Source organism: Mustela nivalis, assembly GCF_964662115.1.
Source record: "Mustela nivalis genome assembly, chromosome: 4".
NCBI lineage: Eukaryota > Metazoa > Chordata > Mammalia > Carnivora > Mustelidae > Mustela > Mustela nivalis.
In genome coordinates this window covers 74,752,733-74,824,821 of record NC_139023.1, presented here as the reverse complement: position 1 = coordinate 74,824,821, position 72,089 = coordinate 74,752,733, and positions in this window count along the sequence as shown.

The window sequence follows — 72,089 nt, the reverse complement described above, 5'->3', positions numbered from 1 at the left end:
ATTCAAAAAATGTACTAATTCTCATTAAAAACAATTGGACTTTGTGACAATTAAGCCAGAGGCTGCTCCTTTCTACCCAACAGTATCTAGTTGGAGATGTTATGCTCTGTGTGGTGTTCCCAGTTGCCCTCCTCATGTTGTAACTGACTGAATGGTGCACTAAATTGATTTCAGACAAGTAGCGAAGGCCATGAAAATTGGCAAATCCCTTTTTATTCTCCCTTGCACCTAGATTCTCTTCTGTGTGGCTGCAAGGATAACAATTTCACATCATCCAACAGCCCAAACACTATGTTCTATTCATGGATTTGCCTGAGGTATTTGACTTTATGTAACACAGAGCATAAAAAAATCCATTTCTAAAGATGACTTGTAGAAAACACAGTGGAAAACAATTAGAGGGGGCTAACATCACTGTGGTGCAAAGAGAAATAATGGCAGACTGGTCTGAAATTTAACAGGGAGTACTAGGAATAGATATAGAAGTTTCTCCTTATGTCATCTGCCATCCCTTCTGGTCCAGAAATCGGTGCACCTATGTAAGTTTGTGTCTATTCAGGAGAAACCAGAGAGAATTGGGAGCAAATCTCATTGACTGAACATAAGGCAGACTTTTAACTTCCCTCAAATTGGAAACATGTCTAAAGTTAGTCCTAATTCAAAAGGTCAAAGCTTTATTGTTCAAGGTTTAAACATGACCTCTGACTAATCACTTATTGACCACCATGCTAGGCATACCTGGAACAATCCTGGGAAGTCGGACCAAAATACGAACTTAGCAGACAAACACTTCAAAGTATTTGAAATATGTTAAAAAAACAAAAGGGATTTATTTTGTTTTGTTTTGTTTTTTAAAGAATTAAAGGAGAATATGATGGTGATGATGCATCAAATAGAAAATCTTAACAAAGAGATACAAATTATATAATTTAAACACATGGAAAATCTAGAGTTGACAAGTACAGTAGCTGAAAGGGAAAAAAAAAATACTGGAAGAGATCAACAACAGATCTGATTGGTGTAAGAAAGCATGAAAGATTTGAGGATAGATCAGTAGAGAGTATCAAATCTGAGGAATAGAAATAAAAATGGAGAAAGAAAAATGGTAACTCAGAGATCTATGAAGCACTGGTAAGTATATCAATGTACAGTTAAAGGGAGTACAAGAAGGAAGAAAAAAGACCAAAAAAAAGCAGTTTGCAGAAATTATGGCCAAAATATTTCTAAATTTAATAAGGTATATTTTAAACATATTAATCCATTTACCTAAGAATCTCAACAAACTCTAAGTGGGGTAAAACAAAAATATTCATACCTAATCACACATAGTCAAGCAATTGAAATATAATGACAAAAAGAAAATCTTTAAAGCCACAAATAAAAATTGATATTTTACATTCAAGTAAATCACAGGAAATATAAAAGCTGACTTCTTATCAAAAATGATGAAGGCCAGAAACCAGTGTGATAACATTTTCATAGTGCCGCCAGTAAAACAATACCTAGAAAAAGGAAAAGAAAAAATCTGTCAACCAAGAATCTTATATCTGGGAAAACTATCCCTCATAAATAAAGGTGAATTAAAGACAAACATTGGTAACAAAGACTGAGAGAATTCATTGCTATCAGAGATAGCTAAGAAGAATATATATATACACACACACACACACACACACACACACACACACACACACACATATATATATGTTTTAAAATTACAAAGGTTGAGAGATGCCTGGGTGGCTCAGTCAGTTAAACATCTGACTTTGGCTCAGGTCATGATCCCAGGGTCCTGGGATTGAGGCCCATGTCAGGTTCCCTGATTAGACAGCCTGCTTCTCCCTCTCCCTATGCCCCTCTGCCCCACTTATGCCCTCTCTCTCTCTCTCAAAGAAATAAAACCGTAAAAAGAGTTATATAAGTTGAAAAAAAGTGGGAAAAGAAGTGAAAATCTACCTGAAGAAATAAAGAACATTGGTAAAAGTAATTGAGTAGGTAATTATGAAATACAATATAATTATATATTTTTCTCCATTCTTCTAATTGTTCTTTTATAAAACTACTTAAAGCTGAGGTGTCTGAATAGCTCAGCTAGTTAAGCGTCTGACTTTGGCTTAGGTCATGATCCCAGGTCCTGGGACTGAGCCCTGTGTTGGGTTCTACATTCAGCAGGGTTTCTGATTCTCCCTAAGTCACCTCCTTGCTTGTGCTCTCTCTCTGTCTCTCTCAAATAAATAAATAAATAAAATATTTTAAAAAATTATATCTTTGGACTTCTAAAGGTGTATATATGTACTAACATGACAAAGAAAGAATGAGGCAATTTGTAATGGGGAAATGATACTAGGTTGTTACTTAAATCTAAAAGAATAATTTTATAGTCCTGGAAGTAATACAACAAGTAGCTTGATATACAAAACTCTAAATACTGCCTTTCCTTATGATCTTAGTTTCTTTAAAAGGCTTAAGACTTAAAAAAAAAAAAAAACTTTTAAAAGATTTAAAAGGCAGGTGATTAAAGACTGAGCCACCCATGTGCACTTAAAAGGCATAAGATTATAAAACATTAATTATAGCAATCTTTGTTTGGCTTTAGAATATACACAGAAGTAGTATCTAAATTTAATACAAAGAAAGGGAGAGAAAATGTAGTTCTATTTAAAAAAAAAATGTTTATATTTTACTTTATCAGTGATTTCCAGGGATGGGGCTGGGTGAATGGGAAAGAATGGACAGGTGAAACAGTATTTCTAGGGTGGTGATACTACTCCTTATGATACCATGGTGATGGGTATACTTCATTACGCATTTGTCGAAACCTATAAAATGAGCACTACCAAGAGTGTACTCTAATGAAAAGCATAGATATTGGGTAATAATGATATATCAATATAAATTAATCAATTTTGCCAAATGTACCACTTTTACTGTGGGATGTTGACAATGGAAGAAACTATAAGCATGTGTAGGGCAAGGTATATCAGAAATCTCTGTATCTTCTCAGTTGTGCTGTGAACCTAACACTGTTCTAAAAAACAAAATTGATTTAAAAGAAAATAACAAGTATAGACAAGTATGTGGACCAATTAGAATATTCTTACATTGTTAATTGGTTTATAAAGTGGCCTTATCACTTTGGAAAATGGTCTGACAGTTTCTTAAAATAATAAACATAGATTTACCATATCAGCAAGTAATCTACTTCTAGGTGTATATTTAAGATAAACAAAAACATCTGTATACCCAAAGACTTATATATGAATGTATATTGCCATATTATTTGTAATAGCCCAAAGATCAAAGACAAAATAGCAATGAATAGAATCATGTATTTGGATATTTTTGCTAAGAATAATCATAAGTTTGTAAAGCTCTTTAGTAAGAAATAAAATTAGAAGGGTATGGAGCCCCCTTGGTGTGCCTGGGTGCCTCAGTGGGTTAGAGCCTCTGCCTTCAGCTGGGGTCATGATCCCAGGGTTCTGGGATCCAGCCCCTCACTGGGTTCTCTGCTCAGCAGGGATCCTGCCTCCCCCTCTCTTTGTGCCTGCCTCTCTGCCTACTTGCGATTTCTGTCTGTCAAATAAATAAATAAAATCTTTAAAAAAAAAACAAAAACAAAAAATGAAGGGTGTGGAACCCCCTTGCAATACAAGTTCTAGAGCTGGATTGTATCTTGATAGAGTGGAACTTTAGGGAAAAATTATGAAGGGAAAAATAATAACAGCTGGGCTTCAGGAAAATAAATTCTTAACTATATTTGTAGTTCCTTTTCAGTAATACAGTAAAATGTACACCATAGACAAATAATCCACAAAGCCTACTTTTTTTTTTTTTCTTTATAGTTGCCTTACCCTGAGATAACAGGGTAAGGAATTGGGCTGAACAATGGAGAAAAAAGAATTAGTATGTTAACCAGGAAAACTAACAAGAATGTGTGATTTACTTCGGATGTCAGTGGTCACAGTGCTAGGGACATTTGCCACATATTTTTATAACAAAACCACTGTTTTGCAGACCTAAATAAAGATTAAAATACTGGAATGTTTATGTGCTTTGTTTGACTGTAGCTTTTATTCTGGACTTATTAAAAATTTCAGACAGCAAAATCTTATTTCAATGTTCATACTTTATGTATAACAATGGAGCCTATTTGGAGAAGGAAATGTTACTAGAATTTATCAGGATTTCATTTACCGGAAAGAAATTACTGTAACTTGTATTTACTGTAGCTTGGTGAATGTCATGAGAATATGTACAGTAATTGGTCTGTGGCATGTTTTCAAATCATTATGAGCCCGGGGGTCTTCATAAATCATCAGTTAAGAAACATTGTTCAACATAATTCTTTAGTAGCAAATGTGATAAAAGCATATATTTTAATTTTATTTGTAAGAGTAAAGTCCTCCAGTTTTTTAATACCCAATTTATTTAGCTAAATCCCAGGTTAACTTTAAGTATTATTCAAAGACTTGAACATTATCTGTGTTTACCTTAACAGGCCAACAGGAAGAAAAATGAAATGAAAATAAAGGAGTTGAGGAGTGAGAAAAAAGTGCATGCAGTTTGATTAATTCCAAATTATACTTCTCTATTTTATCAGTATGTAACTGGACTGATAGAGTATGCAGACCTAATACAAAGTCAAAATTAAAATTTATGAAATCATTAAGGAAAGGAAGCAAAAAGTCATAAGCTAATTATTGAAATATTTTATTAGATTAAAAAATTAAATTATTTTTTGGTAAAAGGCAATATAACTAGTTAAAAGCTAAAAAAGAGAACAAGAAAATTATTTTGACTTATGAGTCAAATGTTACTATAGCTGTGATGGTAACTGTATTCATTAACTTGACTGGGTCATGGGATACCCAGATATTTGGCTGAACATTATTTCTGGGTGTGTCTGTAAGTGTTTCTAGATGAGAATAGCACTTGATTAAGTAACTTGAATTAATATTTGAATAATTACAATTTGAATAAGTAATTTCCATCTGGATAAGTAATTTGAATATGTACATTAGAGTGTTCTCCCCATTGCGGGTGGCCCTCACCCAATCTGTTGAAGGTCTGAAAGGAATAAAAGTGTAAGAATTATTTCTCTCTGTCTGACCCTCTTCTAGCTGAAACATTTGTCTTCTACCTTCAAACTCGGACTTGTCCTGCAACTATACCATGGGCTTTCTTTCCAGTTTGCTAACTGCAGGTCTTGAACATCTCATCCTCCATAATCCAACGAGTCAGTTTGTTATAGTATATAGTAATCATATACTAATCATATATTATCCCCAGACAGTGTGAAAACAGTGAATCTAATGTAATAGAAAACTAGGTAGAGTTAAAGTACAAAAAGGAAAAGAAAGAAAGGAAGAAAAGAACATAAGGAAAGAATACACACAGGAGATCACAGACAAAAAAGCCAATAAATACTGAAAAAAGTAAAAAAAGTCATGATCAAAAAACTAAATATGAGAACATTATTGTCATTTGCCAGATATATAATATCTAATGAGGATATGAGGGAACTCTTAAGAAAGATAACTATCTTAGAAATAGGAGAACAGTATTCCAGGGAATCCTCCCTCTCTCCAACTGAAGGTCATCAGGTATCAGGAGATTTGGCAAGGTCCAGCTTCCTTAGGAACATGGGCTGTCACCACATTGTGGATATGGATGTTAAAACAAAACGTGTTCAGGTGATAAGTTAAGATTATATAATCAATTGGGGTTATTCATCTATATGGAAGGAAGTTGTCACTCTTCATTATTTTTGTTACTGAGATAGACTTATGTGGGTTGTACATGGAATTTGCAATACATAAATCCAAAGGAAGATAGAGATAGGACCACAACTGAATGAGACATCTTTGAGTCTGTTCTCTTATAGAGAAGGAAAATACTTTTTATTGATTGATTTATTGATATTTTAGGTAATTAGCATACAGTGCAATATTTCTGGAGTAGAATTTAGTGGCTCATCACTTACATACAACACCCAGTGGTCATCATAACAAATGTCCTCCTTTATACCCAGCACCAGTCTAGACCTTCCCCCAGCCACCTCCTTTCATTAACCTTCAGTTTGTTCTCTATCATAGTCTTTAATGGATTTTTCCCCTCTCTCTTTCTTTTCTTTTTCCACTTCCCATATTTTTATCTGTTTTCTTTCTTAAGTTCTATCTATGAATGAAGTCATATGGTATTTGTCTTTTTCTGACTAACTTATTTCATTAAACATAATATGTTTTCATTCCATCCACATCATTGCAAATGGGAAGAGTTAATTAATTAGTGCACTTATTTATTGAATGGCTGATATATTTGTATATGTCAACTCTTCTTTATCCATTCATCAGTCAATGGATATTTGGGCTCTCTCCATAGTTTGACTATTTTTGATAATGCTGCTATAAACATCAGGGTTCATGTATCTCTTTCAATCTGTATTTTTGTGTCCTTTAGGTAAAGACCTAGTAGTGCAATTGCTAGGTTATAGGGTAGTTCTATTTTTAACTTTGAGGAACCTCCATACTGTTCTCCAGAGTGGTTGTACCAGTTTGCAACTCCACCAATAGGGCAAGAGGGCTCCCCTTTCTCCATATCCTCTCCAACACCTCTTGTTCCTTGTGTTGTTAATTTTGGCCATTCTGACAGCTGTGAAGTGATATCTCATTGTAGTTTTGATATGTATTTTCCTGGTGTTGAGTGATGTTGAACATCTCATGTTTCTATTAGTCATCTGATGTCTTCTTTGGAAAAGTGTCTATTCATGTCTTCTACCCATTTCTCAAATGGTTTGTTTTTTGGGGTGCTGAGTTTGATAAGTTCCTTATAGATTTCGGACACTAACCTTTTATTAGAAATGTGTTTGACAATATCTTCTCTCATTCAATAGGATCCCTTTTAGTTTTGTTGATTTTTTCCTTCATTGTCCAGAAGATTTTTATTTTGATGAAGTCCCAATAATTCATTTTTGCTTTTGTTTGCCTTGCCTGTGGTTTTGTGTATAATAAGAAATTGATATGGCTGAGGTCAAAGAGATGGCTTCCTGTGTTCTCCTCTAGGATTTTGATGGTTTCCTGTTTCCTGTTTGATGGTTTCCTGTTCCATATTTAGGTCTTTCATCCTTTTTGAATTTTTTTGAGGGGTATTATGTAAGAAAGTGGTCAAGTTTTATTCTTCTCCATGCTGCTGTCAGTTTTTCCCAACAACATTTATTGAAGAGACTGTCTTTTTTTTCTATTGTGTATTCTTTCCCACTTAGCCAAAGACTAGTTGGCCATATAGTTATGAGTCCATTCTGGCTACTCTATTTTATTTGATTGATCTATTTCTGCTTTTGTGCCAGTACCAAAATGTCTTGATGATTACAGCTATGTAATATAGCTTGAAATCCAGAATTATGAGATCTTCAGTTTTATTTTGCTTTTTGGTAATTGCTTTGGCTATTTGTATGGAACAGAGAAGGAAACCACTTTAAACACACTAACCTAGCTGAAGAAATTTGAAATATTAATATTCATGTCAGGAGTTGTGCTCTTTCACCTTAACCTCTAGACAAATAATCATGAAGGAAGAAAGTTGTGGTAGGCATAATAGAGATAAAATATAGGATTTGCAAATAGTCAGACTTCTCCATGCAGTGTTCTCTTTTAGTATTCTAATAAAATTTCAAATAACATTAATGCTGCAATATATTACATATATAACAAGTACATATGCTAGCATAAACACTAAATAACACAAATTTACTCAACATCTGAAACATATAGGATTTTATAAATAAAAACAGTTATCCTTCATAAATGCAGGTGCACACTGTATTGCTTGATTCCCCTTCTCATCAAGGATACTACTGTACCTGAGAGAATTTCAAGTGACCAATTACATTTATTCTCACTGGAGGAATTTTAGTAAATCAGCTTTCTAGCTTGACATAAAAGGAAAGAGGAAAGGAAAGGAAAATAATGAAAACAAATTCCCTCTCATTGTGAAGTGAATTTTACATACACTAATGCATATGAAAATTATCTGATCAGTATAAAGAAAAATCAAACAAAAAACTCCATAACCACAGCCCAATTAAAAAAACAAAAACAAAAACAAAAAAAGCCTTCCCTTTGAAAGTCTTTGAAGGTCTATCAAGAGATTCTTTATTTTCTCTACCTACAGGGATGGTTATGGTTAAGTCATATTCAATTGCATTGACTAATGATGTCAAACACTAGACTGCACACTGAATAAAACAAAGGAGAAAGATGAGTTTATTTCAAGAGTTTTAATTTGTAAGCTGGGAAAATCAAAGCTATATGGGAAATGAGTTCCAGATTTCTCATAATCTAAGGGATTTTTATGGGGTAAATGTGAAAGTTGTTTTTTTTTTTTTTTTTTTTTACAGCTAAGGTTTTGTTTTGTTTTTATTTATTTGGATCTGGGTAGTTGAGTCAAGGGAATAAGAGAATGAGAAAGAAAAAAAAAAAAAAAGAGAGAATGAGAAAGTACAGAGATGGTCTAAACAGACTTGTCATTTAGGTTTTGGCTTTTATCCTCTGCTGATTTGTGAGAGGAGCCGTAAATTTCTGTAAGGTAGTTTAAGTTTCCTTATGTGCTTGCATCAGCTGTATCCATTTTGTCCCTGACAAGACTCCATTTTAGTTTGTTTCTACAATGTCAAAATATTTTCCAAAATGGTTGCTCTCACTAACACTAGATGAGAAACTTTATATCCCACCATGCTCCCATCTCTGCTTTTACTTAATTCTTAAAAATCTTTTCCAATCTGACACATATAAAATGGTTTCCCATTGTGGTTTCAATTTTCATTTCACTGATGATGGATCACATTAAAGGAGTGGAGAGCAAGTAATTCTTAGTTTAATGTTTAAATACATTTCTTCAAATGAAAGTTTAAATTTATGCTAGTAAACTGTATTTATCCTACAAGATAAGGTTTCTAAAGATTTTCAAAACAAACTGAAAATTTTTTAAAGTTTCTTCAGAAATTTTTAAACTTTATTAACTGAATCCTTTTTTTCCTCATTGTTCTTCAGGAATTCTTAAAACTTTTCAGAAGCAAATTTACTTAAGAATAGCAATCAAGACATTTTGTAGAACAATAAAGACATTAATAATACTTTGTTATTGCACATGATATTATTCATTCTCAAGTTTAGTGGCTTACAATGCTTTTTTTTTTTTTTTTTTTTTGGCACTATAAGGAAATTAGCTGTTTCCTGGCACAATTAGTTGTAAGTCCTTCATTTTCATTCTGTTGAAGACTGAAGGACAAATCAGTGATAACAGAATCAAGCACTTGGGTAGTCAGCTAAGATTCTTGTCTAGGAGTAATTTATCATGTAAATGGTGCCCGCTTTTTTTTTAATGGATTTGAAAACAGCTTTCTGCATGATTGAAGCCTTTGTCAGTAACCCACCCCAACATTTGACAAATGTTACTCTTCTCTACAAGTGTGTAAGATCAGTGTTATCAACTTTTGAAATGGCATAATTAGGTTATATATATTTTTCTAAATCCTCTCTTGCTCATTTATAATTTTATATGAATGTTATATTTGCACTCTAAATAAAGCTTAAAAGATTATAAAATGCATAATTTTTTTCTGTGAAAAAGGAATAGTTTGGAAGCCAGATCTATAAAATATATGTGCATATATTTTCTTTCCTTTCAATCTATGGCTTCTTCAAGATATTAAAATAATATTAATACATTAAGACTGCATGCATTGAAAAAATGTGTTTATTGAAAATATCGGAAAATGTCTAGGCAATTATTTGACACCATATAACTAAATATTTTAAAATGTAGAGAATACAGATTTTTTTTTAATTTTTCTTGGGGCATTTGGCACTGTATAAAGAACTTAAAGTACTTTTCATCTACATATATATTACATGAATATTGATATTGCAACCAATACCTAAAAATGTGGGTATGCTCAAATATTTGATGTTCGTCCCAAGGGGAAATAATATGCCAAAAGATTTATGTCTGTCAAAGGAAAACAATAATTTTTTGAAAAATACTTCCTAGCCCATTCTGGAGGAAACTGATTTTTTCTTGAAATTAACATAGTTATTCTTTATTAAAGTCAACTAATATATTCAATTGACCATATTGAGTTTTATACTATGAAATTATAATTTTATGGAATGGTTTGTTATTTTATGTTATTTCCTTTCTTATCAAATTATTTGAGTTCTCCATTTTAGTTGACTTAAATATAGAGCCTATTTTATCATATGGCCCCTTATTTTTCATTTTAACATGTTTCTACTTTCAGTTCTAAGATAATTCTCAAATACTTATAAAAGAGTGCTAATATACTATTTTATCTAAAAATTCTGGAAGTACATACATGTATGCTAACAATGTCATCTTCTGACTTTGTGTCCATTTCATGGTGTTCCTCTTTGGGCATCACAATTATTCCCAGTAGTCTTTTCTCAGTATGTCTTCCTTTTGGCCTCCCCTATGTATTTGTTTATTCCTGCTAATCCATTTTGCATGGTTTACAATCTCAGGATACCATTTTCATGGCCATGTTTCCCTGAAGTTATTGTTGCTTCCATGTCACCGAAATGGCAACCTCTTGGAATTGATTTCCCAGCTATGAAGCCCCTAAGCTGTCACAAACACTTCCTTCAAGAGAATTCAATGCAGAATAGTAGCAGTGAGTGCTATGGTGGGGCCTAACAAATCCCCAGTTACAGGATTCAATGAGACTTCTGTACCTTCCATTGTTTTAAAGTGATGGGAGTTTGCAAGGAGGGCAAAATGCTTTTTGTTATGTGCTCATTCAAAAATTTGAAGCATTTTGGAATTATAAAATATTTAGTCATTCTTCATTAACAGGTAGGTAGAGCTAATTTACTGGATGAGAAAAGATGACATTTTGTACAGCAAACCTATTCTATGATCCATCCTATTTCCTTTTGAAATTTTTAATTCACTGTTATTTCTTCTACGATTATGATATGTATTTTCTGTTCAAGGTATTCTGTTTACCACTGCTGACATGGCTATTACAAGTGCATTTCAGTAAAAAGCAATGTCTGTCACTCCAAAGAAGTATGGGTCACATATTTCCTATACATTTATAGATAGAATACCCCAATATGTAGAAATGGGAAGGTAAATTAATTATGTTGGGCGTTGTGACTTCACTGATAGCATGGATATATTTAAAGATTTTGCATCTATGAACTGGAATATGAGAAGATAAAACTAGCCATTCTGAAAAAAAAAACAAAAACAAAACTCATGAGTGATATATGTTTGTCTGTCTCTTATGAATAGATGTATAAGGGATGGATAAGACATCTAAACAATTTCCTTTGTTCTGAAGCCAATGATAGATACAATATTTTGCACTTAGAGTAAAATTGATTTCAGAGAAATTACTGAGAAGGTAAGTTGAAGATGTAAAAAGTCTTGAGGCAGGAAAGCAATGTAGGTGCTTTAAGACATTCATTAATTAGTTTATCTACCCAAATCCCAGAATGTAATTACTTTCCATCAGAATATGGCTGATTCCTCAGTTTAACTGCTGAGCCTCAGCAACTGTTGTTTTCTACCTCTCTTCTAGGAAAGACTGCTAAGCAGTGAAACTGACTTCTGTGGACATTTTAATATTCAGTTCACCTCTTTCACCCTTTGCCTCAGGGCAGCTAGCATACTTTGCACAACCTGAACTTTAGCAGGATTTGGAGGAATTCACCTTAGGGAAATTAAAACTGTAGATACAGTCAAGGGAGCTATGATTACAAATAATCCACAAACTCCTATTATTTGGCAATACTGAGCTAAATTGGTACAAACTCAGAGGTTTGATTTTTCAGTGTTTCTTGGGTAACCGCATGTACTGCAATAACTTTTATTTTTATGTCATTTTTTTCAGCCTAAATAAACTTGAATATGACAACAAAAGTACTTTGGGTTTTTTTGTCTTCTTTTGTTTTGTTTTATAATAATGAACAGGACTCTAATAGACAAAATTAAATGTTTAAATAACCCGTTCCCACACAGACTTATATCCACTCACAGCTGGTATTTCCTGATTGTTGTAGATACTTAGGTAGAGCACAAAGATCCCCTTTCAGAACTCATTTTCCCAGGACAGGAGTGTTGCCTGATAACAGCCCAAGGCTGAGACTCTCTCTACAACTATCTTCTGCGGAAGAAAGCTGCCTTGTTCAAGATTACCTTCCCATCCTCTCTCACATGGCCATTACCCAAGGATTGGTCCATTCAGGTGTTCAAAGGCCCATCAGCTATGTCTGTATCTATTTCCTCTGGAAGGGCATCCTAGCTTTCATTCAACTTCTCCATCCACTTAGTCCTCCTTTCCTTGCTTCCTCACAAATGTCTTTTCCCAAATCCCTTCCCAAGTAACATCCCTAATGCAAATAACAGTTTCGAAGTTTCTGAGGAACCTGACCCTATGTATGATGATCAAATAAGTAAGACTAGTTCTTGACAAAGGAAAGGGCAAAAGACAAATCCCAGTTCTATTCCTCTACTCATTTTGCTTTTTGGATGCTGAGCCATTTCAGATCACTTTCTACTCCATTTCCAGGAAGGGAGCTAAGAACTAGAATGAAAGGTTAAAAATTTTCTTTAAGGTGCACCTGGGTGGCTCAGTGAGTTAAACCCTCTGCCTTAGGCTCAGGTCATGATCCCAGGTTCCTGGGATTGAGCCCCGTATCAGGCTCTCTGCTCAGCATGGAACCTGCGTCCTCCTCTCTCTGCCTGCCTCTCTGCCTACTTGTGATCTCTGTCGGTCAAACAAACAAATAAATAATATAATATAATATAATATAATATAATATAATATAATATAATATAATATATAAAATAAAATCTTAAAAAAATGTTTTTTTAAGACTGGTCTTCAGCAAACTTGGGGTGGATTGTAGCTTTCTAGATGACATTTTATCATAGTTGGGAAAGGATTGTTGGACTCTGGCTTTTACCTGACAATAACTTGATAGTAAAATTATAAATGGCATATTTGTTTTTGTTTTCTTCAGAACACTTCTATTTGCATTTTTTCCAGTTAATAAACTACACTATTTGTAATATCTTACAGAAAGGCATGATGTCTGCTAAAAAGATCTGGACTTCCTCCCTAGAAAGTAGTCCCAGTCTTTTAGAATAGTAGAACACCAGGATTCTAGGAGCTTCATCCCCTTAGTACAATGCAGGACTATGCATATTTGGCTTCTGAAAATCTAACAGCCATTACATGACTTGAGATTTACTAAAGAATCTTTGCACTAATTATACTTTATGTTCCTCCGAAGAATATTTAGCAAGCAGATTCTCATCACTTCTGTTACTCAATGAAGTTTATGTAGAGGTTTTAAATTGTCCCTTTTTATAAACTTTTCCAAATTTTCTCTCTAAATTTTATATTCAACTACTCCAAAAAACTGCATGTTTTTTTTAAATATTTTTATTTATTTATTTGACAGAGAGTATGAGAGAGAGAGAGAGAGAGAGAGCGCACAAGCAGGGGAAGAGGGAGAAGCAGACTCTCCACTGAGCAGGGAGCCCAATGTGGAGCTCAATCCCAGGACCCTAGGATCATGACCTAAGCCAAAGGCAAATGCTTAAATGACGGAGCCACCCAGGCGCCCCAAAAGTGCGTGATTATATAGTGGTGAAGAGTATAAACTTTGAAACCAGAAGTAATTACATTACTTCTATGCCATTTGCTAAATAATAATCTAACATGTTTTTGAGAATTTGAAGGACTAGGTTATTTTTCTGAACCGTAGAAATAATAATATGACTTAGAACTAGGAATAGCCTAAGGATTTCATGACTTAATTTATTCAAAACACAAATCATAGTATTGCCATGTAGTTAGGATTAAAAAAATTAAAAAAACCCAAAAAACAAACAAACAAAAACCCCTACAATAATAATAAAATGATTACTAACCTTAGCAGTTCATTGAAAGATATGAAGTCATTTTTATTATTTCTCTAAACTCTAAATACATTATTTCCTCTACCAGATATAAATTTTTAAATTGTCATAATATATCTTTAATGAATTCAATGCCTTTGAAGATAAGTTCTTCTCTTCTTGGGTCTTCTCTCCTCTGTGCTTCAGACCTCTCATGCTCTCTCACCTCTCCCTTCTTTGCTCTCACTACGAATAAGCTCTTAAACCCATCTGATGTATCATTTACAGCTAGTCATGCATGTTCAGTGTATTATCTGTTACTAAAATATTTAGATTAGAAACATCTTTATGAAGATTAAAGACAGTTTTCCTTGCTAAATAATTTTAGGCACCAAAAAGCAGATAAGATATAGTGATAAATGCCTGACCATTAACTGTTTTTTATTGTAATGTAAGAACCTGACCTTAAGCTTTTGATTGCAGAGGCATCCATTTCAAAGTCATCCATCTCAGATAAACAAATTGATGGCTAGGCAACTAGATGAAGAATGAGGCCATCCCACCCATGAAGTTCCCATTTTTTAGAAATCCCTGGATGACACAGTTAACTGACCTCTTGAGTGACCCTGTGTTTCCCTTCCAGTGCATTATGTTTTAAATTCCTTTCCTATTCTTATGTTTTAAATTCACCAATAAAGAGTGAAATCTCCAAATCCTAGGTACTTCACCCTTTAACCCAATTATGGAAGACTCCCAGGTCCACACACACATTCTCTCTACCTGGGAACTAGCTGTATGAGCCCAGGTGTGCCTCAATTTCCTCCAGGAATTGTGAGTTATAAATGTTCGTAAAGTACCTTGATGATCATTGTTGAGGTGCATCATGAAATCATAAGAACCACAGGCCAGGTCTAGCTAAGACATTGGTTCCGTTGGGAGAAATGTCTGTGGGAGGAGTTCCCAAGTTGTAACAAGCCTCAATGAGTGTCCCCTCGCACTAGTAGCCAATGCCATTATAATCAGCAGGCCATGACATTTATTCGAAACCTTTAAATCACAGCAGGAAACAATGACTCGGCATACATATACTGGGTCATTTTATATATATATATATATATATATATATATATATATATTTGATATGTTTATCAGTAATATACATTTTACTGATTATGTTTTTACTGATTATTATTTTACTGATATGTTTATCAGTTATATATATATAACTGATACCATGGAAAGGTAATGCTTGAGAAAATACATTCACCCTTTAGAAGAGTGTACTCATTTAGTGTTGCTGCTGTTATTATTATTATTTTAAATATTTTATTTATTTATTTGACAGAGAGAGACAGAGGGAGAGAGGGAACACAAGCAGGGGGAGTGGGAGAGGGAGAAGCAGGCTTCCCATGGAGCAGGGAGCCCATTGTGGGGCTCCATCCCAGGACCCTGGGATCATGACCTGAGGTAGACACTTAATGACTGAGCCACCCAGGCTCCCCTAGTGTTGTTATTATAAACGCACTAAATGATATTATAAATGCACTAAATAATACTCTAGTGACCAAAGGGATGCTTCCCAAGCACTTATTTCCAAAAAATAACACTCTTTCAGGGAAACATCTGGCTTATTGTGTATGGTAAAAATTGTTATTTACAAAACTCCTGCAGGAACAGAAAGAACTTCATTTACATCTGTTCAAGTTTGACTCTTTTTATCCTGTTAACACCTTAAACTGCAGATGCACAAATACTTTGTTTGAGATTAAATGGAGACTGTGAGGTATATATAAATATTTCCAGGATGTAGTTATCAAAGATAGCTAAATTAAATCATAGCATATGTTCAAATAAAACCAACCAAACAAAAACTCCTATGAAGGTTTCACAGTGATTTTCAATTCTAGGTCATACAATGTCTAGAAATCCCATAAATGATAGTTTTTGAACTATATGCCCTATTTTATTGACCTTAATAGATCTGTATTGAAGCAAATTGATGCAGCTGAATGTAAAATTATTTTTCTCTGGTCTAAATTTACATTGATTCAGAGTGATAACTATACTAATGCAAGGAAAACTTAATCAATTTCTTAATGAGTCCCGGCTAATTGAGATAATATTTTAAAACATGAAGTCACTTGGAAGAAAAAGTGCAAAAGGCACAATTTGGAATAGATAAATCAAGATTTTAGCAAATTCTTTAGAATTATATTATATTAATAAATAGCATACAATTATTAAAAAGGAAAAAAAAAAGAAAAAGAGTGAAAAAAAATTCACCTAGAAGTTTAAGGCATAGTTTTGGGGCACCTGGATGGCTCAGATGGTCAAATGTCTGCCTTTGACTCAGGTCATGATCTCCAGGCCCTGGGACTGAGACCCTGTTTTGGGCTCCCAGTTTGGCATGGAGTCTGCTTCTCCCTTTCCTCTGCCTCTTTGTGCTCTGTCACTCTTGCTCTCATATGAATAAGTAATCCTTAAAATTAAATAAATAAAAGGCAGTATTTTTTTTGTAACCAATAGTTTTTTTGTTTTGTTTTGTTTAATTTTATATGCTCCCCATAAAAGTCCTTTCGAATTACTTCCTCAATCATCATGCCAGGCATCTACCACTTAGCTCTATCAGGAAGCCTTAGGATTAGAGAAAGAATCAAAGTCTCAATCTCTGTTATTAAAATTCCTCCTTGATAGTTGAAGATACAAGGCTAAGTACATGAAACAATGGGAAAGTTTTAAAAGCTGAATGTAATAACTACACATTATGATCCAATGTAATGTAGGAATCAAAAGACAGAATTAACAAGTGCTGAAACAGACAAAGACATTGGGAATTGAAAATAAACTAGATCCTTCAAGTTGTAAAGAAGTATTGGGATGAGGGATTGAGAAGAAATCATTTTGATCAGTAGAATGAGATTGACACCCACTTTTATTTTAAAATGTAATAACAAAATTGGGATCATCATTAAGCCTCTGTCAAAAATGGTCCCGGTAAAAAATTTACATTGTTTACATGAGAACTATCTGTTGAATCTTGCCTAACGTTGTAACTGATATTTCATTTCACTCCTGAGGTTATTATAAATGAAGAAATGATTGGAATATAAGGTTTGAGTCAGCAATGTCAGTTTTTCCTTTGAATTGAAAATAATGGTGGACAAATCTGCTCAGGTAATTTAATGTTTGTGCCTGAAACTTTACTCTGATCATCTATTAATTTCAAAGCATCTCCAGCTACAGGTTCTTAATAAGACATTTTCATAATTTTAGAACTTGTGTGTACTCTGAATTGACATTTGAGTAAATGAAATCTTTTTCATTAGTCTTGTTGCTGTTTAAAAAAAAATCTAAGGTATCAGACATTGAACATGCTTTAGAATAAGTTAACCTTAACATATTCCTTAAAAGATATAGTAAATATGCAAATGTGCTCCTTAAAACAACTTTTATCTAGAAATACATGGATTAAAACAATCACTAACTTCCCAGCTTCTCAGCCTTAATTGGATTTGAAAACTGAAAAATATTTATTTCATTTGACTTATATATAAATAAAATTTCAAAATACAAACAGCAAAATCTCAATGTTTCTTTTTTATCTAATCTTTTTGGGGCTTTATTTCAGATATTATTTATGTGATATATACTGTAGGGGGAAATAAAGACATATGCAGTTGTAATCTTGAGCATACACTGTGGCAACATTTCTTATTTCAAATGTACTTTTCAGCATGAGCAGATAAGCCAACAGAAGATGCCTGGAAGAAAACAAAATCACATTAAATTTTTCCCAATTTTAAGACATAAAAACTGATCACCAAAGCTCGATTTATCCCAATATCCCATAAACTTTTCAACATTTTTATCAATCAGTGCATATTTAAGTATGTTAAATCTTAAAAGAAATTATATTTACACATGAGTTATATTTTTGGCTTTGTTGGTTTATCTCTAAAGTATATATATGTGTGTGTATACATATACACACATATACACACACACACATATATATGGTTTTTATATTATATAAAATATGTAGACTTACTTCATTGTCACTGCTTGTTATATTAGGAGTGCCAACTCTTAAAGAGAAAGAGAATATTTCATTAAAGAAACTGAAAGAAGCCACTTATTATCGAAATCCTGAAATTGATGATGGGAAGGACAGAATAGAAAGTTAGGGGGAAAGCTAGTCATCAAATTGTGGAAGACTTTGTTAAGCCAGGTTAGTCTTCAAACATAAGTGGGTATGAATCAGGGAAATCACATTTACATTTTAGACACAGCATACTAAAATGAAATGGTAGGGAAAATGTCTATGGTCAATAGAAGATTGAAATTAAATATTTTATCTATATAAAAACATATTGACAAAAATCTCTTTCCTATCTTTTATGAACAAAAGTATCTGACTTGTTAATATATGATTATTCATTTATAATTTTATGTTGAAAAGAATGACTTAAAATTCATGCTAAAGATATTATAAATTAGTTATATATTCCCATGAATTAGCAGTTAAAATATATTGAATTAAAATAAAGAAAATTATTTCCAAGTACATTTGTCTGGACATCTTATCATTACTATCTGTGGAGGTTAAAAATATACCACTGGGCTTAAACTCAGATATTCTCATTTAGCAGTTCTTAGAGGAGATGAAAACACAACAAAACAAAACAAAGACTCCCCCCATTAAAAAAAAAAAATAACCTAGGTAGTTCTCAAGCATAAGCAATTTAGAAAACATAACAGTAGATAATATTTGTAGGTCAATGAAAGAAAAAAAATGAATTATTGGAGTGATGTATTTAATAGGATTTACTTTTTGGCTGAGTAAATCCTGTGTGCATATTTCAAGATTTACATATATATATATATATATATATATATATAAAATAAACATGGATAAATGGCTAGCTTGGAATAAGGACTCAGTGGAGACCACATATGATTTTCCTTTAAGCAGAGAAAAATATGAAAAGGAAAAGAAGATGGGAGTTTCAAGTACTCAAAAAATAGTAAATAGAATTTTGTTCCATGTTGAATGGTACAGTAGACAAGAGATAGACCTTTTAGGGCAAATAAGAAATGTTTCTACCCATCTAAGTTAGTTAACTGTGACCATGTTGCTTTCGATTTAAAAATGGTTGGTGTTTTAAAGGTTTTCAATTGTAGTATCAGAATAATCTCTTCCATAAATAAAAGCTAAATTAAAACCTGACTCCCCCCCCCCCAGGTCTCACATTCTGAAAATTTGAATTTGAGGAAATAAGGGAAAATAATTTGCTGGCTTCATATACTAATGACTGGTTAATATTTTCTTATATAAATTAATTATATTTTGATTTTCTCTGAACACTTTTCTCCTCTTTGTAACTATGATGAAGATTGCTGAGGAAAGTCTATCACATGCTATGAGAATAATTAGCTCAAGAACTTCCAGGCTTGGATGTTTTTTGTTAGAACTGAATTAGAATTCATGTCAAAACTCACATCCAACTTCTACACTTTCTTCTGATGATTTCACAATTTATTACCAAATATTTATGTCTTAGAATCTTCCAAATGAACTCTAGTTTAAGAACATAGGCTTTTATCTTCTCATCAGGAAATCTATTTCACTAATAAAATTCAGCAGTACTTTACAAAAGAATCTTCTATGTAAAATTGAAATAAAGTTTAGAAATGTAGAAATTCAAACTCTTTTCTTTCTCTTTTAATAAAACAGCCCTGAAAGTTACACATAGTTTTAATTACTCATTTTCCTTTTCCCTACAATAAATGTAATCACTATGTTATTTTTACTTATTGTTTTTTAAAGGTAACAGATTATGTGTATTAAATATTTTATAAACAAAAAAAGACTATTGAAATGCAAAATGTTAAAGCATATTGTGTATATGCATATATCCTTTCTATTTATTTTTAGAATTACTTTTAAAAATTTTTATTTACTTATTTGACATAGAAAGAGACAGGGAGAGCAGGAACACAAGCAGAGGGAGTGGGAGAAGGAGAAGCAGGCTACCCACTGAGCAGGAAGCCTGATGTGGGGCTTGATCCCAGGACTCTGGGATCATGACCTGAGCCAAAGGCAGATGCTTAATGACTAAACCACCCACGAGCCACTTTTTTAGAATTATTAATAAGACATCTTAGAAATCAATCTGTTTTTAAGCCAAGTGAGAAAAATACAGCTTTTATGTGAAAATGTAAAGGTGACCTTAAAATATTTAACACTAATAATTGTAAGCATTTTTATGGTTTGTATTGGCAAAGTGCTTAAAAGTTTTATGCATAGCATAACATTTTAAAATGATAGATATTTTAAGAAACTAGGTAAATAAGATATATTTAATAAATATGAGTGTGATCTAAATAGAATTGATTAGAACTTTAGTTTTATAACCAAATGCTTCAAGTTCAAAACATATGCTGAGAGGTCATCTGGCTGACTTAATTGGCAGAGCATTCAACTATTGATGTTTTGATCTTGGGGTCATGGGATTGAGTCCCATGTTGGGTGTAGAGATTACTTAAAAAAAAAAAAAAAAAAAAACAAAAAAACAAACAAACAAACAAAAAAACAAAACAGAAAACACACACACACACACACAAAAGTATGCTGGCATTTTGCCAACCAAACCAAGTTCACAATGTTAAAATTGCTACTGAAAATTAAATATTGGATTGATTTTATTCTTGAAATAATACTTGGATTGAATATATGTAGATTTATAGATATACATATATATGTGTGTATTATGAGGCAAATATAAAGTAATTATATTTCTCTAATTAAAGTATTTCTGTGTAGTATCTTCTTTCTGAAGCTTTAATTTTATGCAGTATCTTCTTTCTGAAGCTATTATTTTGGTTCTTAAATTTAAGCATATGATAATACAATCCAAATATATTTTATTACATTTTCACATTCTCTTTATCCTCTACCCACCTGTAATTTGGCTAAAATATGGGTTATATATATATATATATATATATATATATATATAGTATAAATAAAATAAAATATAAATATAATATATCTATTCCTACATTTCCTTTTATAGCAAAACATACAAGAATAATCAGTGAACACACTGCAATATATGTGAAATTCTAATGATATGGGCCATTCTGAGTTTTTTACAAATGTTTACTGAATTAATGGTGTCTTGGACCGACAATTTAAATTCTGACTACAGGCTTTATCTAGGATCAGTAAATGAAATATTATTTCCAGATTGATCATTAAGAAATCTGAGAGATTTCTTAAGAGTAATGGGACATGACTCTGAGGAAACCCTTCTCAAAATACACAGAACAGTTAAATGATATAAACAGATAGGAGAAAGATATTGTAAATATAAAATTTAAAAAACAATGGCTTAAGAAGTTAAACAATTTTCAAAGTTTTATTTCATAGAGCACTTATTATGCTATTGTATATTATACATATTTGAAAAGTCATAATGCACAACATTTCTCAAACTAACTTCTCAGGAATGTATTTTACATAGAACATTTCTACATGGCTAGAGTTGAGTGAATATACTTTGGGAAATACCAAAGCAAAATGAATTACAGGGAAAAAATGGAATGCTTATCAGCTTCTAGATTCTGACATTAGAAAAGTTAATTAAAATGTCAGATAGTTAGAAAGTGGGTGACAAGGATAATTATGTTGAAAAAGAAGAGAGGAAGAGAACGGAAAGGCAGTGTGGTGTACTAGAATGAATATTAGAGTGAGTCAGTAGACCAAAATGCCAGTCCTGACCTGAAATAAATAAGCTATGTGCTATTATAAAAGCATTTACAATTTTGTCTAACGTTTAAAATGAAGACACTTAGCTGAAATATCTCCAAGATCTTTCCTACCACTTCAAGTTAACTCGAATACTTTCTGTCACCGGAAAAAGTTTGTACAAAGTGAGAAGAAAAGCTAAATTAATGTATTTCTAGTCATAGAACAAAGACGATGCAAAGCTAATTTTCTTTATGAGTTATGAATTTCACGTTATATTAAAGAGGATTCCACCTATGCGAGCATTGTCAAGGCAAAGATAAGATAATAAGGCAAAAAGCAGGTGCTATGATGTGATACTTAAAAAATGTTTTGGGTTGCAGAGAAAGTTTGAGGATTACTGGTGGGAGCCTTTTTTCCATCATTTTTTTTTCTCTTTCCATATTATTGATTATAAGCATTTGTTTCCAGTGACATCTTCAATCTCTGCTTATAGCAAGACAATATTTTTGAAGTTGTAATGTTTTTTTTTTTTTTTTGTCCCTTGTCTCTTCAGCTCTTCCTCTTACTACTACTCTTCTCAATGAAGTAGTCCAGAGACTGATTGAGAATAAAAGGGATAACAGAACGTAAAACATAAAAGATTTGAGTCTGATTTTATTTCCTAAATACTCTCTTGATTGGAATATTAAGGACTAGATCCATAGGAAAGTATCTGTAATAGTTACAATTTGAGGATAGTATGGTTTCCCCCAAAGACTAGAATGTATTTATGTTGAGCCTGAAGAAAGTGAAGACAAAAGGCAGGTGATGAAAACAGAAAAGCCACTTGTGGATTTGGTAGTGGACTTGCTAGTTCTTTATGCAAATCAATTTTTTTTTCTTCTGTCATTTCATTTTGTTTCGTTTCATTTCATTTCAAACATTTCTGCCTGGTCAGATACTTTGTACCAGCTTCCTTTGCAATAAATTACGAGCAAGTAACTAAATATCTAGTGATGGGATTAAGTGCTACATGCCATTTTCTGCTCTGGTAATGAAGATGTCAGTAGTAAATCTTCCACCTGTCAGGAGACAATCTTAATAGAACTTCACAACTCAAAGATGACAATTCTCTCAAGTATGTAAAGCCATGACTTAGAATGAAGCTGGATCCCCCAAATAATGAGGAAAAGCATAAATATTCTTGAGATGGTAGAGACTTATACTATAACTGTGACATGAAAGAAAATAAAAACTCTTTGTCTTGGTGTTACTGTAATTTTAGATCTTTAGTAATAATAACTAGTTTTGCACCATTTAATGTACTCCAACACATAAAAAACTTTCTGAAAATTTCCAGGCACATATTAAGTATTGAAAGTTTTACTCATTACTATCATTATTAATAATATAATAAGTATTACTAGATTGTGTGTAGGAGAGGTCTTACTGAAATAAATTACAGAGAAAGGAATTAGGAATTACTTGTTACAGAACTAAGAATTAGGAACCTTGCAGCAAAGAGCAAAACACAAATGGCAGTGTTCTATAGTTAAGTCTGGAAACATCACCAAAAGATCACTCAGCTTCCACTCCAGTGACAAAATTTTTTCCATCAGTTTCTAGAAGTTAAGCTGAGAAATATTTCCTGTAAACCTCCAAGCACAATCTAGAAAGATTATCATACACATAACCTGCTCCCAGGCAGGTACCCAAACTCTACTTCCCACAATGGGATAATGAGGTGTTTATCTTGGATAGTATCCAGCCCTTCTTTCAAGAACTACCCAGTAAGAGTGACATCTGTCTTTGCCCTAGCATTTTACATGATTTTTGCTGGACTTACTGGTGTGAACAATTCAAGTTATCAAGACATTAAAAGTGTGGGGGAGGAGTCAAGATGGCAGAGAAGTAGCAGGCTGAGACTACATCAGCTAGAAGATCAGTTAGATAGCTTATCTAAAGATTGCAAACACCTGCAAATCCATCAGCAGATCGAAGAGAAGAAGAACAGCAATTCTGGAAACAGAAAAACAACCACTTTCTGAAAGGTAGGACCGGCGGAGAATTGAATCCAAAGCAACGGGAAGATAGACCCCGGGGGGAGGGGACGGCTCCCGGCAAGTGGCGGAGCATAAAATCGGGACTTTTAAAAGTCTCTTACGCTGAGGGACATTGCTCCAGAGGCTAAACCGGGGCGAAGCCCACGTGGGGTCAGCGTGGCCTCAGGTCCCGCAGGGTCACAGAAGGATTGGGGGTGTCTGAGTGTTGCAGAGCTTGCGGGTATTAGAACGGAAAACTGGCTACAGAGACAGAGCCGACAGTAAGAGCACAGCTCGGGGTTACCTTGAACCAGTAGCAGGCTCAGTGAGCTCAGAGCGTGGCCAGAGGTCAGGCAGGCAGGAGTAACTGGGCGCTATTCTCTGAGGGCGCACTGAGTAGTGGGGCCCCGGGCTCTCGGCTCCTCCGGGCCGGAGACCAGGAGGCTGCCATTTGTATTCCCGTCCTCTAGAACTCTATGGAAAGCACTCAGGGAACAAAAGCTTCTGAAAGCAAACCCGAGCGGATTACTCAGCCCTGCCCCTGGTAAGGACAGTCCAATTCTGCCAGGGAGTCACTTGAGAATCACTACACCAGGACCCTCCCCCAGAAGATCAACAAGAAATCCAACCAAGACCAAGTTCACCTACCAAGGAGTGCGGTTTCAATACCAAGGAGAGCAGCAGAATTCCAGGGGAGGAGAAAGCAAAGCACGGAACTCATGGCTTTCTCCCAGTGATTTTTTTAGTCTGGCAGCTAATTTAATTTTTTTCTTTTTCATTTTTTTTCTCTTCTTCAGATAAAATTTTTTTTAATTTTTACCCTTTTCTTTTTTAATGTTTTTTTAACTAGTTTATCTAAAATATATATATTTTCTTTTTTATATTTTTAATTATTCGTTTTCTTTTTTTAAAATTCTTTTCTTTTCTTTTTTTTTCTTTCTTTCTTTTTGAACCTCTTTTTATGCCCCCCCCCCCCCCACGATTTAGGATCTCTTCTGATTTGGTTAAAGCATATTTTCCTGGGGTTGTTGCCACCCTTTGAGTATTTTACTTACTCCTTCATATACTCTTATCTGGACAAAATGAGAAGACGGAAAAATTCACGACACAAAAAAGAACAAGAGGCAGTACCAAAGGCTAGGGACCTAATCAATACAGACATTGGTAATATGTCAGATCTAGAGTTCAGAATGACAATTCTCAAGGTTCTAGCCGGGCTCAAAAAAGGCATGGAAGATATTAGAGAAACCCTCTCGGGAGATATAAAAACCCTTTCTGGAGAAATAAAAGAACTAAAATCTAACCAAGTTGAAATAAAAAAAAAGCTATTAATGAGGTGCAATAAAAAATGGAGGCTCTCACTGCTAGGATAAATGAGGCAGAAGAAAGAATTAGTGATATAGAAGACCAAATGACAGAGAATAAAGAAGCTGAGCAAAAGAGGGACAAACAGCTACTGGACCATGGGGGCAGAATTCGAGAGATAAGTGACACCATAAGATGAAACAACATTAGAATAATTGGGATTCCAGAAGAAGAAGAAAGAGAGAGGGGAGCAGAAGGTATACTGGAGAGAAGTATTGGGGAGAATTTCCACAATATGGCAAAGGGAATAAGCATCAAAATTCAGGAGGTTCAGAGAATGCCCCTCAAAATCAATAAGAATAGGCCCACACCCCGTCACTTAATAGTGAAATTTACAAGTCTCAGTGACGAAGAGAAAATCCTGAAAGCAGCCCGGGAAAAGAACTCTGTAACATACAATGGTAAAAATATTAGATTGGCAGCTGACTTATCCACAGAGACCTGGCAGGCCAGAAAGAGCTGGCATGATATTTTCAGAGCACTAAACGAGAAAAACATGCAGCCAAGAATACTATATCCAGCTAGGCTATCCTTGAAAATAGAAGGAGAGATTAAAAGCTTCCAGGACAAACAAAAACTGAAAGAATTTGCAAACACCAAACCAGCTCTACAGGAAATATTGAAAGGGGTCGTCTAAGCAAAGAGAGAGCCTACAAGTGGTAGATCAGAAAGGAACAGAGACCATATACAGTAACAGTCACCTTACAGGCAATACAATGGCACTAAATTCATATCTCTCAATAGTTACCCTGAATGTTAATGGGCTAAATGCCCCTGTCAAAAGACACAGGGTATCAGAATGGATAAAAAAACAAAACCCATCTATATGTTGCCTCCAAGAAACTCATTTTAAGCCCAAAGACACCTCCAGATTTAAAGTGAGTGGGTGAAAAGAATTTACCATGCTAATGGACATCAGAAGAAAGCAGGACTGGCAATCCTTATATCAGATCAATTAGATTTTAAGCCAAAGACTATAAGAGATGAGGAAGGACACTATATCATACTCAAAGGGTGTGTCCAACAAGAAGATCTAACAATTTTAAATATCTATGCCCCCAACGTGGGAGCAGTCAACTATATAAACAAATTAATAACAAAATCAAAGAAACACATCAACAATAATACAATAATAGTAGGGGACTTTAACACTCCCCTCACTGAAATGGACAGATCATCCAAGCAAAAGATCAGTAAGGAAATAAAGGCCTTAAATGACACGCTGGACCAGATGGACATCACAGATATATTCAGAACATCTCATCCCAAAGCAACAGAATACACATTCTTCTCTAGTGCACATGGAACATTCTCCAGAATAGATCACATCCTCAGACTTAAATCAGGACTCAACTGGTATCAAAAGATTGGGATCATTCCCTGCATATTTTCTGACCACAATGCTCTGAAACTAGAACTCAACCACAAGAGGAACTTTGGAAAGAAACCAAATACATGGAGACTAAACAGCATCCTTCTAAAGAATGAATGGGTCAACCGGGAAATTAAAGAAGAATTGAAAAAAATCATGGAAACAAATGATAATGAAAATACAACGATTCAAAATCTGTGGGACAGAACTAAAGCAGTTCTGAGAGGAAAATATATAGTGGTACAGGCCTTTCTCAAGAAACAAGAAAGGTCTCAGGTACAAAACCTAACCCTACACCTAAAGAAGCTGGAGAAAGAATAAGAAAGAAACCCTAAGCCCAGCAGGAGAAGAGAGATCATAACGATCAGAGCAGAAATCAATGAAATAGAAACCAAAAAACAATAGAGCAAATCAATGAAACTAGAAGATGGTTCTTTGAAAGAATTAATAAAATTGATAATTCCTGGCCCGACTTATCAAAAAGAAAAGAGAAAGGACCCAAATAAATAAAATCATGAATGAAAGAGGAGAGATCACAACTAACACCAAAGAAATACAAACTATTATAAGAATATACTATGAGCAACTCTACGCCAATCAATTTGAGAATCTGGTAGAAATGGATGCATTCCTAGGAACATATAAACTACCACAACTGAACCAGGAAGAAATAGAAAGCCTGAACAGACCCATAACCAGTAAGGAGATTGAAACAGTCATTAAAAATCTCCAAACAAACAAAAGCCCAGGGCCAGACAGCTTCCCGGGGAATTCTACCAAACATTTAAAGAAGAACTAATTCCTATTCTCCTGAAACTGTTCCAAAAAACAGCAATGGAAGGAAAACTTCCAAACTCATTTTATGAGGCCAGCATCACCTTGATCCCAAAACCAGACAAGGATCCCATCAAAAAAGAGAGTTATAGACCAATATCCTTGATGAACACAGATGTGAAAATACTCACCAAAATACTAGCCAATAGGATTCAACAGTGAATTAAAAGGATTATTCACCACGACAAAGTGGGATTTTTCCAGGGCTGCAAGGTTAGTTCAACATCTGCAAATCAGTCAATGTGATACAACACATCAATAAAAGAAAGAACAAGAACCATATGATACTCTCAATAGATGCTGAAAAAGCATTTGACAAAGTACAGCATCGCTTCCTGATCAAAACTCTTCAAAGTGTAGGAATAGAGGGCACATACCTCAATGTCATCAAAGCCATCTATGAAAAACCCACCGCAAATATCATTCTCAATGGAGAAAAATTGAAAGCTTTTCCGCCAAGATCAGGAACATGCCAGGGTTGTCCATTATCACCACTGCTATTCAACATAGTACTAGAAGTCCTAGCCTCAGCAATCAGACAACAAAAGGAAATTAAGGGCATCCAAATTGGCAAAGAAGAAGTCAAATTATCACTTTTTGCAGATGATATGATACTATATGTGGAAAATCCAAAAGACTCCACTCCGAAACTGCTAGAACTTGTACAGGAATTCAGTAAAGTGTCAGGATATAAAATCAATGCACAGAAATCAGTTGCATTTCTCTACACCAACAACAAGACAGAAGAAAGAGAAATTAAGGAGTCAATCCCATTTAAAATTGCACCCAAAACCATAAGATACCTAGGAATAAACCTAACCAAAGTGGCTAAGAATCTGTACTCAGAAAACTATAAAGTACTCATGAAAGAAATTGAAGAAGACATAAAGAAATGGAAAAATGATCCATGCTCCTTGATTGGAAGAATAAATATTGTGAAAATGTCTATGCTACCTAAAGTAATCTACACATTTAATGCAATTCCTATCAAAGTACCAACCATCTTTTACAAAGAAATGGAACAAATAATTCTAAAATTTAAAAGAAACCAGAAAAGACCTCGAATAGCCAAAGGGATATTGAAAAAGAAAGCCAACGTTGGTGGCATCACAATTCCAGACTTCAAGCTCTATTACAAAGCTGTCATCATCAAGACAGCATGGTACTAGCACAAAAACAGACACATAGATCAATGGAACAAAATGGAGAGCACAGAAATAGACCCTCAACTCTATGGTCAACTAATCTTCGACAAAGCATGGAAAAAAGACAGCCTCTTCAATAAATGGTGCTGTGAAAACTGGACATCCACATGCAGAAAAATTAAATTGGACCATTTCCTTACACCACACACAAAAATAGACTCAAAATGGATGAAGAACCTCAATGTGCGAAAGGAATCCATCCAAATCCTTGAGGAGAACACAGGCAGCAACCTCTTCAACCTCAGCCACAGCAACATGTTCCTAGGAACATCGCCAAAGGCAAGGGAAGCAAGGGCAAAAATGAACTATTGGGATTTCATCAAGATCAAAAGCTTTTGCACAGAAAAGGAAACAGTTAACAAATTCAAAAGACAACTGACAGAATGGGAGATGATATTTGCAAACGACATATCAGATAAAGGACTAGTGTCCAAAATCTATAAAGAACGTAGCAAACTCAACACCCAAAGAACAAATAATCCAATCAAGAAATGGGCAGAGGACATGAACAGACATTTCTGCAAAGAAGACATCCAGATGGCCAACAGACACATCAAAAATTGCTCCATATCACTCAGCATCAGGGAAATACAAATCAATACCACAATGAGATATCACCTCACACCAGTCAGAATGGCTAAAATCAACAAGTCAGGAAATGACAGATGCTGGTGAGAATGCGGAGAAAGGGAACCCTCCTACACTGTTGGTGGGAATGCAAGCTGGTGCAACCACTCTGGAAAACAGCATGGAGGTTCCTCAAAATGTTGAAAATAGAAGTGCCCTATGGCCCAGCAATTGCACTATTGGGTATTTACCCTAAAGATACAAACGTAGTGATCCAAAGGGGCACGTGCACCCGAATGTTTATAGCAGCAATGTCCACAATAGCCAAACTATGGAAAGAACCTAGATGTCCATCAACAGATGAATGGATAAAGAAGAGGTGGTATATATACACAATGGAATATTATGCAGCCATCAAAAGAAATGAAATATTGCCAGTTGCGACAACATGGATGGAACTAGAGCATATCATGCTTAGCGAAATAAGTCAAGACGAGAAAGACAACTATCATATGATCTCCCTGATATGAGAAAGTGGTGATGCAACATGTGGGCTTAAGTGGGTAGGAGAAGAATCAATGAAACAAGATGGGATTGGGAGGGAGACAAATCATAAGTGACTCTTAATCTCACAAAACAAACTGAGGGTTGCTGGGGGGAGTGGAGTGGGAGAAGGGTGCTGGGGTTATGGACATTGGGGAGGGTATGTGCTTTGGTGAGTTCTGTGAAGTGTGTAAACCTGGCCAATCACAGACCTGTATCCCTGGGGATAAAAATATATGTTTATAAAAAATAAAAAAATTAAAAAAAAAGACATTAAATGTATGTATGCTGTGCTATGGCACATAGATTTCATTCTCTGCTAAGTCCCTTGACAGGAATTATCCTCAACCCAAGAAAACCAGCCACATTTTTAATGGTCATGCGCCCCTCCCCGGAGGCAGCACAGAGTTGAAATTATAAAGGCTCACAGCACTATTTTCACAATTGAGACCACTCTGCAGGACCATCACACCTGTTCCAGCACCCCTTTTAGATGTGTCCTCCATACCAACTGTATCATAGTTCAACTTCTCCCTCTGTCCAATATTGTTTCCTTCAACCTACAGAGTATTTTTTTCTTAAGGAACATTCCCATTAACCTTCAGGATGAAAGTCTCGAACTCTCATAATTTGTGTTCTGAAAATATAATTCATAACACCACACACACACACAAAAGTTATGACATGTAGACTTTGAAAGTGGTGGCACTACATTTTAAATTGGCAGCTGCGCTTTTGTAGAATAAGTTATTAGTGGAGTGAACAGCATCAACTTATTACTCCACTGATCAAAATAACGAGAAATATCCACTACTATTGAATGTTTTTTCAATTTGATTTCATCTTATGTATGTAAATTTTGACTTTCACTAATTAATGATCAGAAGGATCATAAACTCGAGTTTGTGTTTTCATTCAATTATGTGACTTTCATCCATTCACTCAATCTATAAATATTTTCAGACCCCCCTGCATATGGAAAACACTATGAAATTTTCTGGGAAGATATATCAATAAGTGTTATAGTTCATAAAGCCTTAGACTGAACTCTAATTTCTAATAAGCAATTATAAGTGCTAGAAATCAATAGTTATTTAATGTTGAAGTATCAGTTTTTTAATGTCAAAAATAGAAATAAACATAATGTAAAGCTGATGCTATGATAAAACTATAAACATATGAAAATCACCTGGCACAGAGCAAAGTTCAAGAATCATGAGAATATTTCCTGGTTTCCCTTCCGCTTTGATATGGATTCCAAGATAACAAAGATATTAGGTTTGAAAATTAAGTTTTATGCATTTATATAAACATAGAAGAAGGTTGCAAAAATTTTCTTCTGGTTAGAATCCCTTCATAGGAATGCATTTGTTCAGCTTAGGGCAGATGGAAAATAAATGAAAATAAAGAAGTATTATTATATCTACTCTGTATGAAACTCGGGTATAAAGACTTACTTATTGCAAAAGTTTCATGTCAAGACAAGTTATGACTTTACACAGAAGAGAACAAACCCAATACAAACATCTTGATCTTTTCCAATATCTCTCTTTAGATGTACTGTATTATTTACAACAATTTAGACTCTTGTGTAAGCCGATTCAAATTTTATGCATATATCATCACTATCACTGTAGCTAATACATAGTGAACACTTATGATGTTTCAGATTCTATTAATTATTTTCCTTTGTTATAGAAAGGAAACATATGTGACCATACATGGTGTATAATACTCTCATAAAAGGACATTTCTACAGTGAAATTTGATTTGCCTTTTTAGAGGAAACAATCCTATTGGTCCCTATTGATGTTTCCTGAATTATGTTTTCCTAGAATAGTTTTAATTATGATTTATTGTTCATCAGCTGTTATCATATAAATATAGCCCATTGCTCTGTGTCTTCCCAGAATGGGTGGATATATAATTTCTGTAGCCTGTTGATGATATTCTTTAGAGATTTACACAGCATGTTTTAGAGATGATGATCTGACTCAAGCCTGCCATATTGCTTGAAATAACCCATGTTGGTCACCACACAATTTGCTGGAAAACCTGCACTATATTTGGAAGATTATCTAACAAAGTAAAATATTTTTGATCAGCACTTTCTCAAAGCCATTATGATGAATCAGAAGAAGTTTAAGAAAGTTGGAAAACAACATGGAGGTTCCAATTGCACTATTGGGTATTTACCCTAAAGATACAAACGTAGTGATCCAAAGGGGCACGTGCACCCGAATGTTTATAGCAGCAATGTCCACAATAGCCAAACTATGGAAAGAACCTAGATGTCCATCAACAGATGAATGGATAAAGAAGAGGTGGTATATATACACAATGGAATACTATGCAGCCATCAAAAGAAATGAAATCTTGCCATTTGCAACAACATGGATGGAACTAGAGCGTATCATGCTTAGCGAAATAAGTCAAGCAGAAAAAGACAACTATCATATGATCTCCCTGATATGAGGAAGTGGCGATGCAACATGTGGGCTTAAGTGGGTAGGAGAAGAATCAATGAAACAAGATGGGATTGGGAGGGAGACAAATCATAAGTGACTCTTAATCTCACAAAACAAACTGAGGGTTGCTGGGGGGAGGGGGTTTGGGAGAAGGGGGTGGGATTATGGACATTGGGGAGGGTATGTGCTTGGGTGAGTGCTGTGAAGTGTGTAAACCTGGTGATTCACACCTGTACCCCTGGGGATAAAAATATATGTTTATAAAAAATAAAAAATTAATAAAAAAAAAATAAAGTGCAAAAAAAAAAAAAAAAGAAAGAGGGGACTTTGTACAGGTGAATTGTGGGCAACAAAGTACAGAAGATGTTATTATGAGCAAGGAATACTCAGTTACATAGGATGATGCTACTACAGAATCAAGGAATACTTAAGACAGATTTCATGCAGAAGCAGTACCATGTTGTGGTTAAAACGCTAGACTAAAGGAGGAATAACCCTGGATTCTAACCCTGACTATTATGTATGGGATTTGAGGAAAATTATTTACCCTCTCCGGACTTCAATTTTTTCATAAAAATATAAGGATCTTAATACTAACCACCTCAGTTTTTCTTTGCATTTGTAATGTTTTTCTTTACATATGTGATTTTGAAGAAGGCATTTACCCTTTCTCTGTTTCATTTTTCTTTTATAGAAAATGAGAATCCTAAAAGTAACTACCATTTTGGGCTAAAGTAAGTATTGAATGTAAAACACTATCTGAGGCATACTTGACATGTAACAAGCAGAATTTGTTATAACTAATATCCATTCTAAATATACTTTAGAAAAGTAGGTAAACATGTAAATAAACAGAGAAGCAGACCTAGCCAGTTTATTCTGAAAGGATTACTTTTCAAAGTTCTCTAAAATGTCTTTTATAAAATTTGTAAAAGTTTATTTTTCATTGGTTCACGTACTCTCTACTAAAAGTTACAATAATTGTCATATTAATACCAATTACTGAAATGCAATTTTTCCCCTGATCATCTTATTAGTCATTCTTATGTAGGTTGTTGCCAGGACTACTTATATAGATTACTAGGACATGTAACTTGTTTCATCATAAATTGGAAGAAACAATCGACCCTTTCTGAAAATTATCTGTATGCCAAGTTCTAGGGTAGATTACTTAGGTGAATGGTACCTTTCGTAAAACAAAATCACTTCCTGTGGCTAATAGTTCTAGTTAGTTCTGTTCAATTACATGAGTTGTGAATAATCATCTCTGTTTCAAAGATGGGATAATTGAGCTTAAATAAGTTCTCTACAGATGTTATAATTAAAGAAGACTTTCATAGGAAAGCTAATACAGAAACAACTAAAAAGTCAAAAATTGCTAAAATATAACCATTTTCCATTAAGTGTCCTGGTATTTTAGTCTGTCAGTGGGAAGGTAAGTCCAAAATTCTGATTCCAATGTGGATGACTCTAAGTGGAGAGATACATTCCTATTGAAAGTTAATATAATTCAATTTTTATTTTAAACATCATAGAACTATTGTAATGTAATGAAAATGATTGAAATTTCTAGTTTGTGTTTATTGCTCACATTGGGGGTTAAGTGTGAAAAATAGAATTCATTTTGACAGATATTTTCATCAGAAATGCCCATTATACCTTTTAAAGACTTCTGTTTCATTTATCTAAAAATGTACTTCATTAGAAATATTCTGCAAAGAAGTGGCTGGATTAATGATAACTCTCTGGATAATAAAACACTAGATATAAATTGTTGTAAATTTGGGTGAAAAAAACCCCTGAAATTCTTAGTAAGTAAATATTCTGGATTTTATGCAAATTGGAAAAATCTGAAATTTCTATTATCTACGTTAATGGAACATAATTATTTAAGTGCAAAAATAATCTGAAATTATATCAAACTTTTTCTTGGATGGTGTAGAGATTTTTATAAGGATTTCCGATCATAACTGGGATTATGTTTTTATATTTACCTACATTCTTTTAAGATCTTTATAATGTATTTAATTCTACACATGTACCCTTTAAAACTTCATAGACAGTAGGTATATGACTTACTTAAACAAAAACAACAAAAAAGCTTGTGTGAAAGAGGTTTGTCTAGTCGTATTACTAATTTTTAAAAACACTATTGCTATGTATTAAAAGGAATCCTCAGGGGCCTAGACACAAATAGATAATGGCTTTTCCCTCCTAAACTCTCAGGCTATCTGAATTCATTTTATTTAATTTTCTATTAATATCTCACAGTTAATTGAAATGCTCATAGAAAGTTTTACATTACATGAAGGAAAAGACACAGACTGGCAAAAAAAAAAAAAAAAGTGAGAACAATAGTAGACGTATGCTTGATAGTATGGTCAGAATTTTTTTGGTTGCTGTTATCTACCATGCTACCCATGCCTCATATACCCACAGAGTCTGAAAATTGTCTTAGCAGGAATATGTATAGCAGGTGATACTGTATTTCTCTGGCTAACAATCCTGTATTTTCAACTATTAAAATGCACTATTAGTGTATTAGTTCAAATTTAATTTTCCTGTTTAGTAAAATTCAAATGTATACACTAATTAAGACAACAATCAACTAGATTATCTATTATGTTTCAGTCATTCTGTGGCTATGATATAAGTGCAAGGAAAAAATATTAATTCAAGTCACCAGCAAATCTCATCAGAGGTACCACAGGTAATAGTAAACTAATGATAGTCCCCAAGCTTATCTCTAGGACAATGTTTGAAATTTTGAATCTGTCTTCATTAATATAAAAATTGTGTATTTACTGCTTCTACCATCACGACAACTACTGCTGCTGTTGATAGCCATCATTGTTGAGTGCTGTGATTTCTGATTTCCTTGGGGAGTGGACAATTGTATATGTGCCTTAACTCTTGTATCTCTTGACAAAGACTATTTTCTTTCTCTTTGCCCCACTGGATTTAGAGTATCATTGAAAGTCTATGTTTATCTTCAGGAAGTGTGTACAGGAGTATACACCTGACTAAACACTAACTCAAAGAAACATGAACAATGGGAAATGCATAAGTGTCTGTTAACAAAAAAAGGCTGGATTTCACAGTTAACTCAGGGAAATTATAGCTCTTACTACATCAAGCTTTATTAATGATTCAAAAGTTGCAGGCATGTATCATGCACAGATAACACATGTTTTTCCTGAAGAAACTCCGCAACAGTTTAATGGCTCCCTTAAAAAGCTGTCTTTTCTAGTTTAGGATTTTTTTTTTTAACTTTGGGGAAAAAACAGACAAGTTTCTGAGTTACAAAAGTATAAGCATTAAAAAAAAAGTATAAACATTATTAGAGAAGGGGGATACTTGGGTTTCAGAATACCCTCATTTTATTTGCAATTTAGTTACATAGCTGATATAACCACCCCATTCTACCTGCTTTGTAAATCTGTAAGTTTTAGGTTTGTCTTCTATAAATGATCATATTCTTTTATAACCTTACAAAAACATTTTATACATATGACCACCTTTTTAATAAATACCTTTACTTTGTATACAGGGAGACTTAAAGTCATTCATTTCCCAAAAATTCCTAGCTATGGAAGGAATGGACATAGGGCCACTCTTGGCCTTTTTCTTCCTGCTCTATATCAAAAAGGAGTAGACATTGAAGGGAACCAGAAAAAGTCTGCCCTCACCTATTGCAGAGAAAGCAAAGTACCCAAGAAAATGAAACATTGTTAAATTTGAACTCCTTGCAACTTTAATCTTACTAGAGTAATGGAGACTCAAATTTAGGGAGATAATCCTGAGATAAGCTCAATTTTTATCTGAGGGTTAAATATCATGATTATTAGTAATAGAGTTTAAAAGAATATATGTCTTAGGGGCTCTAGAGGTTAATAGAGTTAAATTGGATAAGAGTGACCCCTATAAAAAATTGAACTTCTTAGGTAATTTTTCATTAGATTGTATAAAAATATTGGCATAATATATTTTAAAAACATAGCTATTACAATTTTTCTTCTGTGTAATTTTAACAATATCTGAACCTATTGTAAAAGATTATATACTCAAGCATTTTTGTGCACTAATTTTGTGAGACTAAAGAGACTGAATAATACTGCAACTCTAAATGCAGGCATTCACATGTCCAATTACTGCTAGTTTACTGTAACATCATATTCTATCCTATGTAGAGGATTTTGCTCAAGAGTTCAAGAAGGTATCAACACTGATGTAGTAAGCAACCTTCATCAGCTCAGGCAGTGAGTCAGTGGGGAGACATTTTCACTGTGCAAATCAGGAGAGGAACATAGTAGTCTGAATTGTTCCAAAAATAGACTACTGAAGAGTGACCTTTGAAAGGGGGAGAAGTAACTAAAATATGAGTTATGTATTTTGTCAGCTTCCTTCATTTATTTTTTATTGATTTAGATAAATTAAAAAGCAATTTATTATTATTTTTATGTCATGTACCCTACAGAACCATTTGGTTAGATGAAGTGCTTGATGTTAAAAATGAAGAAACTACTATGCTTTACTGAGATGTATAAAGCCTGTTTTCAGGGTGTCAGCTAATTCATGGTTCACATCTTCTATTTCTTCATCCATAACTTCTCTTTTCAACCTTGTTTTCCATATCCAGAATATATCCAATATGTCCTATTAAATAAGAGATGAACTAGGAACAGTTAAATTTTTGGACACATGAATAAATTCTACTAATAACCCATGCATTTAATTAGGTATAATTTCTATATATGATGTCTGAATTTGACTATCTAGAATCATTGACTTTAAGGAAGAATAAGGAACTTGCAGGATACATGATGAATACACAAAAAGAAATTGTATGTATGTACTATATAAATAAAAAAAAACACAAAATAAAGTTAGGAAACAATTCTATTTCCAATAATATCAAAAAGAATATATTATTTAGGAATAAATTTAACAAATTTTGAAAAATTTTTTTGAAATACTGACAAGAAGAAAACATTATTGGAAGAAAGTAAAGACCTAACTAAATAGAAACACTTTTTATGTTTATGGTTAAAAAACAATGTTATTAGATGGCAATGCAGCTAAATTATCTACGGGTTCAATTAAGTCACTATAAAAAAATACCATGTTTCTACCAATTTTTAAGGAATTATCTGCTGACCCTAAAATTAATATGGAAATGCAAGTAACCCAGAATAGCACAAACAATCTTGAGAAAGAAAAACAAAGTTGTAGTTTTACACTTCTGATTAAAACATACTACCCATCAGGTACCTGGGTGGCTCAGTTGATTAAGTGTTGACTTTTGATGTTTGCTCAGGTTATGATCTTGGGGTTGTGGGATAAAGCACTGCATCAGGCTCTGAGTTCAGCATGGAGTCTGCTTCAGATTCTCTCTCTCCCTTTTTCTAAACAAACAAACAAACAACCTCCTTCCAAAAAAGTCAAACCAAACCAAACCAAAACAAAACAAAAAACCTTGCTACACAGCTGTAGTATTCAAGGCTGTGTAGTATTGGCATAAGTGCAAATATATAGATTAATGCAATAGAATTGAGAATCCAGAAATATATTCTAACTTTTATCAAGAGTTGATACTTAACAAGGTGCCAAGACATTTCAGTAGGGGAAAGTAGTAGTCTTTTTAGCAAATGATTCTGAAACTGGATATGTACATGCAAAACAATTAATCTGGACACTTAATTTAACTCCCTGAACAAAAACAATTGTTCAAAGTAATCATAGATCTAAACATAAGAGCGGAATCTATAAAACTCCTAGAATGTGGGGCACCTGGGTGGCTCAATGGGTTAAGGCCTCTGCCTTCAGCTCAGGTCATGATCCCAGGGTTGTGGGATGGAGCCCCACATTGAGCTCTCTGCCCGGCAGGGATCCTGCTTCCTTCTCTCTCTCTGTCTGCCTCTTTGCCTACTTGTGATCTCTCTCTGTCAAATAAATAAATAAAATCTTAAAAAAAAACACAAACAACTCCTAGAATGCAACATAGAAGTAAATCTTTTTGCCCTTTGCAAAGACTTCTGGAAAAAAAAACCAAAAGCAAATGACATAATAAAACATAGTAAATTATACTTTGTCAGAATTAAAGACTTCCATGCTGTAAGTGAAAGAAAATATTGCAAATTATATTATCTGATAAAGAATTTATGTCTAGTGTATAGAAAGTACTCTTACGACTAAGAGGTAAACACAATTAAATGTGGGAAAGAATATGAATAGATATTTCTTTAAAAAGGTTATATAATTGTTGGTTTTCAGCCTTCTTGGAGCTTCCTAAATGTAGTCTGAAGTTGGCTCCTATCCCCAGAAGTCAGGGAGAAAGCAAGGAAAGAGAAAGTCTACTCCAGGTTGATAGGTAGCAGTTTTAATAAGCAAGGGGAACCTACAAACAAGCCTTGATTTAAGTGGCAGAAAGACAAACGGATCCCTGCACTCATCCTCCAAATGTTAAAAGAGGCCCAAACTGGGCTCAGTTGTATATACCACGCAGATGTTTTCAACATTCTATCAGCATCTCAAGGCTATGTCCTTGGAGCAGCCTCTGGGAGTAAGAAAGGCAAGCAGAACTTACGTTCCAACGATAGAAAAAAAGATGAGGAGCCTCCACGGGCCTGGGCCCAGCTCCAGGGTCAAGTTGCAGTCATGTTTTTTGACTAAACACTGCAGCCCTCATGACGGGCTTTTACAATCTCATTTGTGCCCCCTCTTCTGCAATGGCCCTGAGAAGTCAGCAAGTGTTTCCATTAGCATGAAGGGGGCTCTTTTGGCAGCTATCTGGCTGCATTGGAGGTTGATGTTATGGCAACATATAGGTACAAGCAAGAGAAAACACAGCTTGAGACAGTAATGCCCCAACTCAGCTACAACTTTTTCCATCAGCAACATTGAGATCCTAACCATCAATTTATTAAACCCCAGAGGTTGGGGATTGAGTCACTCAGGGCATTCATTGTGTCCTAATGTGATTTAATAAAGATGATCCATTAGTAGACTCATCAGGTACAAATACATAACACTCTGTTTGGATAATGGCATAGGTGCCTCCTTGTGAGGCAGTAATAATGTCCTATTTTAGAGGACAGCTTTTCTCATTAGAGTCATTTCAGTGTTTAATAAGGACACGTTTTGTTGGCTATCATTCAGGGCTTGCTGAGTGAATTTATCAAGGGCTTCGTTTGTGTGCTATAACATCCTCCAGGCTGATGGAGAGAACAGCCAAATGATCATACCAGTAAAAGATGGAATGTGTCCATTTGGCCCTGAAGAAAGGGAGATTGGCAGCCATTGTTACTGTTGGGTAAATTCTTTCCTGTGCCCAGGAGAAGCTCAGGATGCAGCAACCCAACCACTTAGATGGAAGTAATGGCCAAAGATTTGTGCCATACAACCATGGTGCTCCATTTGCTGCTCCCCTTTAAATATATGGCTGACACAATCGATCCATGTAAACCAGTCACTGTTTCTTAAAATGAGAGAATGATTACACAGGTCAAGTGGTATCCATTCCATGTTTCTAGTATAATTGGGGTGATTCTCTTTAGAGTGATTTTTCAGTTCCAGACATTGGGGTGTCTGGGTGCTCAAACATTCAAAACTCGGGACAAACCATATAAACCCCTCCCAAATCAGAGGATAATCCCCCATGACTCTGATGGTGGTATTTCCAGGATCCTTTTGGTAAGTAATTTGATGGATGACTTTTATAGTTTATTTGACAGAAAAAGAATACCCACGTCTGGTGTCATTAATAGTGTGTTTCACAGGCCAGTTTTCTGAATTATTATTTTTAATGTACTTTTAGGGTCTTCTAATCCCTTCCTTGGAGTGGTGATACCCACGGCAGCAATCCTGAGGAGCTAAAGAGGCACAGGTACCTACATACTCAACACCTGGACTGATTTCTTTGATGAGCATGTGAGCGGGCCCACTATAGAAAGATATTTCCAATAGGTTTTCATCCTGTGACTGGGCATCACAGCAACAGTAGAAATCAAAGGCTGGAAAGATAGATATTCAGTAGAAATTTATATGGCAATTTTTCTCCTCTACAAGAATTTCACTTGTGGCCTAATACTTAGATGTTAATGTGGCTTCAGCTTTAGGAATGTGACCTGGCTATGCTATGTTGGCTGAAAGAAAAAGCACTGACAGGCATGAGGAGATGGACTGGGGGCAGGACATGCCATACCAGCACATCCATTTTCCCTCATCTTTCAAGGGGCATGTTCCATTCCAGGTGTAATGTGTTTCCACAGGTCCAACCTGGAGCAGGACAAAGGGATCCCAGCAGAGATCGAGCAGATCCCCTTCATCCAAGGGTACAAAGTAACTCACACATCTGGGTGGGATATCTCATTATAAATTCCAGTAGATGATTCCCTTCCCAGGTTTCTGATTACTTACAATGGCCCTTATCTGGAGGCAATGTTACTCTGCATCTTATATCCAGGTTATGTGAGGCACCCAGCCTAAAGAGGACTTAATGCCTGAGGACTTTCCTGGAGCAGGCAAAGCATCAGGGATGATGGGGCAGAAGAGGCATGTCTAAACTGTTTTTAGGTTTTAAGACTTTTCGTACATGAACTAGCAGAGTACTGCGTTGTCAGTCTGTCTGTTCAGGTGGGATTCCTCCTGCAATGAGGCCATTTGCTTATAGATTATTATGACTAGACCCCTCACAGCTGGTTAAGATAGTCTGGTTTTCTGGGTTTCTTTATCTCTAAACTTTCCCCCAGCCCATATTCATTCCCGCAGCCCATATTCATCCACCCATGTTTTCCAAATCACCAATGAATTGTCCACTATTATAAGCATCTTGTCCCACAACTGGGCTCAGAATGGATATCAGTGTCATGTGTCAGGTGATGGCGGTAGACTGACTTTCAACCCTCTTATGAATGTGGTCCAATCAGGGCCTTTAATACAGGAGCATAAGTCACCTGTCTCATTCCCAGCTCTCTGAGAATTTGATGAAGTTCTATTTGTTTCCAAATTCTTAGGTGAACAGGAGATGCCTCAAATGGTCAAGTCTCCCTGAGGGCTAGAATAATTCAATCCGTAAGGGAGGAGTACCTTGAACCCCTGAGTGCCATGAAGGCACTGCCAGAGGACAGAATGTGGTGATGTGACTCTCTCTCTCTCTCTTTTTTTTTGGGGGGGGGTGCTCTTGCTGGTCAGAAAAATACCACTGTCCTAGATATCTTATAGCCACACCAATTGTGCCAAGGATACTTTCCCTGGCCTTTTGCTGAAATTTATTACCTATGTCAGTAAGCTCAATGGGAATGAATTGTTTCATCATGAACATTTGTTAGACTGGAGGCTGCCCTACTCGCTGGGGTTGCTTCTGTTGTGCTTTTGTTTTCTGTTGTTGTATCAGGGTAGAAGGCCATGGGGTGTCCTGTCTGCTTCATTGACAATCATCGTAACCTCCTTCTCTTCATTCTCATTACTCTTCCAGGGATCCCATGTCTTGGTGTCCCAGACAGACATAGTCACAGTTTGAAAGCCCAGTTTCTTCATTACAAATACAAAAGATAGCTGATTTTCTATATAGTCACACAGTGTGCTATGGTCTGAATGTTTGTGTCCTCCCAACATCCAAATAACAAAATCGTAATGTTCAAGGTGATGGCATTAGAAGGTGGAGTCTTTGGGAGGTAGTGCCTTCATGAATGGAATTGTGTCCTTATAAAAGAGGCCCTAGAGAGCTTGCTAACCTCCTCCTATTATATGAAGACATGGCAAAAAGGGACTAGACTATGAGCCAGGAAGAAGAGCCTCACCAGAATGTGACCATGCTAGAGCCTTGATTTTGGAGTTTCTAGTCTCCAGAACTGTGAGAAATAAGTTTCTGTTGCTCAGAAGCCACCCAGTTAGTGGTATTTTGTTAGAGCAGCCCAAACAGACTGGGAGAATTGGCACCAAAAAGTAGTAGAAAATACTTAAAAATGTGGAAGCTGCCATGGACCTGGGGTTGGGCAGAGACAAGGAGAGTTTGGACACGCATGCTAGAAAAAGCCTGTGTTGCAGCGAATGGACTGTTAAAGATGATTCTTAAAAGAGCTCAAAAGGAGAGGAGAGCTAGAGAGAAAACCTCATCTTCTCAGAGAAAACCCGAGTCACCATGACAGAAGGTGGGGTTAATTGCTGTGGTACACTGATTCAGATTATTGTTAGCTAAAATTGTTCCTTGTTTCCTTTAGATCTGACTTAGATTAAACTTTTTTTATTTTTACTAATCACAACATTACAATGTTAACAATGTAATAAAATCATTTTATTCGCCTACCACAGACTTGCCTTCATATACCCTTACCTAAAAATTCCACAAAATAAAATCTCTATTAGCAACTACACAGAGACCATTACTAATGCCAAGAAGTAGGTGGCTTTATAGAGGGCAGATATGCAATCTCCAACCATAGCTCTTTACATAATTATGCTATTTTTCTCTGATAATCTGATAACCCATTAAATAAGTAATATTGAACTATTTTAAAGGATCAGATGGGAACTATTATTTCCATTTATATTGGCTTTGGGGGACATTTCTCTGTAATTTTCTCTTTGTCTATTTCTGTCTACAAGTTTTGGAAGTAATTAAGCTACTTTAAAATGAAAAGGGTGCTTTTCTTCTCTTATGACTTGGCACTATTAAAATATGACTATAGAATTAATTTATACATTAAAAATATTGAAGACTTTACCCTCAAGTAATTAAAATCATGGACTTTTATTACTTTTTGAAGAGAGAGTAGCCCATTTCTAGTTTTTAATTTCTCTTACAGTGATTTTTCTTAGGTTTATGATCTCTTAGAGAAATTTTCATCTTTTTTGAAACAGTTGTAAGATTTGTTTTATTGTTGTTATTCTACTATATTTTAAATAATTTATTATCTTTCTGTATACAATGTAATTTATGCTTTTTTATGATTACTATGTTGTTTTAAAAAACAGCTTCTTAAGTTTCATGCTAGTCTCCTTTTTCTGGATTAATAGTCTTTTATGTGATTTTCTTTGAGTAAAACTTTAGTTTTTCCCAATAAGGCAATTTTCTCAAAGAATAATGACTTAATTGTTTTTGTATAAAAGTTAAGCTCTTACTATAAAATAATACGTAAAATAATAAGTAAGTAATTACAATTACTAATAATGGGTAAAAAATAGATAACAGTGAAAAGCATAAAAAGAAAATCAATTCTTTGTATCTGTTCATCAGACAAAGTTTGTTAGTGTTGCCTACACCGATTATTCTTAGGTGAAGAACATATATCTATATTTACTAATTATTTATCCATGATTTAAAGGAAAAGCAAAATAAACTGAAACTGAATGATTATTGAATTACAAAGGGGGTACATTGGTGGTGCAGTCAAGTGATCTTTAGACTCTTTATTTTGGCCCAGGTCATGATCTTTGGGTCCTGAAACCAAACCCCATGTGGGGTTCTGCACTGAGTGTGGAGTATGCTTAAGTGTCTCTCTCCCTCTCTTTCTCTCTCTGCCCCTCTTCCTGTGCTCTCTCTCTAAAATAAAATAAATAAATATAAAAAAAAAACTATGAAGGTACATGGAAATAGATGTAGATATAAAAATAATTAAAATAACAATACAAAATTAAAACACTTTTACATTTGAATACTGGAGTCTTTAGATACTATTTTCAACTTTATATGCAAACGTGACTTCCTCAGTATGAAATATGAGAGTCATCATGTGCATATTTTAGCCTTATGGAGTTTTCCTTTATCTTTAAAATTAAAAAAAAAAGTCTGCAAACTTTATCGTTGCATGTATGTGTATGAGTAGTAGTGTAGATGGTTTACTGGAGAGAATTTGTCTTTTTTCATTGATTGTCTTACAATTTCATAGCTTTGTGGGGGTTTTCAGATTATTAATTTTTTTTTTTCCAATTTTACTTAGGTTATCTGGTGGTTTTGTCTACACTGTGCTTCCTTTCTGGAATTTATTTATATAGGTACTGGATCTTCTGGAAATGCTCTTTGCTTCTTGTCCTTTTGTTTATCCTATTAATATTCTCCTTATTTGTATAGAATTTATCTGCTGTTAATCTAATAAACTTATTCAGTTTCCAGATGTATCAAACCTGCAAGTCACTATTTTATTTGACAACCTTGCTTTATGTATTAAATTGATTTTTCCCTGCACTCATTATTTGAGCACTACTATCACAAGAACACTCATTAGTCTCCTGTGGCAGCAATAGCCCACATCACACAACCTGCTGTCCTTTTCCATCTTCATTTGAGTTTGCTACTATGACCTCTTGATCTATAGATTAACATTGTCAAGAATCCCAAAATTGCCTCTGCATTTAATATTTGCCCTAAAGCAGTTGTCATGTTGTCCACTTCACCTCTAGTGCAAACTGGGAGATTGTATTAGGCTTCTTCAGAGAGAGACCCAATAGGATTTGTATAAAGACACAGAAATATTTATTTTAAGAACTAGGCTCTTGCAATTATGGAAGCTGATAAGCCCAAAATTTGCAAGGTAGGCTGGAAGGCTGAAACTCAGGAAAGAGCCAATGTTGCAGTTTTATCTGAAGACTATCCATTAGCAGAATTCCCTCTTGCTTAGATGAGGTCAGCCTTTTGTTCTACCAGGGCCCTCAGTTAATTGGATGAGGTTCACCCACATTATGGACAGTCATCTGCCTTACCGAAAATTTATTGTTTTAATTATTAAAATCATGCAAAAACACTCTCACAGAAACATGAAGGATAATGTCTGACCTAAAATCTGAGCATCACGAACCAGTCAAGTCAATGGATAAAATTATCCATCATAGAGTTTTAAGGCATTTTGTAGTATTTGTGAAATTTTTTGTATACTTTCTCCTTAGGAATGCCCTTCTTTATAAACTTAAATTGCATGCTCTGGTCTTCACTTGCTTAAACCATGTAACTGACAAATCGCTCACGTTCAATTAAACTGTTAAAATCTGAATGTTTGGAACCTATACCCATTAAATTAGCAGAAGTTTCTTTTTTGGGATGCTGCTCCCTTGTTATACCCTCTACGAATCCCTGATTAGTGTTAGTATGGAGTGGGGGCTCATCCCAAATACTCATAGTAACTACAGTCCAGATGTGGGAACCGCTCTTCTCACAGTCCCTTCTAATCTCACAGAGATTCTGTTAGCCACAGGTTGCCAATCAACTTCTCCCAACCTCTCCCATCCTTTTCTTAAAAACAATCAAAAGTGAACTTTCCCCTATATTTCTAACACAGAAAATTCTTCTCCTTTGTGTGACATAACTTTCCATAGGATGTTTCCCCCACAGAATGAATAGGAATATGGTGACACAATCTTTGTATTTATAATAATAGAGTTTTTTGTTTGTTTGTTTGTTTGTTTTTAGATTTGACAGATAGAGATCACAAGTAAGCAGAGAGGCAGGAAGAGAGAGAGGAGGAGGCAGGCTCCCTGCTGAGCAGAGAGCCCGATGCTTCGGGGCTCAATCCCAGAACCCTGAGATCATGACCTGAGTCAAAGGCAGAGGCTTAACCCACTGAGCCACCCAGGTGCCCCTGACAATTAAAAATTTTAAAAAGAGGAATTAAGCAAGAAAAATAAATGAAAGGCATCCAAAATTGGAAAGGGAGAAATAAAACATCAATGTTCACAGATGGCATGATCTTATATGTAAGACTGTAAAGATTACACACACATACACACACATACACACACATGATCTAATAACTATATTCATTACACACACACACAGGATCTAATAAATATATTCAGCAAAGTTTAGGATACAAAATGAACACTCAAAAATCTGTTGCATTTCTGTACAAACAATAAAAGCTAGAAAAAGAAAGTTTTAAAAAACCCTTTAACAAGAGCAACAAGAAGAACAAAATATATAGGAATAAATTTAATCAAGGAAGCAAATCACCTGTATACTGAAACCATAGAATATTTGTGGAAGTAATTAAATGGAAATAGCAAATAAATAGAAAGACATCCTATGCTCATGAATTGGAAGCCTTGCTATTGTTAAGATATCAATATTATCCAAAGTGATTACAAATTATCAAAATATCAATGAATATTTTTTGCAAATACAGAAAAAACCTTGCCTAAAATTCATATAAAATCTCAATGCACATAAAATAACCAAAGTATCTTAAAAAAGAAGAACAAACTTGGAGAAATCAAAAGAAAAAGTTGAAGAAATCAATCACACTTCCTAATTTCAGAACCTATCACAACAGTGCGGTGGTGATTTAATACTAACTTGCAAAAGAATGGAATAGAATGAAGAACCCAGAAATAAATCTTCACATATGTGGTTAAACGATTTTTGAGAAGAGTGCAAAGATGTTTCAAAGGGGAAAGGAAGTTGAATGTTACTGGGGAAACTGGGCATCATCATTCAAAAGAATAATGCTTTATACCATGCAAAAATTAATAAATTGATGTTTTGGAGGGGGTGGGATGTTGGGTGAGCTCAGTAGTGGGTATTAAGAAGGGTATTTATTGCATGGAACAGTGGGTGTGGTGCATAAACAATGAATTATGCGTCACTGAAAAAAATTTAATTAAATAAAAAAATTAACTAAAAAGGATCAAATACCCAACATGAGATCTAAAACTTTAACACTCTGGAAAACATGGGGAAAACCTTCATCATACAGGATTTGTTAACAATTTCTTGGAGATGGCACAAAAAGAACAAGAAGCAAAAGGAAAAAATATATAAATTGTAACACATCCAAATTTAATATTTTTGTGCATGAAAGGACACTGTCAACAGACTAAAAAAAGCAGCCCACAGGATAAGAACAACATTTGTGAATCATATATCAGATAAAAAATTAAATCCTAGTGTATGCTAAACTCAGCAAAAACAACAATAAATTCCATTTAAAATGAACAAAGGATTTGAATAGACATTTCGTCAAAGAAGATACACAAATGTCCAATAAACACTATGCTTATTACACTAAATATTGCTTAATGCACATATAACAATGTTAAAATCACAAATCATATGGGAAATGCAAAAAAAAAAAAAGACTGATAACTAATGTTGGTGAGGATGTGGATAAATTAGAACCCTTTGCATTACTGGTAGGAATGTGAGTAACATGGTGCACCCACTAAGGAAAAAGTATGGTGATTCCTCAAAATAAATTAAACATAGTATTAATAAGATTCACCATATATATTCCACCAGAATTAAAGTAGGTACTTGAACAGACATTTGTACACCCATGTTCATAACAGCTTTATTAACAAAGTCCAAAAGGTAGAAACAACTCAAATGCCTATCAGTGGATGATTGGAGAAACAACATAGAGTATAGACATATAATGAAATATCACTCAACCCTAAAAGAGTAATGAAATTCTGATACATGCTGCAAGGTTGATAAACTTTGATGATATTATGCTAAACAAGATAAGCCAGACACAAAAGGGCAAATATTATATGATTCTTTTTAGGAGGTACTTATAATAAGCCAAATGCACAGATACAGAAAGTAGAATAGTTTTTACCACAAGTCGTTACCACAAGCTGGGGGGGTGCATAATGAGGCATTGTTATTTCATGGACAGAGTTTTTGTGATGTTAGAAATGTTATTTGTTTGTTTTTTGTCCAAAATGATCTGATAAAAAGTGCTCTGAGGGTGGATATTAGGTGATGGTTACACAACAGTGTGAATGTATTTAATGCCTCTGAAGTGTACACTTAAAAATGGTTAAAATTGTCAATTTATATTATCTGTTTGTTTAACAATAAAAATAAACACAAATACCTTTTTCTTGTTTTGCTCCATAGATTAGATTTTTATTATAAGAATAAGACATAATATGATAAAGAGTAATATGAATGACTCATTCACTGCTAGTTTTCCATACTAAATTGGAAAAGGTGTTTCTCCTCTCTAAGCCACATCCCCCCACTGCTACTTTTTCCTTCTATTCCTTATCTCCGTTATCTAGCTTTAGTCATTTCCAGAGCACTTATCATCTTCTACAATGCTGTATAATGTATTTATTCATTGCACTCATTGTATTATTCATTGTATTTCTCTCCACTAAGCTCCACAAAACCTAGACTTTTCTGTTTATTTTGTTAGCAGTTGATCTTACAACTGTGTCTTCTCAGTTACCAACACTTAAGGCAGTGCTTGATAACATAGTTTGCATCCAGTAAACATTTGATGAATTAATAGATTTACCTGATATCCTACAGACCACATATTGTAGTGTTTAGGAATATTAATTTGGTGTCAACAAATCCAGCTTCCACCAATGACTAAATAAGCGGCCTTGTCCGAGTTAATAGACATCATCAATCCTCATTTCCTCCATCTGGTAGAGTTGTAAGGAGACTAAACTGTGATATACATTGTAATAACTTTGTCTATACCTAATGCATATTGAATGCTTTTTAAGAGGTACCTATTTTACTGTTAGTAATATGTTTTAAATATATATCTCTAGAGGTGCCTGGGTGGCTCGGTCATTAAACATCTGCCTTTGGCTCAAGTCATGATCGGGGGTACTGGGATCAAGCTCTGCATCTGGCTTCCTGTTCAGCAGGAAGCCTGCTTCTCCCTCTCCCACTCCTGGAGCCTGTGTTCCCTCTCTCAGTGTCTCTCTCTCTGTCAAATAAATAAATAAAATAGTTTTATATATATATATATATATATATATATATATATATATATACATATATTATACATATATATTTACATCTACCTATATATTAAAAAGCTATATTATTTAGCTTTCATTTTTTAAAAAAATATGCCTTATAATATGTTTGCATATGTGTCGAGGGCGGATGCTCCAGGGGCCCGGAACCGCAGAGCTTTGCAAAATGGAGCCTGGCGATTTGCCAGAAGGTGTATCTAGAGTGATTGATCGTAAACAGGAAGTACTACCTATTGGCTGTTGAACTATTGCTATGCTGTGGGAACTTGGTAACAAGCTTAAGATTGGTGGATGCATATCACTGTCTATGCTGATTGGCTTAGCTCCCCTATATAAGCGATGGCCATATGAAATAAAGCTCTCTTCTTTTTTGAAACCCAACCGGAGGGAGGGTCGTTATTATTGCTGCTGGACGGTGATACATATGAACTTTTTTATTTTACTATATGTGAGAGGAAGACTCTCTTTGTTTCCATTTTTTACTTTGCATTCCATTCAACACAACTTTCATTGAAATAAAGCAGATTGTCTGCTTCTGTATTTGGAATGTTTACACAACTTTTTTTTTTTTTAAGATTTTATTTATTTATTTATTTGACAGACAGAGATCACAAGTAGGCAGAGAGGCAGGCAGGAAGAGAGGATGAAGCAGACTCCCCACTGAGCAGAGAGCCTGATGCCAGGCTACATCCCAGGACCCTGGAATCATGACCTGAGCTGAAGGCAAAGGCTTTAACCCACTGAGCCACCCAGGCATCCCTACACAACTTTGGATAACATTTAACATGCTAATGCATACATGACTTTCCAAAATCAGAATATAGCACACATATTACCACTTTATTTTTTTTTTAAGATTTTATTCATTTATTTGAGAGACGGAGATCACCAGTAGGCAGAGAAGAAAGCAGAGAGAGAGGAGGAAGCAGGTTCTCCGCTGAGCAGAGAGCCCGATGTGGGGCTAGATCCCAGGACCCTGGGATCATGACCTGAGCCAAACGCAGAGGCTTTAACCCACTGAGCCACCCAGGGGCCCCACATATTACCACTTTAATAGAGAATTCTTCCTTTTCTTTGTGTGATGCATTTCATAAAACTGATGTTACCAGAACAAAAAAGCTATTTAACATTAACAAAATATGGACAATACAATTAATTTTAGTAATTTTGTTAGCATTAAAAATAACACAGTAATAAAATGTCAGATTGGTATTGACCCTAAATTTTAAATCAATCATTTATATTTTTTGCACTTATCACTATAATTTTTCTCTTTAGATCATCAAGATTTCTCACTAAATATTGATGGATTATCTGAAGCATTAATTTCCTAATAAGAGAAATAAACCACTCTAAGAAAAACTTTGGATTTCCTATCTAATCCAGATATAAAACCATTTCCATTTTAACTGTCAGAATAAATTCCAAAGTTTTATCTTCTCACCTTTGGCCAATCTAGTGATGGGCCATTTGGGAAAAAATGACAACTTTCTTATATATTTCTCACAAGAAAATTAGGCATAAAAAATATGATGCTGACCTTCAGGGCTTTGTTATACTAAAAATAATTAGGAATAAATGTAAAAGAACAAGGAGGAGAAAAATATCATTTTTTCATAAAATCTATAACTTTTAATTTTATATTAGTTTTTCTAATAGTAAAATTTTGAACTGAAAAAACACACTTCTAGACTAAGATATTTAGAGACTTGACATTTAGATAGACTCTTGAGGGGCTTTTAGAATTAGACTAAAAATTCAGAAATAGTTACCAACATATAAATAAAATAAAAGAAATTCTGACACACCTCCACACTAATATTGGTCTTTTATGGAAAGATGTCTTTGCTGATGAAAAGCCAGGTCAGGTCTATAGGAAGTGCTGTCAACCCCAGGAGACAATTAAAAAGGCAGCAATCATTTTTAAGTTTAAATGAAAACTTCAAAATTATGGAAAATATTTTAAACAATATATAGTTAGTGATTATGAACCATTTTCTTCTTGTTTTGGGTTTAAAGGTCCAAGTCCATGTGCAAAATATAACATCAGATTTTCATTGCCAAACTTTGATCAAATGTCCCTTTAAGAGAAACTTATGGACAGCATATGAAGGGCATCATCACCAATTCTTCTAATTTATTTATTATACAAGGACTGAGCAGGAAACACACAAAGCTGCAGCTTAGGTCACATTGCTTTGCATGTCCCTCCTTCATGCCTTACCCTAAAAGTATTGTTTTTCCTCAGTTATGTTTTGAAATTAAAGCTTGATTTACATTTTAAAGTTCTATAAGACCAACTGTTCTATCATTTAGATAAATTGTCACAGATATTGACCAACATTGCATTCCCTTTTATGAGAACTCTTCAAATAAATTCTCTCAGTTTTAAGTGCCAGTTTTGTGTCAATTATGAACTCTTGCATTGTTTGCTAAAATTTTATTGACTTCTCTATATGTGTTGAATACTACATTGTGTCCTGTGGTCTCATTAAAACAGACCAAAACAGTTCCTCAGCTTACAGGGCTAAATTACAATGCAGACACATAAACATCAATAAGCATATAAATATAATGGTTAATATTAAAAGTTATGTAGACAAATAAAGTAAGAAATAGGTCAGATAAAGACTAGGTTTGCTTTTTAAAAACATTAATTCATAGTATTCATTCAGCTGACAAATGTTTATAGCACCTACAAGGTGCTATACACTATTCTAGGCACTAGGGATACTGCAGTGAACAAAGAAAACAAAAATTCTTTCCCACCAGAAGCTTTCATTCAAGGACAGAGAGATAAAAAACAGAAACAGTGTAAGATAGTATATTAGAAGGAAGTGAATGCTATGGAGAGATATAAATCAAGGAAATTTGAGAAGGCTTGCCAGGGTGCTCAGAGAAGTCTTCACTGAGGTGACATTTGCACAAGACTCAGTGAAGTTACTTTTTTAAAATACAGGTTTATAAGGAAGGACACCTGACCTTTCATGCATGAAACAAGAGAGCCAGATGTTTGCATATCAGAATTAAGAGCATTTCATGTTTCGGTAATAGCACATATCAAGTCCTTGCTTTAAAAGCTTTTGTGCAGTGTTCTAGAATGGTAGAACAATGGTAGAACACACATTCCAGCATGACTGGAATGGAAGAGATGGGAAAAGTGTTAGATAAGCCATAGTGATGTTCAGTGTATAACATGTGAATATACAAGTCAGAATAAAAAAGTTTGCACATCATTCTTAGGGTTTTAGATAACCATTTTGGGTTTTCTGGAAGAAATGATATAACAATTGATCATTATTAAAGGATCACATTTGTGTGTGGGAACATACCATGTGTGTGCAGGAGAACAGTAAAAAGTGGAAGAGGACCAATCAGGAAAATACTTTATTAGTTCAGATGCAAGATGTTGGTGATTTGTGTCTGTGAGATAGAGAAAGAGAAAAAAGTTGTTTAAATTAGAGATGTGCTTTGAAGGTCTCTTTCTTGGAATTGACATGTTTAGTTTTATTCAGCATTAATCATGTAAATTATTGTGATTCATGTTTTGGTTGAAAAGCTCAGAAGAAGAGAATAAAACATTGTTGCTCAAATTTTACATTTAATGGGGCTCAGAATTGAATTTACCTTTTTTTTTCCTGAATTTTCAATCTTAGGACTGTGTTTCTTTTTCAGATTTTTATATGGTATATATTTTTTAGAAAGTTTTTGTTATAATTGTATGGTAAACTACAATAAAGCCTACATGGAATTCAAGGCGACCAAAATGAATATAAAAAATAGCAGTTATTTTTAATTCTGGTGTTCGAAAGTAGTGTGATTAAGTTTTGAGGAAAATTATGTCTTGGCAGACTTCTGTTCTAATGGCAAAGTTAAAGAAAATATACTTAAACAAATAGCATCTGTTTGAGACAGATTATATGACATTAAGTTACTCTGTTTTCTCTTTTTACTATATTGCATACATGTTTTTATGGATGACTAAAACAGAAATGAAAATTAATTCTAATCTACATTAAAATAAATATTCATTTCCCAAGTAAAAAAAATGACGATAGTACTTGGAATTGAATTAATTCTTTTGATGTTTCAAATAATTTGTTCATTTACTCACAAATACAAATACCTGAAATTCTGACACTACTTTTAAGATGACCAAAACATACATAACTATATGTGCTATTTTTTTTCAAGGTGTATTTTGCATCTTTATAGTTCTGGAATATGAATAGTAGTAATGAGACACAATTTTAGAACCTCCATTTTATTAAAAGCATGAAATCATCATAAAATATGCTGATCTATAAAATATATTTAATTAACTATTTTAAACTAAAATTACATTAATTCATCACTTCAATAAAAGTGACAGGCATTTACTTCATTGTATCCATTATGCCTTTCCTTTTTTTGTATAATTTCTGTCTGAAAGCTTAACATGTTTTTTTCACACCACTTAAAGACAGCTAATAGAAAGGACAGAGGAATGAATAAGTGGAGCACAGGGGAGTTTTAGGGCAGTGAAACTATTCTGTATGTTACTGTAATGGTGGATATATGCCATTATACATTTGTCCAAACTTACAGAATATACAACATCAAAACTCTAAAGTAAACTATGTTCTCTGGGTGATAATTATGTGTTGGTAGAGATTTATTGATTGTACCTAATTCCCCACTCTGGCAGGGGGTGGTTTGGATAATGGGAGAGCCTATGACCGTGTGTGGGCAGGGGAATATGGAAATATCTGTACCTTCTGCTCAATTTTGATGTGCACTCAAAACTGCTCTAAAGAGTAAAGACTGTTTTTTAAAAGATCTGGTTGGTGCAAATAAGTATGTAGCCATAACTGTGACTTCACATTTGTGTCAGCAGACATCCAGCAACTGATAATGTATTTTGCCTACAGAAATAAGCTTTGGGAAACTTAATTGAGTCACATATTTCTTTACAAACATCTAAAATATAACAGGCTATAATTCACTGAATTCTGCTGTTCCAAAGCTTGATGTCAAAGACAGAAAGTAACAGTGGAACATTCAAGCACATTTTTCTCCAACTGGTTTAATCTGACAGCAGATTAAAAATGCTTATCTTCCTATATAGATGTTGTAAAGCAATCATCAATATACTGTCAAGGTATCATTAAATACATAATGGTATCTCATCTGTCTGCAAAAAAGTTTGGCATTACTAATGTTAATACAAACTTCACGACACAGCGTCAAATAAAACAAACAGTGGAAGTTTTTCTGAACTTTATACGATGATTGTACTATTTTTATATTTATTCTTCACCAATACAGATTGCTAGAAGTTGGTGATAAACTTACAAACATTAGGAAACATTAGGAAAACGTTATTGATAGACATTTAAAGCTTATCACGTTTCCATCAGCTTCTACTATAGCAAGTTACAATTAGAAGTTTCTGATGTTTTGCAAAAATCTTTTTCATTTAACCATAATCATCTATCTCTACCTTTATCACTATCTCTACAAGATTAGGAAAATCTATCAAAATATTTTCTTAAAGGTATTTTTATAGAATTACTCCTAATAATAACTTTTTTTCTTTTCTTCCCTTACTATTAATGTTATGGCCATTTGTAACAGCCAACAATCTTTCACCAGCAGTATGCAATATGTAAACTATTAAGTCTCTCTTTACTTATTGATCTCTCATTCTAGAACACAGTTTGACTGAGGTCTCCATCATTTCTTGTTTCCTTACCCCCTCCATTTTTTTCTTCAATTAACACAGATTTCACACTGCATCACACTTACAAGTATAAATCCAGATAATTCACATCTCACAATCCCCTTGTTCATAGTTAACTCACTAAGCCAGAAATACCTAAGTAAAAATGGTTAAACCAGTTTGTATGCTAAATTCAATGTCTTGTAGAAACTGATTATAATCTAATTCTTTGGCCTTCTCTTTCCACAAATTTTACACTCATCCACACTGAACTACTTTTATTGGTTTGAACGTCATTCCCACAACTCATTAACTTTACTCAAGTTATTTCCTGTAATTGATGTGCTTTTTATTTCTAGGAAATATTTTGCCATTTGTCAAACTTGAGTCAAATTGACATTATTAAGTTTACCTGAGACATCCAATTCTCTAAGGTTAAATTAATCTCTTTTATCTTCGTATCTCAAAGATATTCCTTTCTAATCCATCTACCCTGTATTAGAGGTCATTTTTAAAAAATAAATGATTTATTTTTTCTAAATTGTGAACTACTTAGAATAGGGGGCATCTCTGACTCACATCTGAATGCTCCATATCCTAGGTGTATCACTTGCAACTGATTATTATTGTACAGAATTGAAAATAAATTTACTACATTTCTAATATCACTACTATAATATTGTTGTTTTGCATTTAAGAGGCTTCTTAAATTGATGTTGTGAAGATCTCAAATATTATTAAATTTTTGTTAAATGTTTAAATATTTTTCTATTAGGTAGTTAAAATAGTAGGCATTTTTTACCAAATGTTAGAAATATAACAATCCAAAGGAAGGAACATTGTTTAATTCTGTATATTGTACACATATTAATTGACTTATCAGTGACAGTGCTAGTAAAGTTAAATACTGGTGACATACAAAATAATTTTTAGGGGCGCCTGGGTGGCTCAGTGGTTGGACCTCAGTGGGTTGGGCCTCTGCCTTGTGATCCCAAGGTCCTGGAATCGAGCCCCACGTCGAGCTCTCTGCTCAGCAGGGGGTCTGCTTACCCCCCTTCCTGCCTGCCTCTCTGCCTGCTTGTGATCTCTCTCTCTGTGTTTAATAAATAAATAAAATATTTAAAAAATAAAAATTTTTATATTCTTAATTATCTTAATTATTATTAAGTACAGTCTTACATAATTCCTTCATATGTATACATGTACACACACACATATATGCATGCACATATATTACTCCACATATTCTTATGGACCAGACAGTATGTTAGTAATTTGGAATAACCCATCTTAAAAACTGAAATGTTGGCCCTCAAAGAACTGAGAATCTAGCTTTCAAGCAAATCTTCAATTTCAATAAAAAATAATGTATAGACCTGTACCCCTGGGGATAAAAATATATGTTTATAAAAAATAAAAAATTAATAAAAAAATTAAAATAAGAATATTTAACTTAAGAAAATAATGTATACTATGCAAAGAGTTCAACATTTATGGAGTACTTACTGAGTATCAGGGTCTGTGTTAAAAGTATTAACTGAATTGTATATATCATTTTAAAAAATTATCATCATGAGGTACCTGTTACAGTCCACACCTTACAGAAGCAAAACTGAGTCTTAAGACAATTCAGCTTAGATAGCTGAAAGCCAGACATTTTCCACCCAGGCTGTTTTATTCCATAACCTGTGCTTTAAGTATATAGATACAAGGTGGTATATCACCAGAGCTGAACTACAGTGTCAGAATGGGGAAACACTGGGAGCAAAGAACAAATGAGGCAGAAGAAAAACGAGGAGACAGTGTTGTCTAGAATTCAAGGGAAAAGAGAATTCTAAAAAATGGTTTGGCTAGTATTATAAAATGGTGGTGTTTAGTTTAGTAAAAACACATAATCAGAAACCTCAGAAGCAGTGGTTCTCAGGAGGAAGATGTATTAGAATTTCCTAAAAACAAAATAACCCACACAAAATTAGAAATGTCCAGAATCCCAGACTGACAACAACATATCTTGCCACAACATGCTTTTTTTTTTTTTTTTTTTGAGAAATCTTCCCCCCCACCCCACCATATAATCCTAAAGCAGTTGTTTTCAACTCCCCCTCACCCCACCCAAAGGACATCTGGCAATGTCTAAAGACATTTTTGGTTGTAATGGGTTGGCATTGAATTAGGGGAACTGGGCGTTTCTGGCATATAGACAACAGAGGCAAGGATGCCACTAAATATCCTACAATTTCCCGAACAGCCCTTCACAGCAAAGAATTATCTGGCCCAAAATATCAACATTACTGAAGCTGCAAAATTCTGCCCATAGTAAGAAACTCAATGCTGGGAAAATTGAAGGTTTTCTACTAGGACATTAATCATAGGACAATAAAAAACACTAAGCATTTTCTCCCATTTTGAAGTAGCTGAATTCACCAAGAAACTTAGACAGAGGCAGACCCTAGATAGAACTCTGTCAAGAGAGGCCCAACAAATGCAGAGATAATGCTTACACTGGAGATGTTTGGCAGGGCCCAAAATGCCATTCCTTGATCATGTTTCCAGACTTGACTTTTGTACTTGCACACACTCTGGAAGCAAAGTGCCTGTAATCAAATTCAGCATTGACTTTCATGCAAACAGGGGTTCTTGGATTGAGAAATCAGACTCAAATTTCCCAATCTGGTTTAACTGACCCTTTTAAAAATATGGTGAGCAATTATTTCAGGAAAATCAGCAGTTAGAAAACTCTGAAGTCAACAAAATTAATCCTTGGGAATTCTTTAATTTATTGTGTTAGCTAAAATGGTTAATAAAGAATTATGTTCATTAAAATAAACAAAACAGGTTGGTACAAAAGTTGATAGTCTAATCATATGATGCTTATTTTTAGACTGCACCAGTCAATGGATTGAACAACATAACAGGAATAAGATGAAAAATAAAGTCATTCACTGGAAGAACTAACTTAAGGATTTCCCCAAAACACGAAACAAAAGGGAAAAAAAGAGAAAAAAAATGTAGTGAAATATTAAATACTACTAATGACATAACCTGCAAATGACATAAGAATGTCCAATAGACATTCTTTTTTTTTTTTTAAGATTTTATTTATTCACTTGACAGAGAGAGAGATCACAAGTAGGCAGAGAGGCAGGCAGAGAGAGTGGGAAGCAGCCTCATCGCTGAGCAGAGAGCCCGATGCAGGGCTCAATCCCAGGACCATGAGATCATGACCTGAGCTGAAGGCAGAGGCGTAACCTACAGAGCCACCCAGGTGCCCCAGAGTGTCCAATAGATATTCTTAAGGAAAGAAGTGAAATAAGAGACTATTGATTGTTAAAATAAATAGTTTAATGATTCTAGATCTCTGTCCACTTTATTTAAATTCCTTAAGTTCCACATTTGGTATTTTGCCATAATCATTATTCTTTGGCACACTGTCTTCATCAACCTCTGCACATTGTGCAGAGATTGCCAGATATTCCCCAAATCCATCCTTTTTTTTCATCTTTAGCAACAAGATCCTGAAATTTATTTTTTTAAAGATTTTATTTATTTATCTGAGAGAGAATGAGCAGAGAGAGCAGCAGAGGGAGAGAGAGAAGCAGGCTCCCCACCCAGCAGGGAGACCTACACCCATGAAGCCAGTTGCTTGCTTGATCCCAGGACAATGGGATCTCCCAGGACGCTGGGTTGGGATCATGACCTGAGCTGAAGGCTGACACTTAACCCACTGAACTAGAAGGCACCCCCACACAACCCTGAAATGTAGCTGCCCTCTTGTTTATGAAGGTAAAGATTATATTTCCCAGACTCTTTTGCCATACAACTGCCTCCTGAAAGATGAGAACTGATGATCAAATTTTGAAAGATCTTTACTTAACAGAATAAGAATGCTTTTCACATTTTCTTTTTCCTCCTTCCTGCTATCTGGCCGGTGAATATAGTGGTGAGCCATCTTGGAACATGGAGAGAATTCAAAGTGAAATACCGTAGTTTTGTAGTTACCCTTTATCCAATCTATCATTTATCTATGATATATCTATAAAATTAGATTCTTTATGCATCTTTGTGCATAGTCTTTGTACATAGACTATCTATGTAGACCATATGTCTTTGTATTTAAATGCATGGATAGCAAGCCAACCTATGGTGACATATAATGCAAAATATGTATAACTAACCAAATTCAATGTAATTGATAAGGACAAAAAGGAAAAGACCCATTTCCTGATGCTACATTTGAAAAGATGGTTTTAGAGAAAAAGATGATATATAATTTTGTACAGTTACAACTTAAAATATGAGATCCAAATGATCATTTTCTACTCATCAATTTCTCTCAAAATCAGCACATAGATTTGAGGAAAGATATTTTTTGCTCATAATATATACGAAATCATATAATACTCTAATATTTTTTTCTGATTTCCAAGCTTTAATCCTGAATCTCTGGCTATGTGGTATTTGGTTAATTCCAAGTTAACAAGGCCAACCTTTTCATTTCAGATGAAGACAAAGTATCATATGGCACACCTTCAGATATGGTTCACATAGCTACTCAACTCAACATTCTCATCACACCAAAGTGACCTCAAAAGCCCAATTTCCCCTTCCCATATTATCTGTATCATTTTTTTTTTTCTGTATGAATCTATAGGCTTTATCGCCTAACATATAATACTGTTTGGCACTCTGCAGCATTTCACAAGATCCCTTGAGAAATTATATACATTTCTGAAAGAGAATGCAAGTTATGTGGGTCACAACAATTTATTTCAAGGCTCTGTAATAAAGTAAGCTCAGCTATGCTCGCTTCATGACATGAAGCTCCATGGACTTGAGCAATGTCTCTGAAAAAATAAATCCCACAGTGGATTTCAATGCATTAGAAAGTACACCAGGTTTTAAAGCCGTCTTCCAAATACCAGCATAGAACTGCCTTATAGATGAAGCCAAACTATAATGATGGCAATTTGTTATCTCAGTAACCTATCTTCCTAAATGTGATCTAAAGGGGATCAAATACATATTGTTCATTTTATAGTGAACAATATGAGAATCAGTGTTCAGTGTACATATCTTTCAACCCAGGATACATGAAAGTGCACTTACTTTCAATTTAGTATTTTCTCTAACAGATTAAATATTCAGTTTGAAACAAGTATGCATTTTTATAATATAAAGAGCTGGAAGAGTAATTAGAGTCAATTTAAACAAATACTAATTATATATTTCCTGAATTAGAATATACATATAATTATAAATACATATTTAATTATATACATATATCAATATAAACCAATTATTTTGGTCAGGCCAAATTCACTATAATATGCCTAATATACTTTAGTCATGAACATATACATAAGAAGAAATAAAAACATAGAAAATGATTTATTTTATTATAATAGGTACTCTCAGAGAAAGTATAAAGGATTATAAAATTATCCATGAAGAAGTACAGTGAGCAGATCATGAATGATTGAATGATTATGTACATCATTTTAAGGGGTTCAAATTTTACATGGAGAGGACTAAAAAGGTTCTTAACCTTTCTAGGGAAATAGTTCAGAGTTTAGAAAGATTAAGAGTACAAGTACGACCATAAGCCCTGCGTAATGTAAGGAATTGTTGAATCACTTACACTGTACACCTGAAACTGATATAACACTGTATGCTACCTATACTGAAATTAAAATTTAAAACAAGACAACAACAACAAAAACAAAAACAAGAATAGGATAGCAATACAGACCAGCACATTGCCTGGATAATTGCTGTAGTGCCCAACTGATCTCCCTGCTTTTTGGTTCTTAACTCCTATAACTTGTTTCGAAAAGCTCTCAGAGTGATCCTTTAAAAATGAATGACATCAGATCATATTACCTTCTGATCAAAATCTTCCAATGACTTCCCTTCATTCAGAATTAAAAGCTAGTCTTTACCATAACAGACAGGTCCTGAAATAATCCAGGTGTTACTCTGTTTTTCTCTCTTCACCCTTCATTGTAGCCACATGGATGACCAAACTTTTCTTCCAATATAGCAGGCATGCTTGAGTGTCAGAACTTTGGGCCTGCTATTTTCTGGCTGCAGCTTCTTTCCCCAGAAATCCTGCTTGTTTGTTTCTTGTTTGTTCCCTCATCACCCTCAAGTCTTCTCCCAAGTCATTGCCTAAACATCAATTTAAGAGAACAACTCTCCCCACTGACCGTGATACTATTTTCTCTTCCTCTTCCTACTTTATTATCTTTTTTCTTTATATATTTAGCTACCTCAACATTATACACAAATTTTCTTTACTTGTCTGCTGTGTTCATCAACCACTGAAGGAGTGAAAGGAGTCTTACATTTTAGGCCGCAGTTTTATATCCATAAACTAGAACTGTACCTGACACACAAGAATCCTTCATTGTAAGTGTGGAATGTAGGAAGAAACAGATTTATGGAAAGCCAGTTCGTGGCTTTTCTAACTAATGGAATCTTACTTTTCTTTCATTTTCTTTGAAATAATAGATGAAGGCATCTACAATGGTGAATGTTATAGGATTGAGGGAGAAAGGAATCTACTTTTATTTAAACATGAAAGGAGAAGTAGCCAATCACATTAAAATGCAAGTATAATATAAAGCTCCTAGTTACTCCAGAAGAAGAAGGAAACAACAAAGCAGAAAGCACAAATAAAATAACTGTTTCTTTACTAGAAAGAATGCTAGAAAACTAAAGAACAGGTCGCAGCCATTCCCAGAATTTCCAAAGATTCAGGCAGCCAGATCTTTGTAGAGCATATCACAGGATAATAATTGGTATAAAAAGAAATGCTATACTTAAGAAACATATGTGGCCATTAATATTTGAAGATTTAAAGATCATAAACTGAAAAATGAAATATTCAAGCAAACTGTAAAGATAGAGGATGTTGGGCAAGAACAGTATAACATCCCAGAGGACTAGTAACAGATACCAGGGCATCCCTACAATGAGTAAGATACAGGTCAGACAAAAAGGGCAAAAATTCTGTCCTCAGAGTCTCTATATTCTACAAAAATAAATAAATAAAATGAGTAAAAATAAAAATCAGCTCTGTCTTAGGGAATTGTGGTAGGCATAATTCTAAAATAGGACCCCTCTACCCACATTTCCTTCCATCCCTAATTAGGAATATCTCTAATCCCAAAGTTTGACAGTTATCACAACCATGATTATAAGTTACCTTAAATGGGAAAAGAGAGTTTTCTGATGTGAGGAATTTTTCAAATGTAATTAACTTGACTTAGCCGGTTAACTTTCAGTTAATCAATAAGGAGATTATCTGGGTGGGCACAGTCTAATCAAAAGAACCCTCTAAGAGGAATGTCCCGCATTCTGATTTTCTCCAGCTGGTAGCAGAAGGAAAGTCAGAGAGATTCCAGGGGTGAAAAAGATTTGACCTGATGTTGCTCACTTACCGAAAGAGAGGGCTCACATATAAATGAGGAATGTGGGTGACCCCTGGGTGTTTCCTATAATCCCCAGCTGACAGCCAGGAAGGAAACAGGAACTACATACTGTGGCCACAAAGAAATGAATTCTAACAAAAATTTAAATGCACCCTGTAGCAAATTCTTTCCCACAACCTCCATGTAAGAGTCCAGTCTAATCAACACCTTCATTTCAGCATGATGGGATCATAGGCAGAAAATGTTAATGTCAACTGACTTCTGGCTTACAGAACTGCAAAGCATCAAATGGATGTTGTTTAAGGCATTAAGTTATGTGGTAATCTCTCACACAGCAATGCAAAACTAATGCAATAATCTTATTTAATTTGGCTTTACGTGAAGAATTTAAAAATCTGGAAAATCAGGACATTTTTCTGCACGGCATATTAGGCCACTCACTTGCACAGAAACATGATCACAGCAATTGTCACAGTTCCACCCTGGACATCTCATTTATTTAAACATATAAATATTTGAGTTTTCCTTTTTTCTCTAAACCATACTGTCCAGGGATTCTTATCCTTTTCTTTACAGATGGAGAAAAACATTCATTGTAGTAATCCATTGTATATCTTTTTTGAGGTGTATATGTGAATGCTTATTAATAAGTATTTAAATCTACATGGTCCACAAAGTTTTATTTCCAGACTGCAATCCAAAAGTTTAAATCATAAATTTTAGTAATCTCCAAAAGTCTCAAGTTTTGTCATACCCTACCTTAGTGACCTTTATTTCACTACAAATATAAAAGGGTTTTCCTTTGTATATGGCCTGCAAAACCAGCTAAACAATACTTCTTACACAGCATTTTCCATGTTAAGTTTTAAAATAAGAATTTCCACTAATAAGTTTGGAAGATAACATTATCTATATGATGAAAGGTTTACACCTTATGACAATTCAATTTGAATACTTAGAGATCAATATTCTGGATCAATGTTTTATAATGTACATATTTACAGGGAAGCATAAAAGATTAACTTTAAATCAATGAATCTCACTCCACAAGTTTACAGGGAAAGTAAGAGTTTACGTGCATGAGAACAACACTGTCTGCAAATCTGAAATTAAATGGTATACCTTAGTAGTAATGAGATTCGGTAAGTAGAGAAATGTCAAAGTTGTTCAGGTTGCATGATAAGAAGAGTGCCAGGAACATTTAAAATGTGGGGAGGGGTGCTTTAACCTACATAAAATGTTCAGTGCTGAGCTATTCATCTTGGTAAGGAGAAAAATATCTATGAATTTTAAACAGGCTTGACCATACCATCTTCAGGGCAAAATGCTTGTCAATGTGTGATCTGAAAATAGTACAATCAAGCACATTGAAAATTCAGCAGTTTTTCTCATAGGAATGGATGTCTTCCTGACAAGTGAACACTGGGTTTTATTTTGGCCTGGGGATTTGTTTTGATAGAAAACTTTATTTACTCCAAACACATCTTATAAACTATGAAAATGAATCAGAACTTCAAACAAGGTTAATTTCTATGCAAAATACACCAACTGCCTGATTATTCTTTATGATTTCTTTCTTTGAACAAAAACATGATCAAATTAAAACATGATCTCAAATTAGTTTGAGATTCCTATGTGACTAATTCTTTAGTTAGCACATTGCTTATATCAACATATGATACCATGCCAGAGCAGCAAAAACTGCTGAGTGCCACTTGAAAACTATTGAGTATTTACTGATAAGGATATGTGACTTCTTTTTCTTTTTATTATATAACAACGAAATCTTCAATAATCAAACTTTGAATATTTTATGAAATTAAAAAAATGTAAATGGTCTTAGTGTTTAAGTATGAAACTAATGGCGGGGACATGTATTGAAAGTTTCACCTCAGTTTTAGGAATGATTCACTGTAAAATGGTATTAAAAGGCTCACTGTTTGTATATTGAAATAATAGTACCAAAACAGCATAGCTGTATATTCAAGTGATGAAAAGTATGAGCATGTGTCTCATGGACTAAATATTCTATAAAATAAAAATAAACACAAATAACAACTAAAAAAAAATGGAAGGAAAAGCAAAGCCAAAACAAAAATGATTATTTTAAAGAAGTATGTTCCAGTGTGAACCAATGGGTGATGTAGTTAGCACATTTTGCATTTTTATTGTAGTTCTAGGTCTGACCAAATGGAGAAAACAATTTTACCTTCTTTGATGATACCATGCCATTTTTTGGCCAAAAACTCCACTAGGGGCTGTCATTCAGAATCAAAGCCAAAGCCCTACAATATTCACAAGCTTGGCCTCCTGCATCTCTGACTTAACCTGCTTCCTCTTCCCACTTGCTCTCTCTAATCCATCCTTCCGAGTCTCCCTGTTCTCCGTTCAGACTCAGTGCTTTCTCTCAACAGTCCTTTTAACTATACTCTCCTGGCTGGAATAGTCCCCTCAGAGAGCAGCATATTCCTTCAGGGATGGGTTTAACTGCCATCTCTCAAGGAAGAAGTTTCTTTTGTATGCTTTTTAAGGGAGTCATGTTGCCTGCTACCTAATGCCCCCCTCTCACCCCCACTCACCCTACTTTATTTTCCTCCTTAGCACTTATCCACATCTCGGGTGTGTGTGTGTGTGTGTGTGTGTGTGTGTGTGATTTGTATAGATTTCTGTTTTTCAGACATGGTAGAATGTCAGCTACTGCTTATTGAGTAGTCACCCATTAAATATTTGTTGAGTAAATCACTAAATGAATGAATATATGTCACTCTCTTTGAAATGTTTGCCATTTTAAGAAGTGTAGAAGTTTAACTATTAAAAAAACAAATTTAGAGCAAGAAATAATATATGAACATGGTGGTCTTGAAAATTAAGGATGTAAATCAGACTCTGTATCAGGATGTGTTAAACTCAAATATACATGTACACTTCCCTAGAAAGGCACAACCAGTAACTTACAGTTCTTGATATGTGACCTTTCAATTGGTATAGTATGTCTTGTAGAGTCTTGCAGAAATTCTCTCCCGTCTCTCTGCCTTTCCTCTTTCCAATCACCTTCATCCCGTGCCTCAGTTTAATTACTCTAAAGTTACTTGTTTCCCAGAATATGTTGTTTTACTCCTTGACCTCTGAAGTCTGGGTATTAACAAGTCTGTTTTGGATTCTCACATTATTCAATCCAGGCAAATCAAAGACAAGCAACTTTTTTTCCTGATAATGTTAATTGTTTCCCAGCTAAATTACTTCTCCACTGCCGTAAGTTTTCATTAGGTTGAAATAACTCATCTCCTTGAATTATCATTGGCAATGATAAGAATGCTTTAGTTTTTGATACCTGTCCATGAAATAGTTCCATAGCAATGAAGCCTCAAAATCTCTCTCTTGTCACAATGAACATGAGAAATGGGTTTCAAACTGAAATTTTACCCATAGACCCCACTAACTCTGTGGAATCTTTCTGATATCTGACAGGATGTGGCTATAATGATGACTAAAGTGTTTATCTATCAAAAGCATTAGCTAGATTCTAACCCTTTGTTTCTATAGGACAAAATGATATACACTTTATTAGAAAACAAATACTTCTAACACGTTGTCTCAGTCAAGATTGTTCTGTATCCTGAATGTTTCAGGTGAAAGCAGCACACATTTCTGCCATTCGTCTGGATCTATATGTGCTTTCATTTCTTGTGGCTGCTTTAACAAATTATCACCAAATGGATGGATTCAAAACAGTAGAAGCATCTTCCATCATAGTTCTGGAGACCAGAAGTTAGAAATCAGGATAAATAGGCCAAAATCAAGGTGTTGGCAGGACCACACTAGATCTGGAGGCTCAAAGGGAGAATATGTTCTTGTTTCTGGCAACTTCTTAAGCATTCCTTGACTCTCAGCTGCATCAATCCAGTCTTTGCTTCTTTTACATCACTTTCTCTTCTTAGTGTGTGTGTGGATCTCTACGCGTACTCCAGAATACCATATTCTTCTACATTAGATTTAATGAATTGGGCATAGTTTCTTCCCTTTATGGAGAATGATTTATCTCTGCTTACAGAGTAGCAGTATCTCTAAAACAGTCTCTGAAGTGGAAAACATTTATTATCTCCACAGGACAGCCAGTTTCGAGTTTCTGGAGTCCAAAATTGCTTGTGTGCAGTCTCAACAATTGACACTAGGCTGTTGTCTGTATTCTTGACTTTGAAGGACCTGACTCACTATCTGCAAATCCTTCTTTTACTAAATATGATGTCATGAGAGCTATGACTGTAGGGTCTAATGGTAGTATCTCTTTTGTTTAAGCAAGACCTATATTTTATATACAAAATGTGGACCAATGCCATAGTAACTCCATGCCATTTCAGTCTCCATCTAAGACTTTATGGAATTATTACCTCCCATCTATCAAAGGGTTTGCAGTACATTTTAAAGATTTATTTATACTAACTTACTACAAACCTGTGACGTTGGAATTTTTAGGTAAATAATAGAATGAGATAGAGTTAAGTTAATAAATGCTATGACTCTTTTTCCAAAGTAATCTTCCAGATGTATTACTTTATAAGGGTCTTATAAACATAAAGGACTTTAAAGATATTGATGTTACTCTATTTCCTCAGCTGAGTGGAGAGTCAATGAGTATTTATTTGTGTTCTCTCCCTACACATATACTCTGTATTCCTTATTTTATATGTACAATACCTTTCACAATTTAATAAAAGGAAGTTAATGCACACTTTAAAAAGGTGCATTAACTAGGCTTATAGCCATGGGGAAAAGCACAACCATCCTGATAAGCCCAGCGCCATCACCTTTATTAGACTTTCCTGAGGATGCAGTACTCTGTAGGGATTCTCAACACTGTCAGCTCTGACAGCTTAGACACTTTTTAACAGTAGTTCCTGTCAGATTTTTCTCCATGGCTTTTTCATCTTTTCCTATGCTGATTCTTTGTTTAAACTGTTTCTTTTATGCCTCTTCTCTTATTTCTTAAAAAAAAAATCAAGCTGGAAGAAAAGAATAAACAATCATTATTAGGGATGTGTGAAAAACTTGTGTGTACATCTGAGGTAGGGGAGAGGAAATGCTTTCCTGGGCTATTTTCCTCATATAATAATGTCTTGATAATATGGATTTCTATTTATTTTAGCATTCAGATAATTATAGGTAGAAAAATTATTGCTAATCTCTAAATGTTCATGTTGACTATATTCATTTTTATGTGTTAATATTTAAAAACAAAGATATTGAAATATTTGGAAAAATATAAAATTTTGAAATGTTGAATTTAGCATTAAAACTATCAAATATTTTAAAAGACATGTACTAAATTATATGTTTGCTAACTGAACATAGTAAAAGAGGTATCTCTCTTTTTCATGGTATGTAGTATTATTTATTCAGAATTTTATTCTTGATAATATTTTAAGGTTAAAAAAGGCACAGAGTAAATCTTGTTCAAGAAATAATGTCAGTATTTGCAAAGAAGGGTAAATTCTTTGAGAAAGACATATAAATAGCAGAAAGGAAGCTAGAGAAAACTATATCAAAAAGATTCCCTTCTAAGGGATAAGAAGAATACAGTATGATATGGCATCTTAAGTAAATTGAAAAAATAATCTGAAATAAAAACCAGTAAGGCTTGACTTTTGCTTCTCTTTTGCTTTTGCTCTTTCACTCTTACTCTTTGTATGCTATTATTTGTCATTTTAGCTACTCTAAAATAATTATTATATGAATAAAATATGTTTGTTTGCAGCTATATCAGATTGAGATTTAACTTGGGTGTGAAAAAAAATCTAAAGATTACATTTGCATGATCAATTATATAATTTAAGAATTAGGGGATCTGTCACAGCCTTTTGGGTTACATCCTATTTCTTACTTATCTACTTCCTAGGGATGGGGAAATGGAATATATGGAATTTGTCTATACCTTAGTTTCTTCATCTGTGAAACAATAACAATGGCAATAATTTTCTCTAACTGAAACAGTTATTGTCAAGAGTCAGTGAAATAATATATTTTCTTTATTAACTTTATAGAAGTTTCTCATGAATAACATAATTCTTTGGATAAGGATTAGAATTTATATAGAATTAAATGGAAATTTCCTGATCATTATTACCTTTTTTTAGTGCAACACAATATGATCAGTGATTTTTATTAGTGTAACATGTGCATTCTCAAGGTTAATATCACCCACAAGGCAGCAAAATTGGTTTTTGTGGTGTAAAATATCTTACTTTCTTTAGGTAGAAAGCACAAATATATATAATACCTAAGCAGATGTACAGCATAACTGTGGTATTAAAATTTGATGAATTCTATGTTAATAAAAATGTCCTAAAAGGCACCCAGGAAGTAGAGTGATAATGAAAAAAAATTAAGATCAATGGTGTAACACAAGGCAAAGTAAAGAAATAGTAAATTTCTAGAAGTGGACTTACGAAAGGCAAAAGTTCTGTTTTTATTATTTATTCAACATGAATAATATACTAGTGAATAAAATACAAGTGTTGTTGGTAGACAGTTCTCCATGGGTCTTCACAGTTTCCCATGACTTGTGAGCAGAAGTGGACTATTTTTTTTCCTACCTTTTCAATAATATATTGTTACCTGGTCATCTTGGTTCACTATGTAGATATTGGGTATCTACATAGTGGTATCATTTAAGAAATTGCTGATTTTGTACCTTCTGCCATTGCTGTAAGTAATAAAACTTTTTTTTTCTTTGATCCCAGCTCCCAACGTCTCGTGTCTTCTAACGGCATCTATGAACCTGGGATTGAGAAATTCGTTAGCTTACATGTAGAATAAAAACTCAGACCTGTTAGTTTTTAATGAGTATAAGTTTCTAATTCTAGAAATTTGTTTTAATTGCCTATAGTATGAAAAATTAAGTGGATTTTTTTTCTCTTACAAGTAAACAATTTATCTTGTCAAAATAAATTTCAGCATGATGTTGTTTTCCATATTTTAGGTATCAGGGGAATTGGTAGTCTGATCATTGCCTATTTATATGCCAGACAAACATATTCAATACTTTAATTTCTTCACATAAAAGAGTTATTTGAGGGGTGCCTGAATGGCTCAATGGGTTAAGCCTCTGACCTTGGCTCAGCTCATGATCTCAGGGTTCTGGGATCGAGTCCCACATCAAGCTGTTTAGCGGGAAGCCTGCTTTCCCCTCTCTATTTGCTTGCTTCTATGCCTACTTGTAATCTCTCTTTCTCTGTCAAATAAATAAAAATCTTGAAAAAAAAAAAAAAAGGAGTGCACTTGTGATGAGCACCTGGTGTTATAAGGAAGTGTAGAATCATTACATAGTACACCTAAGGGTAATACTAACTTCATGTTAACTGGAATTTAAATAAAATCTTTAGTATTTTAAAAAATGAATTATTTGAACAATCTATAGATTCTATGCATGTTATCTTTACTTTAACATTGCTTAAAATTATTGTAAAACATTATTATTTATTGTTTCACAATGCATTATCCAGATAATGTCATGCTTCTAAATATTTAAAATGAATATATTGATTGTTTTTCCAACTTACTATCCATTTTAATCACACAAATGATTATTGAAGTAAGCTGAAATAATGATTCGAATAGTCTAATAATAATAATTGCTCTTACATATGTTTCAAATTGTTCACCAATAATGGGAAGTTTTCCATTACTTCCACCTCCCCGGTAGAATTAGTTTTACTGTCCCATCAGCTTTCTCTAGCTGCCTAATTGATAATCACCAAACTTAGATTTCTTATGTCAAGAAAAATTTTGGTTTATTGCTATAGGTATTTCTGCTACAATGATCCTGCTTGTCTACACTTGTGTCAAATTCTGTAATAGTTATTCCCATGACAGGGTTCATAGGGGCTTTTCTATTAAGTTGAATTCAGAAGTCAAGTTTCCCCTAAGGATTACTGAATGCCAAGCTGACAAATACCAGAGAGATTTTCACTGTTTTTTTTTTTTTTCATACTCTTCTTTTTCACTGTTTCTGTTTGCCTTTTTTTAACTCAGCAGAAAAAAAATGTGATTTGAAATTGATATAGAACTTATAACTGCCTAAATTTATTTTAAATTAATGATACTGTTAGATTAAGTAGGTGAAATCTAAATTAGAAAATGCATAGTGGAGATAATAATGGGCGAATATTGCATTTGTTTTGGTTCCTTTTTTAAAAAAATTTTGTTCTTCTGATGTAAAACATCACATTAAATTGCTTCTTTTCAAATAAGCGTAGAGTTACCAATTGAAAGTTCAGCATTGCACTTATTGAAATCTGTCTATAAAATGTTCTGAGAACATGATTTTTCAATGAGAGAGACCTGTATTTAACTGATCTCATACATGGATTCCTTGTTTTCCTTATTTGTGTACATATGTAAGTATATATGTATGTATGTATTTGTAGGGGGGAGAGAGAGAGAACTCAGGAGTGGGGAGGGACAGAAGGAGAGGGACAGAGAGAATCTTAAGCAGTCTCCACACTCAGCATGAGGCTGAAGGGATGGCTTCATCTCACAGCCCTGAGATCAAGGCCTGAGCCAAAATGGAGAGCTGGATGCTTAACTGACTCACTCAAATGCCCCTGGATTCCTAATTTTCTTGAAAGAATGTCATCCATCCTTTCGTTATGGTCAGGACTGTACTTTTTCACTTCAATTTTTTTTTTCCAAGTACACATAAATTTTCTTTTGTTGTTTTTTTTGTTTTAAGATTTTACTTAAAGTCCAGTTAACATACAGTGTAATATTAGTTTCAGGTGTACAATAGAGGGATTCAGCACTTCCATACAACACCTGGTGCTCATCATAGCAAGTGTCCTCCTTAATCCCCATCACCTAATTTACTGATTGCTCCCCCCACAATGTCCCCTCTGATAACCATCAGTTTGTTCTCTGTAGTTAAGAGTCTGTTTCTTGGTTTGCCTCCCTCTCCCTTTTTTACCTCCTATGATTGTCTTATTTTTCAAATTCCGTATATTAGTGAAATCATATAGTATTTATCTTTCTCTGATTTATTTCACTTAGCACAATATTCTCTATTATGATTCCCCATCCATATCTTTGCAAATAACAAGATTTCATTCTTCCTATGGGTAAGTAATATTCCATGGTACACATGTATACCAATTCTTTATCCGTTCATCAGTTGTTGGACATTTAGGTTGTTTCCATAATTTCGTTATCATAAGTAATGCCAAGTAATAAAACTTGAGGAACAAGTTGGTTAGGGTTAGGGTTAGGTTTCAGAAAAATGTCTAATCATGTAAACGTCAGTGTGCATTTATCTCTCTGAATTAATATTTTTGTATTATGTGGGCAAATACCTTGTAGTGCAATTGCTGGATCATAGGGTAGTTCTATTTTTTAACTTTTTGAAGACACTACATACAATTTTCCAGAGTCGCACCAGTTTGCATTCCCATCAATTGTGCAAGAGGGTTCCCATTTCCTCACATCCTCGCCAACATCTATTGTTTCTTATGTTATTGATTTTAGCCATTCTGACAGCTGTGAGGTGACATCTCATTGTAGTTTTGATATGAATTTCCCTAATGATAAGTGATGTTGAACATCTTTTCATGTGTCTGTTGGCCATCTGTATATCTTCATTTTTTTTTAAAGATTTTATTTATTTATTTGACAGACAGAGATCACAAGTAGGCAGAGAAGCAGGCAGAGAGAGAGAGGAGGAAGCAGGCTTCCTGCTGAGCAGAGAGCCCCGATGTGGGGCTTGATCCCAGGACCCTGGGATCATGACCTGAGCCAACGGCAGAGGCTTTAACCCACTGAGCCACCCAGGTGCCCCCCATCTGTATATCTTCTTCAGAAGAATGTCTAATCATGTCTTCTGTCCATTTTTTAACTATTCTTTTTGAGGGTGTAGAATTTTATAAGGTCTTTACATATTTTGGATACTAACCCTTTATCAGATATGTCATTTGCAAATATCTTCTCCCATTCCCTAGGGCAACCTAAAGCTTGCCTTTTGGTTTTGTTGATTGATTGTTTCCTTTGCTGTGTAAAAGATTTTATTTTGATGAAGTCCCAATAGTTTATTTTGTTTTTGTTTCCTGTTCTTCAAGAGACTTATCTAGAAAGAACACTCTATTGTAAATGTTAAAGAGTTTATACTGCCTGTGTTATCCTCTAGGGTTTTGATGGTTTCCT